Raw genomic sequence first — 72089 nt, 5'->3', positions numbered from 1 at the left:
CCGGGCTCGGGCCGGGGCCGGCTATGCCGCGCTGGGAAGCCCAAGGCAGACTCTCGATGGCGGCGGCTGCGGGCGGGGGTCGGGGCTGGGCGGCCCCGCTCACTTTTCGGCTTTCTCGGCAGCGCCTGGGGTCCCCGCGGTGGGCACAGAGGAGCGGCCAGCTTTCCCTCACACGGCCCCGGCGGCGGGAGCACCGGGCCCCGGCGGCGGTCCAGCGGGAGCGCCCGGCATCGGGGGTGGGGGTGGGGTGTGGCCACTGGGGGCGGGGGGCCGCGGGGGCGCCGGGAGCCAGACCCCGCGGCGGCGGGGAGCTCGCAGACAGCCACCTGCACGGGGGGGGGGGGGGACCGAGGGCGAGGCCCGCGCCTCGCCTCCCTTCGAAGCCCTCTTTCTCGGTTCTTGGCATTCACTTCGGCATCGAGGGGGCTGCAGTTTTTAAAGAGCTCTCTCCTTTTGCTTACCAAGGTGGCTTCTTGTTGTTACATTACAAAATAAACATTCAAGATATTAATACACTTATTACATAACAATCAGGGGTTTCAATTCTCCAAATTTCATTTTTATCAGCCCTCCCCTCCCACATCCCCACTAGGAGATACGGGACCTGCCTGCTGCTGAGAGGCAGAAAAACTCGCTGCTGGCTGCTGCCCAACAGACGAAACCTTGATTTGTCCCTCCTGTGCAGCCCTCTGCTGCTATAAGAAAGGAGGAACCGCTTTTCTACTACGTGAAATGGCCTCTAGCATGGTTCTCTCTGCGGAGAACAGCTTTGCAGCCGTTTTGTCCTTTTTAGTTGCTCTATGGTACAACTCCATATTTGCCTCTTGCCAAAATGCTGGCTCAAACAGGACATGGGTTTTGCAATGTGGAAAGTTACACTGAACCCACAAAAGAAGAGCTTGAAGCTCCTTTTCAGAAAGGCCTGCAGGATGTACAGACATGACTACCCTTAAAGCAGATAGGATCCTAAGTTGTTCCTGGGAGATTCCCATCCCCATGTGTTCTGGATTCAACCGGTCTTACCAAAAATGAAGAACGGGGTACAGGTGTTGTCAAATTCATCCCAGGAGTGTCCTGATCACTGACCAGCAGATCTCTGGGTGACGGGTCCAGGGCCCTTGGAGCTCGCCTGTCCGAGGTGAATTTGAAGTCAGCTGCTTTGGCCAAAAATCTTCCCCTGTCTTCTCTGGCTGTTTTCCTGGCTTCAGAGGGCCTGGTGGGTCCACTGGGAAGTACCCAGGGATGTCAATTCTCAGGGAGGGTTTCCTCACCCAAGATTTAGGTTGATGAAAGTCCTTGGCCCTCCAAAAGCCCTGAGTCACGTCGGTAGAAAAAAGCAGAGTCTTCGAGGCCTTGTTTTCAGGTTTCTCGTGTTGTTTATTAATTGAAATATCAGAATTTTCTCCTCTCCCAGCCGAGGTCCAGACAGTGGCTGAGACATGAGGCAACTGCCCACCAATGGGGCGTCACCTTACATTTATACAGATAACTACATGACGGTTATTTACAATTTTATACCAATACCGAGTGCTCACACTAAAAAGGTCATTTCTACTTTGACCCAATCCACTCTAACTATCTAGTGTCATCACCACCTCAGAAGATGGAGGATGAGGAATAAGGAGAGGAACACGAGGTACCACCCTAATTCCACCATTTTGTCCTCCATTTACCTCTATTCTATGAACCCTAAAACTACTGAATTTTTCATCTTCTACTGTGCTAAACTACTGTTTTCACATCCTGGTGGCTTGCAATTCCTCTCTCAGTGTCGGAAGCCTCTCCCATGAACTAAAATCAAACCCAGTGTTTTCCTGGGCTCTGTGCCAAGGTTTCCAAACCCCCTGGACCGGCTCCACACCTTCCTGTCCAGGGCTCAAATTCCCTTCCTTGGGTCCCTGGTCATCCAAGGGGATGTCCTGGACTCCAACACAGTGTGATTGAAGAGGTTTGTCTTCTTGTCACCAATCGAATTGGTCTGTGTAGACTAGTATAAAAGGGGAGACACTTCCCAAGAATAAAGGAGTCATTTTCAGCCTTCTGAAGTCGGAGTCTTTGTGTCGTTGTGGTGTACTACAGCATCATCCACCTGCTTCTCCACAGCTGCAGAAAGCCTCTCAACAAATTCCAAAAACGATTCTTTTGACCCCTGAACTATGGTCACTGTCTTGGGTTTTGTAACCAATAAAAATGTTTATTCTATTCCATCTGTGGAAACCTGATTGGGGAGATTTTTCTTTATCTATTGTAACTCCAGAAGGGAGAGGGTAACTGCCCTCCCTGATAACAAGCCAGCTGTTAAAAACTGGGTGGGGCATTCTTTCTTATCTCTGTTCACTCTTCCACTACCCCCATGGAAATATCTTCTGTTAATGGACCATTAAACTCACCAATGACATGACACATTTCATCATCCTATTGTGAGATGCTCCACCCAGGGAGGAGGAGCCAAACCATTTTCACCCAGATAAAAAGGAGCCACAAGTGTCACTAGTCATCCCGTGTTACACATGAGACTCCCAAAGGAATACCAGACCCATCTCTGGACCCTTGGCTCCACAAGATCATCTCTGCTTCCAACAGGACCACATCTGCCACTCCAGGGGGGCTTACTTTTGGACTGTTTCCAACACCCTGACCAACAGGGCATCAGGTTGTATTTCTGACTATGTAAGGGTTTTCCAGGATTCCTTGTTTGTTTGGTTGGTTATTCTTTTGTACTACAACATTTGTATTTTTAATATCCTTAGTAAAGAACTGCTATACTTATTCCCAAAATCTTTGCCTTAAAGCCTTTTAATAGCAAATTTATAATAATTTGGAAAGGGGGAGGGGATGGCTTACATTCCAAGGGAGACTCCAATCTTCCCTAGCAGATACCTGTCTATCTAAACCAAGACAGTCACAAATCTCTGTTTTGGAACAGGCAATTCAATGGTCTTCACCAGTGCTGCAATTCCCGTTTTCTGGCACTGTTTCAGCACAAGTTGGGGAAGGCCAGCCTGAACATCAGGGTTAGCATATTCACCAACACCTGTGAACATATCAACTCCAGCCGCATGCCTGGGGTCCTGCAGGATCAATTGACTATTTTGTGCTATCACTTTGATAGCCAATTGATTCCAATTAGACTCAAACACCTCAAGCTGGACAGGTTGAAACAACACCTGAGCCAGATGCCTGATATCGTATGGTGCCAATATGTCTGTATTCATGACTTGAATCATCTGCATTACTTCAGAAGAACCCAGACCATACTTGGCCACCTTATCCCGTAGGCCTATCATAGCTTTCCATGGCAAAACAAGGTGGGTGTTAGGCTGTCCTGCGCTAGGATTACTCCTAAGCACAGGAAAAGCCTGAATACCTCCTTGCAAGGTGACAGTATCTGGGTCTGCTCCATGGATGTCACAGGAACAGGAGCAGATACTTGTCCTGGGTTCACAGCACCCGATACCACGTTCATTTCAGTGCTTGCAGAGTCAGAAGGACCCTCTCCAGGCCCCATGAGCCAGTCTACCATGTCCCAATCCCCCATTTCCAAAACTTTGGACTTCATCCCAGAAACGCTTGAGGTCCCTGGGACGGACCATGACCTGGCACGGGGGAAGGGTCCAGTGGTTGGCTGAAGAGAGAGCACCACTTCGGGGTCCCTGTGAAAAACGAGGTTCACTTTTTGGTAAATTTTAAGAAATATGTTTAATAAAATAATTAAGACAATTAGGAGATAAAAAAAAAGCCAAGTACGGCTGGCTGGGTGACTTGGCATTCAGCCAAGTCTACACTTTGCTATCTCAAAAACACTCGTTAAATACCCTTCCCGTTCTATCAATATATGAATATTCATAAAATTCCATAAACTAGTTTCCATATTCCAGGAACTGTTTTGCATGGCTCCTCCTTGGGTCCGCCTTTTTAGAGCATGCGTGTTTTGTGGCTGTGTCTTTTTTATCGCTTCCAGCTTGGGCTTTGGTTCATGCTTTCTTCAGGTGGTAGATGCTGATAGTTGGTATATCAATAGCAGAATCCTCTTTACATGTTCGTTGGATGTTATCCCGACCAAACAGACAGTTTAAGCATATTACATCAGTTACTACCACTATGCCTAATTTTCTAAAAGCAGAAATAAAAACTTATATTCTATATCCTTACCACAACATTATTAACCATATAGCACATATCTTGCGAAAAGCCAACTTTATATAAAATATATATAACAAATCCTCCCTTTTTTTTTTTTTATAATTCATTTGGCTTGAGCCATATTCTTTGTTTTCTAGCTTCTATTATTTGTTCATTTTTTTCATAGATTAATTTTGCTTCTTCAAAGGGGTCTTTTACATCATTTTGTTTCTTTAACACTATAATCCTTTGAGCTGTTTTGGATGTAGTCAATATTGATTTTGTAGGTACTGTTACTACTTGCATGCTTTGAACTACATTTGTAATCAGACGAATAAAATAGGGGATTAAACAAGGAAGAAATATCAGGCCAGCAGTAGCACATAAGAGAAAAAAATCCTAGTTTTTTCCACCATTCTATTCTCAGTAAATTATCCCACTAGCTGCTTTTTAGCATTGATTCCTACTTTTGGACTGGTACATGAGCTACTTTTCTGATATCATTGACTATATTCAGAACAGCATCTCTGTTGTCATCTATTTTCAAACAACAATCTGATGTATTAAATTTTCTACAAACACCCCCTTCTTCAGCTAGTAAATAATCTAAAGCTAACTTATTTTGATATACTGCGGCCCTTGTTTGGTGTTGTTGATTTGATATTAATTCCAATGCCTGACCAGTTTTGTTTGTTATTATTTCTACGACAGCCTGGAGTCTTATGATGCGGTTCAGCATATAAATTGGGGTCCGATATCCCTAACTCCTATTCTGTGCCTAGGTGGCTGGCCTATATGTTTCTAATATGTGTTTAGGGGGCGATTCATCATTCCCCTATTTCTGGAATCCTCCAATTACATCCCTTTTATTTCTTTTTAAGTCTTCATAAACTGGTATCTCTAATTGATCTCCCTTTGGTCTTGGTAAAAGAAAGAATTCTGGTTGTATAATTCTCAAAGTGCAGCTCCCTTTCCACTTAGAGGGGAGTTTTGGGTATTCTCTCTTTCCACATATCCAAAATAAGCCATCTGGTGCCTTCCAATAATCTTTTTTCTGTTGATTTATATTTTCGCAAAATTTGGATATTTTTGGGATCCCGAAATAGGGATTTTTTTCTGTGTCATTACATTGAAAAAGTCTGTCTACTTTATTATATTTACAATTTCCTCTTTATTTTCTTTTGAGTCCAATACTAAGTTGGTTTCTTTGGTATCTACTAAGTAAAAGTTCTATTGCTTACCTTATATCTTTTACAGGGAGTGTTTCCTACTTCATTAAGAAAGTTTTTTTTAGTGCACCAGAGACATTCTTCACCTATTACTGTTGAGCTTAGAATTCATCCTTCCGGTCAGTTTTCCCTTTTTGTATTTGTCTGGTTCCACTTAAGGAGTTCAACCAGGCCTAAGCCACTGCCTTTTTATGGCCATTCTTCTGACATCAAAGCTCCTCCACAGACCCAGCAGTCGGTTATGTTAAGTTCTTTGCTTATTCTTTCTTTCAGTTCCACAAATAGATTTTTCTTCAGTCTTAAGATATCCATTTTTTTTTCTAATTGCTGGTCCAGTTTTGTATACAAATTCTGGAGTGAGATTTGTACTGTTTTTGATTGCTGTGCTGGCTTTGTCTTTTTGTTTACCAGTTGCTCTTTTACTAAATCTTGGACCTTACTCCCAAGAGCATATGTGAAACAAATCCATCTTTCTCCTTTTGGACATTTATTTCCCAACCTGTCACCACTTGTTCTCAAGTTTTCCACAATCCAATATTTTTTCCCATTATGAGTACAACTATCTAATTTGGATGGGTTATAGCAGTGACTGTCGATATGGGTATGTGTAATAAGGAAGGAACTTCGGTGTCTTTCTATGTATAACTTTCAATAGCATCTGTGGCATGACTTTGCCGATATCCCATAAGGGAAAAGACAAAGAATGAGTGACAGAAGAAGGAATGACAGAGGTCTGGTATGGCTTATACCTCCACCTTCCATGCCTATGGGGTTGCAACCCACAGCAGGAGTATATGGTCTTCTTGGTGGCAAGTACAGCGGCCAACCCAGTCTTGCCCTCTATTTCTTTTTCACTTTTTGCCAATTTCCGGGCGAATTGTTTTTGACACTTCTTAACTGTAATTTCCCACTGTTCCTCAGGTATTTTCCCACTCAACAGTCACTAGTAATTCCCATACACAAAGTAAAGTTACTATTTCAGCTCTTCTTGGTTCTACTAGGATGGGGAATAAATTTGTCCCTCAACACTTTATACAATGGGTGTGTTACTTTTGTGAATTTACAATACCAAATTTTAATTTTAATTTGGCTAGCATGTTCAGTATTGGGATGAATCAGGCAGGTTATATAGTATAGTTTTGATGAGAGTATTAACTCCTCTTCTTCTGTGTATAAGTCTTAAGAAGAGAATATGAGAATCTTCTGACCAAAACAGTCCTAATCCTTCTGTTTGAGGTGGAAGTGTTTCCCCTACGGGGAGTATAATGGAGATATTTTGGAGTTTTTGTAGGCAGGACTTGAAACTATGGATATAAGTTTGCCCTTATTTCCCAATTAGGTATGATTCTTTATATATTTCTTGGGTCATTTAGGTTCTCCTCAGTTCATTATTACTCAGTCCTCTTTTAAGAGTCAGTTTAGTATCACTTGGTTTAGATGTTACAGTCCATTCCTTCGGTTCTTCTACGGGTCTTTTGATCCTGCTGGCGTGGATCCACCCTCGTTCTTTGGTCCGGACGGCAGCCTCAGTTGTCAGTAGTACCTGAAAAGGACCTTCCCATTGTGGAGTTAAAGATTGTTCTTTTCAAGTTTTAACTAGTACCCACTCTTCTGGATGAATATTATGGATTTTAAAGTCTAAAGGTGCAGTTTGAGGGAGTATCCCTTTCAACCGCGGATTTTCAAGGGTTTTTGCAATTGTATTCACATATTTCTTAACACTCATCTCTCCTATATCATATGTGGCTGTTTCATGTTGGGTGGTCAGAAAGGGTAATCCAAACATCATCTCATAAGGTGACACTCCTAAGTCTGACCTGGGTTGTATGCAAACTCTCAGTAAAGCCAAAGGTAGGCATTTCACTCATGACATTTGGGTTTCAATTACTAATTTTGTTAAGGTTCTCTTTAAAGTCTGGTTCATCCTCTCTACCCTACCTGAACTCTGTGGATGCTATGGGGTGTGTAATTCCCACTTTATTCCTAAGGCTTGAACTATTTGCTGTAAGATTTTTGATGTGAAATGTGTTCCTCTGTCTGAGTCTATCCTATTAACCATTCCATACCTGGGAATATTTTGTTCCAAAAGGGTCTTACATACTACATTGGTGGTGGCTTTGACCGTGGGAATAGCCTCCACCCAATGAGTCAGATGGTCTGTTATTACTAATAAAAACTTCCATCTTTGTATCTGAGGAAGTTCAGTAAAATTCACTTGGATACTTTGAAATGGTCGGAGAGCTAACTCTCGACCTCCTAATGTTGTTTTTTTCATTACTTTTTTATTTACCTTCTGGCAAATTATACATCTTTCAGTTACTTGTTTTGCCAATCCAAAAATCCCAATACACCCATAATTCCTTAGAAAGTGATCACACAAAGCTTGAGTACCCCAGTGTGTTTTTTGATGCATGTTTTCTAATATTTTCTTAGTGAGTGGCTTATTAAGTAACTGTCTCCCATCAGGAAGTTTCCATCTCCCTGATTCATCTGACTTTCCCCCTATTTTTCTTAATTCTTCTTCTTCTGCTTTACTGAATTTTGGAGTTTCCACTTCCTCCTCATTTGAAGTCAGAATTAGCTTAACCTTTTTGGTCCTATTCTCTGCTCCATCTTTTGCTTCTTGATCTGCCAGATTATTTCCCCTTATTTCCGGGGTCATTCCCTTTTGATGCCCTTTGATGTGTACCACAGCTATCTCCTCAGGCAATTTTAGTGCTTCTAGGACTTCCAAAATAAGGCTCTCATGTATCAACCCTCTTCCTTTTGAATTGAGTAATCCCCTTTCTTCCCAATTTTTTCCAAAAGTGTGTACTACTCTAAAGGCATATTTTGAATCAGTATATATAGTTCCTTTTTTATGTGCCAAATATTCTAGTGCTCTTTTTAGAGCATATAATTCACAAGCTTGGGCTGACCAGTTTGAAGGTAACTTTCCTTTTTCAATGGTTTGCATATTTTTCCCATTTACCAAAGCATACTCTGACATTCTTTTCTCTTGTATACACCTGGAAGAACCATCCATATGTATTATTTCCCCTTCTAAAAGGGCTTGCTCTTTGAGATCTTCCCGTACCTTAGTTTGGTACTGGATAATTTCTAAACAATTATGTGTTAAGTCACTTTTTGGTTCTCCATATAAAAATTGTGCTGGATTTAAACTCTTGTTTACTTCTAATATCAGGTCATCACTATCTATCAGGATTGCTTCATATTTCAACATCCTAGAGTCTGTTAACCATTTTTCTGCCTTCTGGTTTAATATACTTCGAATCGCATGAGGTGTACACACAACTAGTTTACTTCCAAAAGTAAGCTTACGGCTCTCTTCTACTAGGATTGCAGTACCTGCTATAGCTTGAATACACACCGGCCAGCCGTGGTTCACTGGGTCCAACATCTTTGATAGATAAGCTATTGGTCTCTTCACTCCTCCCCACTCTTGAACCAGGACTCTATGAGCTACTCCACTTTTTACATTTACATACAGATGAAAAGGTTTTTCTAATGAGGGTAAGTTTAAGGCTGGCACTGAGGCTAGTTTTGACTTCAATTTTTCTAATTTATCATTTTGATAAATTTGGTGTAAAAATTCGTGTATAAAATAATAATCCAATGTATAATAAGAATGATGTTAATAAAATGTAAAGTCTAGTAGGTAGCAATCTGTATCCTTAGCCTGCACGACTTCAGTTGCGAAACAGGACAAGGACCATCAGACTGGACAAAGACGCTAGCCAGCCCCGATAAGAATCGCATCCTTTCCAATGCAAGGAGAATTCCTTCTTGACGACGATGCAGATTTCATCAACACCCTGGCACGATATGCATACTGGAATCAACATAAGACTGACTGGTACAATTGGCATAAGAAAAGACCTTCCCGGAATGGATCAACGGGACTTGACAAGATACGGGAAGGCCATCGAAAAGAAATTTGGACTATTTGGCCCACCCTGGACACCTGGACTGCCTCAGGGCAGAAAAATCCTATAAAACGGTGGACTGAGGACCGTTCGGTGTGGATTTGGGCGTCCTGTACCCTGGCGTGCAGACCCCTATCCACCCGGCGCGGCGCTGCTAATTTCCTATTTTGTGGTTTTCTCTTTTTGTTGGTGATCGATATCGTGTTATTAATAAATTGTTTCTTTATTAATCTGATATTTGCCATTGCATTTATAACAATCATCATCTTTTTTGGTCCACTTTATATTATCTCCTTCTGTCAGTTTTCCATATAAAAATTTTACTGCTTGTGTATATCCTTCAATCCATAATCTGCAATATCTTAATAATTTAAGTAGTTTCCTTATTTCCTTCTTTGAAGAAGGGGGAGGGAGGGATAAAATTTCTGCAATCCTGTTAGGGTTTAGTTTTCGGCTACTTTTGCTTATTAAGTGTCTAAGATATTTTACTTTAGGTTCTACAAATTGCAGTTTCTCTTTTGATACTCTTAATCTTTTTTTCTTAAGAAAATTCAAAAGTTTTATGGTAGCTTCTTCGACTTCAGTTTTAACAACTTCTGATAATAAGAGATTATCTACATATTGTATTATTTGTATTTTAGGAGGATTAGGGAAAGTTTGTAATATTGTTTTTAAAGCTTGTCCAAATAAGTTGGGAGACTTAGAAAAACTTTGTGGCAATTTAGTCCATCTTAATTGCTGTTTCCTTTTAGTATGTGGATCTTCCCATTCAAAGGCAAAGATATTTCGGCTTTCTTCTGCTAATGGACAAGCCCAAAAAGCATCTTTTAGATCCACTACACTAAACTACTGATGCTGGGTTGGGACTTTATTTAGAAGAGTATAAGGATTGGGTACCAGTGGATAAGGGGTTTGGGGTTTTTTGTTAACTTTTTGTAAGTCTTGTACTAATCTGTAATTCTCATTAGGTTTTTTTACTGGTAGAATAGGGGTATTATGAGGAGACATATAAGGTTCTAATGTCCCATCCTTTATTAGTCCTTCTATTACTGGCTTCAAGCCTTTTCGCCCTTCTAAGGATATAGGGTACTGATGTACACGTATAGAACATTCTTCTCTTTCAATTGTGACCCTTATGGGGTCTATGTTTAATCCTCCCCTATTTCCTTCTTTAGCTTAGACTTTTTTGTTAATTTTATCTTCATCCTTTTGGTCAAGTTTTAAAATTTTAGCTGTCATTTTCCCTTCTTGTGGTATGACGCCTATTCCCAGTTCTACTTGTAAGTGTCTCCCTAATAAATTACTACCTGCCCCAGGGACTAATAAGACATTTCCCATCCAAATTCTAGTTTCACCTTCTATCACCACATCTTTAATAACAGGAACTGTAAAACCTTCTCCTTTTGCCTCTGACACCTTTACAGTGTCTTTACTTACATTATAACTTGTGGGAACATTTAATAAGCATGTTCTTTCGGCACTTGTATCTACAACAAATTCTATTTCTTCCTCTTGGGGACCTACTTTTAAAGTTATCAAAGGCTCTTGATGGTATTTGTCCCCTAAAAAATAGAGCTTATGACTCCCCTATTCCTTTTTTCGGTTTATTTCTTTGAAAATTTTTAGATCCTTTTTTTGGTGGGGACACTCACATTTGTAATGTCCTTCCTCCCCACAAAAGAAACAGACATTCTTAGAGTGCTCCTGAGATTTTTGTTTGTATTGGGACTCTGTTTTTTTTCCTTTTTTTTTGTCTTTAAGACTTGAATATCAAGGAGTGGTACTTGGGGGCTTTGGTTTTTTTTGGAAATTATTTTTTCGCATTATGACTATTATGATTTTTGCTTCTGCTTGGGCTTTTTCTTCATCTTTTTTAACATAAACTTTTTGGGCCTCCCTTAATAAATCATTTAATGATTTTTCATGCCAGTCTTCCATTTTTTCTAGCTTTCTTCTAATATTTGGCTAGGCATGAGTAATAAAATTAACTCTTAAATAAAGTCTCTATAGTAGGTGTCTTAGGATTTATTTTAGAATATTGTTTCATATTTTTCTTGAGTTTCTTAAGTCAATTAGTCAGTGTTTCTTCTTTTTTTTTTTTTTTTGCTGTCCTTCAAAGGCTTTTTTGGCATTCTGCCCTCGTGGTACAGCCTCTTTTATTTTTTTGATTATCAAGTTACGATAATCATTCATAGATCTCCGTCCCGCCTCATCATTATGATTCTAATTTCGGGGGTTTATTGGCATTTTTTTGTCTTTTGGTTCTCTTTGTGGGTTTTCCCTTTTTCAGATCCTTATGTCAGCAGTTCTAATCATCTGTCTTTCTTTTTGGGAAAAAATAATCTTCATAATTGATTCTAACTCTGCCTAAGTAAAAAAATTTGGCCTTAAGAAGAGGTCTAGTTGCTCCAAAACACCTACAGGATCTTCCAACAACCCTTTAATTTCTTTTTTAAAACTCTTGACTTTTGAAGAAGTCAAAGGATCGTTTACAAATTTTGAGCTTCCGCCTCTTATGGGGACTTTTTGTAATGGGAATAAATTAATCTTTCTATCCCAGTTTTCTTGGTTTTTATCTTTATGTTGGTATGGTGTTTTTCCTTTAAGAGGAGAAGTCTTTTGGCCGGTAGCGGGTGTCATTACCATGGGGACGGTGGCAAAGGCAGGGGCGGCTGCGCTTGGCAGAGAGGGAGGGGTGGGGGCAGGGGTCCGCCCCGGGGCTGAGTCCTCCAGGGAGGGGAGGGGGTTAGCGGGGGCTGCAGCCGGAACCGCCGACAGGGCAGGGTTTTTTGGCGGAAACTATTTGGAGCATGGATCTTTTGCACGTGGTCTACACTCGGTACTGCTGGAGCTATCGGGGGCAGAGCCGCTGGGGCTGGGACAGCCGGAGCACTCTCAGGCAGGAGAAAGGTGGTTGAAGTGGCCGTGGCTGGGTTAGGTGGGGTTTCCGGCAGAGCTGCTGCAGCCCATGCTGCCGGAACTGAAGCTGGGACATGTCCCAACATGTCTATTGGAGGGACCCCTGGCCATGCGGGCTGGCCTGGAGCAAACACAGGTGCCATGGACGGCTGGGCAGCCAGTGGTGGGGGAACAACATGCAGGGGGGGCAGCTGCTGGGACAGGGGCCAAGGCGGGCGGGGGGGCCGAGTACAGGGGAGCGGCCGGCAGGGAAACAGGGTTGGCTGGGGGGGGGGCGGCAGGGGTGGGGGAGAAAGCGGCGTGGTAATAGGGGCTTGCGGGGCGGCTGGCAGAGGTGGTGGAGGCAAAATTTTTAATACATTTAGGCCCTTTTCTCTTTTTTTCCCTTCTTGCTCTGTCTTTGGGGTTTCTGATAATTTAAAAATTCTTAATCTCATAGGGTCCATGTCTCCTTTCCAGCAGTCAGCATATTTTTTTTCTTTTGGATTAAACGGTTCTTCTGAATTTACAAATATATTTAAAGCCTGACAAATCCATCATTCAAAAGAACCATATCTGGGCCAATAAATATGGTCAGATCTTATTTCCCTTTTTGTCCATTCGATCATACAGTATTGAATCATCTTTACTTTGTCTTTTTTTCTTGTACAAGGATCTAGATCCCAATTTGCTAACATAACTCCCAAAGGGCTATCTTGGGGTATTTCTACTGGCAACTATTTTCTTTCCTTTTTTCCCAAACTTCGATTCTTACTGAGTTTCTGTCCCATTTTTAGGATTTTATTTAGTTATTGCTCGGTCTCTTTTCTGTTATCTAACAGCCTGAACACCACCTTTTCCCTCCCCTCCTCCCTGAGGCACAGAAAACTCTTTATCTCAGTAGTACAGTACCATGTGTTGCATGCACAGTCTTTCAAAACAAAAATTCCTTTTTTACTTCAGCAGTCTATATTACACATACATTCACTCACCCCACTTACACAATTTTTTTTTCACTTTTCCCCCCTTTCACAACCAGACAACACAAGCAGACAATACAAGAAAATGGTACCCTCTTTTAGTATTTAATATTTACCTATAGGTATTTAACTAACCCTCATATTTTCTTGGATTATCACACTTTTTAAGCCTGTAGTGTTTCTCAACCTGGCAGCCTTTTTTTTTTTTTTTTTTTTTTTTTTATATCCTGTTTTCCCAGTGGATTGTATGGGAAAATTATTGGCTCCCTCTCTGAGGGGTCCAACCCCTCCCCGGGACCGTCCCAGCCACTCACTCGGGGTTTTTTACAACCCCTCTTTCCTCTGGGACCCCGTCCCAGCCACCCGGGGGTCACATTCACACTTTTTATCTTTCGCTTCACTTCTGTACTGGCCGTTCCCTCGCGAGATAACGGAACTGCAGTGTGAGAAGCCACCACGCTTGTTTTCACCAGTCTGGGGTACCCAGCCAGTGTCCCATTCACACACCACACAGACCCCCTTTAAACTGCTCCCCTGAAAAATACTTACAGTCTTTTTCTTTCTCAGGTTCTTCGTGCACAAGGTTTTTACGGAGCAAAAAAAATACTGCAGTTTTAGGGACCCTAATCCCTTTTCCTTACTTGCTTTTTTCTTTCTCCTTGCTTGTCTCTTTGGATGTTTACCTGCAATCCCCAATTCTCACCAGGAAAAACAAAGTTTTGGGCCGCCAAAAACCCAGGCGGGGCGTCTCCCTTGCTCTGGATTTCCTGGGGTTTCAGGGACGAGGTATATCCCGGCAAGAGCCCCCAAATTGTGAAAAACGAGGTTCACTTTTTGGTAAATTTTAATAAATATGTTTAATAAAATACTTAAAACAATTAAGAGATAAAAAAAAAGCCAAGTACGGCCGGCCGGGTGACTTGGCATTCAGCCAAGTCCACACTTTTCTATCTCAAAAACACTCATTAAATACCCTTCTTGTTATATCAATATATGAATATTCATAAAATTCCATAAACTAGTTTCCATATTCCAAAAACTGTTTTGCATGGCTCCTCCTTGGGTCCGCCTTTTTAGAGCATGCGTGTTTTGTGGCTGTGTCTTTTTTATCGCTTCCAGCTTGGGCTTTGGTCCATGCTTTCTTCAGGTGGTAGATGCTGATAGTTGGTATATCAATAGCAGAATCCTCTTTACATGTTCGTTGGATGTTATCCCGACCAAACAGACAGTTTAAGCATACTACATCAGTTATTACCACTATGCCTAATTTTCTAAAAGCAGAAATAAAAACTTATATTCTATATCCTTACCACTGAGGCATTGAAGACTGTAGTCAAAATAGATAGTGCTGAGATAATGTAGCTAGGACTTCCCTTTTGCTAACAGAAGCCAGACTGAAGGAACTGATAAGGAACTGATAAATCACGGGAGCTGTCAAACTAGGCTACTGCATCCTGAATAATCAATAGACCCCATGAACACAATACAATCATAAATCAAACAGTCCTGGGAAAAACAGGATTTAGCTGTCACGAACACTAAAGGTTAAAAAGTCAGAGCTGAGGAAGACAATCTTACTTCATCATTTTGGGACCCCACCCCATTAAAAAGACCACCGACCCATTTCAAAGAACAAACTACGCATGCTTGGTGGCTTTTTGGGCTAATTACCATACGAAGCGGGGAATGGGAGGTTATCAGAGCTATGAATATGCATTTGTAGTTTGTGTATTCAATACTCCTGTACATAAAAGACCCTGTGATGATCTGTAAATTGCGCGTGTGTTTCTGGGAGCTATCCCGCACGCTGCCCGGCGTCGTAATAAACATACACTTTCTAACTTTAAACTGTTAGAGAGTCTTTGTCCGTCATAGTTGGATATTGGTATTAGATCAATGTCCATAGGTTTTTTAATAAATCACCACAACATTATTAACCATATAGCACACATCTTGCGAAAAGCCAACTTTATATAAAATATATACAACAGTCCCCTACTCCGAGCTGTGACGGCTGTGTTGCCCCCTGACCCAAGGGTGAATACTGGGGGGGCCATCGACACGGCATTCTCGAACTCACTCGAGCGCGGGGTTTGTGAGGCAGCCTCCGAAGCTGCACCAGCCACTGTGGGGTTTCCAGGCGTCTGCGGCATGGAAACAGGAGATGCATCCAAAGCCGGCGCAGGGGGAAGGGGCGCCGAATCTCTTTCGGCGCCGCCCATGCCCTGTACCGGGAGGGGAGCTGGCGTGGGGGAGCCGCCGGGGCCGGCAGCGATCCGACACCACCCCCACCTGGCGCCAGGAGAGCTTATGCAGGGGAGGCGGGGCCGGCACCGTCCCGGCACCATGCTCTTGTGCCGCAGAGACGGGGCGGGGAAAGGAGTGGCCGACTGAGCCCCGGCCCCACCCCCGCCCGGCACTGCAGGAAGAGATGGGGCGGGAGGCGGTGGAGCCTTGACACGAGCGTACACGGGAGGCGCCGCTCACACTGGGCAGAGAGGAACGGGCTGACCCCCCGCGGGAGCGGGATCCGAAAGCAGGTCTGCGCAAACCGCGCCTGCCGGAGCTCCCGCCGGCTGCGCAGACGCTGAAGCTTCCGCCGGCCGTGCAGGCGCAGCGGGCAGCGAGGAGCCGGCAGGGGACCCGCCCACTCCCCCAGTGGCGGGGGTCAGTTAAGATGTGGGCGCGGCGCCGCCATCAGCCGGGGCCGTAACCACGGCATCGACGTAGCCAAAGGGGTACCGCAGTACACACACCGCAGTACGGGCACTTCGTAGTGACCGAACCTTGCAAACCCGAGTCCGCCACCGGCGCGGGCGGAGCCGCCGGCTGTGCATCCCCCCGCACCGCAGGAAATGCATGGGAGATGCGCTGTTCCCCGCCATTAGACAGGCTCCCGGGCGCCGAGGGACGCGGCGCCTGCGGGGCGGGGTCAGGAGGGGTCCCGGGGGTCCCGAGCCCACCCCACTCCCTCTGGCCACCCGTGACGCAGTGCAGGGGAGTCCCAGCCCCTTCCCCAAGGTCGAAACCGCGATCAGAAGCGGAAGCCGAATCGATCTTGGCGGCTTGGGCAGGTGGCGGGGATTCCAATGCACGGCTGGGTTCACAGTGTGCCCCAGCTCCTGTGCTATCTGTGTCCAGCAGGACTCCATCATCAGTCTCTGCATCAGATTCCAGATCACTTTGCTAGCTATCTCCATTTGCAGAGACCTCAGAACTGGAAATTAAACTGGAAGTCCCTCCATAACTTTGAAACACCTGAACAAATCTTACAGAATATTATTAAATTGGCCACGTCTGCATTACCAGAGTACAAAGATTCGTGCAGACTTTCCCCCGAAATTTGCCAGAGGCTCTTTGAGAATGCTTTCTCTGCATTGGGGAAAATGCCTTGCTCTCTGCCCCAAAGATAAAGAGCTTTAAAATGTTCTCTGGGGATTTTTGCCTCTTTTTTCTCCAAAATGTCTCCCCAGAGCTCCATGACCAGTTCATCCTCTGGGTCTAACGTAGGAATTATCATTTTGCCAAAATTTCGTCTCCTTTACAGAGGGAAAACGAGCTGGCAAAAAGTCGCGGGCCAGCTTTACCGAAAAAACCCTTTTTCTTTAAATCGGTGGGGGGGAGGAGGTACGGTTTACCTTATTCCCGTGGCTGCAATCACGTCGGCGTCCACCAGATGACGCTGTAGTACACCACAACGACACAAAGACTCCGACTTCGGAAGGCTGAAAATGACTCCTTTATTCTTGGGAAGTGTCTCCCCTTTTATACTATTCTACACAGTCCAATTCGATTGGTGACAAGAAGACAAACCTCTTCAATCACATTGGTCAGACCAGATGGATATCAAGAAGTCCCTCCTAAGGAAAATATGTAAACAAATTTACTGTTACAAAAACATGTCTCTTGTTTACAGAAAATTCCCTGAGAATTTCAGAAAACCAAACATCTCAGGCATGAACCAGGGCTACAAACAAGCATTGTGTTATCTCACCAGGTGTAGGCAATTTATCATTTGGTAACACTGAAGGAGAAAGTGGTGAAGGCACAAATCAACAGTGGCGCTGAACTGACAGCACTGGTGTGGAGGCTACCACAGAGAGAGGAACATTGGAGGTGACTCCAGCCCTGACAAGCCCGTTGACCTGAGCAGAGGGGACTCCAGCTGGGCCCAGCCGAGCCAAAGAGAGCACAGAAGAATGGTTGAAGAGGTGACAGCAACCTGCAGGAGTAACCCCCAGCATGGCAGAAGAGTAGAAACGGCAGTGCAGATGCTTGTGTGGAACTGAGCCCAGCAGGGTGGCAGCATGGCACGATTTTGACGACCTGGCTTTTGGGGGCTTTGTTTGTCATTGTTTTTCGTTAGGTGCAGTAGCTCCCCAGCCATCTTGCCTTTAGGGGCAGAATCTGTTTCTATTGCTGGTGTGACAGGGGGATCACAGGATTTGACCTTGGTGGAAGCTGAGGTGAGCCTGACTGGAAATGAGTGAATGTTCTAGGGTGACTATGATGCTTGTATCCCTAATTGTCTGTTCTGTGTGTGCTGTGTGTGCTGTGTATTCTGTACCTTTAAGACTGGTTCTGAGAGTGAAGCAGGGAAAGAAGAAGCGCGCAGTTTGTTTTGAAAAATGGTATTCACTCCTCTGCATCTTCCCTTCTTCCTCAGGACTGCGTGTTCATCGGATGCATGGACAGCGGCCAGAGAGAGGGTTTTTTTTCCTTTTAGTTAGTCTAGCTAGCTGAGGCAAAGAAGCTTCCTGGACTGTTTTTTTCCTTTTTCTTGGGACTGTTTAAATCTGCTCTGGACTGAAAAAAAAACCCATAGGAGCACCGGGATCTTGCGCCCATGGCCCACCGGGCCTGGACCTTGGCATTTTCCAGCACCGAAGGGACTGGGACTGATAAGAGACTGAGGGAGCTGAGCTAACTCCTGGCAAGGAGTCTCAGTTTTGCCATCTCTCTTCGGAGCAGTGAGAGGTTTTATTGTTTCATATTATTCATTCTTTATGCTTGTGGGCAGTTTGTTTGTTAAATAAATAGTTTTTTCCACTTTTCTCTGAGGAAGTTCTTTTCCCAGACCGGCTGGGGGGGGAGGGGCTGTTTGGGTTTGCTCTCCAGAAGAACCCCATTTGAAGGTTTCCTCCCAAATTTGCCCTAAACCAGGACAGTGGAAGAAACACCCTATTGTGACTGGCCAAGAGGCCCCATGCATTTTGGGCATAGACTTCCACTGAAGTGGGAATTTCAAAGACCCAGAGGGACTCAGGTGGGCTTTTAGGATAGCTGCTGTGGAGACAGAGGGTGTTAAGCAAATGAACACCTTGCCTGTGTTGGAGTCCAGGGCATCCCTCTGGGCACCCTGGAAGGTCACAGACCTCGGTAGAGAGGCCTGGGACCCGAGAAAGAGGGTCTGGGGTCTGTGCAGGGGTTTTGCAGGGTATTGGTTTCAGTATTGTAATCCCTGCCTTGTTCCTCTCCCTATTGGATCCTTACCCTTAACCCTGCCCCCAAAGCAGTCCCTTAAAACCCACTGTCCTGCCCTGAGAGAGAGACTTTTTAGAACCTTTTGCTTTCACTTTTCTTTTAGAGATTTTTAGGTCCTAGCCTCTCCTCTGTCTTCGAGTTAGGTTGTGTTTTATGTTATGCTTTTATAATAAATGAATCTCGGAGCTGCAAACTAGGCCTATCCCACATTCTTTATGCTGATCTGCCGGTGACTGCCTGGGACACACGGGGCCCCGGGGGAATGTGTTGCACCCCCATAAAAGAGCAGTAATATCGAAGAGTGGCGTGACATCCTTCAACTTTATTTGAATAAAGGGAGAGAGTCCACTGGGGAACATGCCTCTCAAGCTTTTGGAGGGTGCAGCTGTCAGAGTCTGTCTAAGGATGTGTTATGCCTCACAACTGTCTCCGATGGTTGGGGACCGAGACCCTGGACTTTGGAGGGGCCCCTGGCCTGGCTGAGGTGGAAAGTTGCTCTGCAAGAACGGAATGCAAGAACAATAGCAGCTGGTTACGGTGGACTGAGCTGACTATACTGACCGTACTAGAAGGGTACAGCTTGCAGCTTGTTCCTGAGCACCCAACCTTAACACAGGTGTCTGCCTCGGCTCTGTGCCACTCGCCTTGGTCCTCGCCTCAACCAACCTATAAAGACTCTGGAGACCCCGAACACCTTCGTGTACACCCCACTGGAGAAGATCGCGTCTATGGGCATCTCTACGCCTTGAGGATTTCGACTCTCCACGTTGGTAGCTATAATCCCCTTCCCCTCTTTCTCTATCTTTCTCCCTATTCTCTATTTTCTTTCCCTACTATCGCATTGTGGGCACTAAATAAAAGTGTATTTTTTGTTTAAGCAAACTGAGTTGTCCCCTGCTGTGTCTTTTGCGCTTTGAGATCTCCAAAATGAACCATCAGGTTCCCCGCATATGTTTGCGGACCCTGACAGCAGCCTCTTTTTATCCAAACTCCTGGCTGCATGTTGGCCTCTTCCTTTCTCCATTGGCTGAGGCACTAGGATGGTACAGTCTTCCCAAACTGCCTACCACATATCCTATGGGTTTTACCCACACCTCTGAGGGTCCAGGCCGGCAGAGACATGGCAAAAAATCAATTAGCAAGACCGCATGAGCAAGTGTGTCTTGAAAAATCAAAAAGGTTTTAATAAAGAAGGAAAATAATACAAAAACAAAGGCAAAGCCGAGCACAGTATAGAGACAAGTCTCCTACTTGCTACAACAGCTCAAAAAGCATGGAGTTTCTTTGTTCTCTCTCTTTAGTACCTAACAGTTTAGGTGGGCTTTTTTGGCCCTTGGCCCAATGAGATGAACAACAGGCTTTGAGTTACATTCTTGGAGTCCAATCCATGCTTTAGTGCTGGCTCCAAACCAATTACAATGAGAAAATCACAGAACTTTCCAGTTAAACTTCCTAAAATGTCTAAAGGTAAACTGAAACTCTTTCCCTATTTGGAAGCACCTGCTGGAGGTGTGGGGTGCATTACCACAATATCCCCCCTTGAACCTGTCATTTTACCCCAAAGTTCAGAAGTTCAGGCTTGTGCAGACCCACTTGTCTATTTCAGGAGCCAAGCTGTCTGGGCTCTGCAACAAATCTGCTGCCCAAAGTCAGTAGAACCATTAAGACGCATTTCAAAGATGTTACCACCCATACCTTCACCCATCAAATTGTTTGTAAAGACACACATCTTCCCTATCACCACCAAACAAGATCCACACTACACCTGTGCCCGAGTATCTTGAGGTGAACTCACCCACAGGCCAGCAGGGCAGATTGTTGGGATCCAGGCAATAGTGAGATGTTGGATCAAATGAGTTGGCGAAGTCCCAATTAGGTTGCCAAACTCACAAAAATTTCATTACTGTCCCATGTCAACTGAGAAGAGAGGCTAGGACACAAAGTATAGAATTGTAAGAGTAATTCTTTATTCATGTGCATGAGGTGTCCCATTCAAATCAGGGCACCCTGAATGTGGTTTTACACGATTCTTATACCTTTCAAACATCCAGGTACAACATGATTTGGCCATTCATTACTTAACACACACACACAAAAACTTATTTTATGTCATCACCATCCATCTTCTGCTTTCTTGATCTAGGCCTCTGAGGCATAGATTTAGAAGAATTAAAGACTGTAGTCAAAATAGATAGTGCTGAGATAATGTAGCTAGGACTTCCCTTTTGCTAACAGAAGCCAGACTGAAAGAACTGATAATCCTTGGAAGGAACCGATCAATCAGAGGAGCTGTCAAACTAGGGCTTCTGCATCCTGAATAATCAATAGACCCCATGAACACAATACAATCATAAATCAAACAGTCCTGGGAAAAACAGGATTTAGCTGTCACAAACACTAAAGGTTAAAAAGTCAGAGCTGAGGAAGACAATCTTACTTCATCATTTTGGGACCCCACCCCATTAAAAGACCACCGACCCATTTCAAAGAACAAACTACGCATGCTTGGTGGCTTTTTGGGCTAATTACCATACGAAGCGGGGAATGGGAGGTATCAGAGCTATGAATATGCATTTGTAGTTTGTGTATTCAATACTCTTGTACATAAAAGGCCCTGTGATGATCTGTAAATTGCGCGTGTTTCTGGGAGCTATCCCTCACGCTGCCCGGCGTCGTAATAAACATACACTTTCTAACTTTAAACTGTTAGAGAGTCTTTGTCCGTCATAGTTGGATATTGGTAATAGATCAATGTCCATAGTTTTTTAATAAATCATTTTGGCGAGCCAGCCAGGAGAACTGCTCTTTCTGGCCGTGGGGCCGGTGGGGTCTAGGACCCCTCAGGGCGCCCACCCGAAAGTTTTCGGGGTGAGGGCTCCTCAGACCTTACCGTCCACCCGGGGAAAGACCTGAACCTCCTGGAACTACGGACAAAAGGTATGTTTAAAGAAAAATGAATTGAATGAAGGTACCTTTGAATAGAGGCGGCTTATAAGTCATAAGAGACGTCTTATGCAAAGCAGAGGCCTGGGTTTTGGAATCTCCGAGGAGTATTGTTGTTGTGTTGTTGTGTTCCAGGTAAAGCTGGTCACTTGTTGGCTGCATTCCAGGGGAGGAAAGCAGCAGCAGCATAGAGATGCTGGTATTGGGGGCGTAGTGGCCCCATCTTTGGTTTGTCCAGGTAAAGCTGGTCACTGTTGGCTGCATTCCAGAGAGGGAAAGCAGCAGCAGCATAGAGATGCTGGTATTGGGGCGTAGTGGCTCCAATTTTGGTTTGTCCAGGTAACGCTGGTCACTGTGAGCTGCATTCAAGGGGGAAAGCAGCGGCAGCACAGAGCTATTGATATCGGGAGCGTAGTGGCTCCATCCATGGTTTAAAGGTGCACTTTGGTAAATTCATAATCTGAGAGGCTAGCCTGAATTTTTGAGGTGAACAGGGTCCCGTTTTGAGTTGCGGTCGCGAACGCTGGATGTGTGTGTATGCGTGTCTGTTTGGGTTTTCTTTAGTGCTTAATTTGTGTACGGTATGTGTGTGAATTGTGAAAGTTTGTGTTGTAAGTGTTTTTGTTTTTAAGAGATTTTAAAACCCCCGCCGATCCACGGAAGGATATCTCTGCTGAAAAGCAGAGGAATTCGGGGGGGATGTGCTTGGGCCGTGACTGGAGGGTGTCACGGAGAGCGCTGTAATTTCTGACTGCATGTTCTGGTTTGGGTTGAATTAGGGGAAAACCTTCAAGGAATCCCCTAATAACAAAACCTCTACCACCCCTCCCCCCAACCCTGGGTTTGGGAAGGAATCTCTTGAACACAAAGTGGAAAAAACCGGTTTATTAACAAATGAATAAACACCCCCCGACACAAGGGAAAAAAAAAGAACAGAAAAAGCTCAGGTTACTGTGAGGGGGAGGGCGCGCAGCTTCCTTTACAAGCCCCGGCGATCCTCCTCGGACTCCTCCAGCCAGATCAGCTCCGGGTGCCGGTCCTAAATCTTAAAAGGGGGGGGGGGGGGAAAGGGAGAAGAGGAAAAGGGAAAAAAAAACAAACAGAGCACAGAGGCGGCAGAAAGAAAGGAAGGAAAAAAAACAAAAGAACGAAAGGGCAAGAAACTAGCAGGAAGATTGCGAGACAGCAAGCGCCTAGAAGCAGAAGCAGCCAAAGCAACAGCGGAGCCAGCCCGCAGGCCAGTGTCCGCCCCCCCTAAAGGGGACGGAACACCTTCTTAGACATAACAAGGGAGTCCACGATATGGGATTATGGGATAGAGAGCACTGTCAACCCAGGACATTCCACCCCTTATCCCATATCGTGGACACACAATAAAAAACTTCCATCTCACTTACTCAGACCCTTGACACTTACACATTTCCATTCATCTTACTTGCTCAAACCTTTGACACTTACACGTTTCCTTCTGTTTCACCCCACATTCAGATCTCCCTGAGGTACACATCGTGTTGTTCCATCTTTCTGCATTATCCACCACGTATAACCTGGTCCTTGAGCAGAGACAATTCCACGGATGGGTTTGTCTGTACTCGAGGCAGGGTTGATCCATACTGTCTTTCCCAACAAACCTCTAACATGGGCCACTGGAGCTTTGTCTCCATCTACTATATCAAGGAGCTGGGACTGAGCAGGACCCGCTCGGTTGGTAGAACCTCGGGTGTTAACTAGCCAGGTGGCCTTCGCTAAATGCTGTTCCCAGTTTTTTAAGGACCCCCCACCCAATGCTTTCAGGGTGGTTTTTAACAACCCATTGTACCTTTCCACTTTACCTGCAGCTGGTGCATGGTAGGGGATATGGTACACCCATTCAATGCCATGTTCCCTCGCCCAGGTTTTAATAAGATTATTTTTAAAATGAGTCCCGTTGTCTGACTCAATTCTCTCGGGAGTACCGTGCCTCCAAAGGACCTGCTTTTCAAGGCCCAGAATAGTATTGCGGGCTGTAGCATGAGACACAGGGTAGGTTTCCAACCATCCCGTGGTGGCTTCTACCATGGTTAGCACATGGCGCTTGCCTTGGCGGGTTTGAGGCAGTGTGATATAATCAATCTGCCAGGCCTCCCCATACTTGTACTTAGACCACCGCCCTCCATACCAGAGGGGCTTCATCCGCTTGGCTTGTTTAATGGCAGCGCACGTCTCACAGTCATGGATAACCTGAGAAATGCTGTCCATGGTTAGATCCACCCCTCGGTCTCGTGCCCACTTATAGGTGGCATCCCTACCTTGGTGACCTGAGGCATCATGGGCCCATCGTGCTAGGAACAACTCTCCCTTGTGCTCCCAGTCTAGGTCTATCTTCAACTCTCCTATTTTTGCAGCTTGATCTACCCGCTGATTGTTTTGCTGCTCCTCATTAGCTTTACTTCTGGGGACATGGGCATCTACATGGCGAATCTTCACCGGTAGTTTCTCTAACCGGGCAGCAATATCTTTCCACTCTTCAGCAGCCCAAATGGGTTTTCCTCTACGTTGCCAGTTGGCCTCTTTCCATTTCTTCAGCCATCCCCACAGAGCGTTGGCTACCATCCAAGAATCAGTATACAGATAGAGCCTTGGCCATTTCTCTCTTTCTGCAATATCTAGGGCCAGTTGAATGGCTTTGAGTTCAGCAAATTGACTGGATCCACCCTCTCCTTCAGTGGCCTCTGCGACCAGTCGTGTGGGGCTCCAGACAGCTGCTTTCCACCTCCGACTCATCCCTATGACGCGGCAGGAACCATTGGTGAATAAAGCATAACATGCTTCCTCTGCCGGCAGCTGGTTGTATGGCGGAGCTTCCTCAACCCGAGTCACTGGTTCTTGTTCTTCATCTGCGACGCTGAAACTTTCACCTTCGGGCCAGTTCGTGATTACTTCCAAAATTCCAGGGCGATTCAGTTTCCCAACTCGGGCGCGTTGTGTAATGAGGGCAATCCACTTGCTCCAAGTAGCACTGGTGGCATGGTGGGTGGAGGGAACCTTTCCTCTAAACATCCACCCTAGCACTGGTAGTCGGGGTGCCAGGAGCAGTGGTGCTTCTGTACCGATCACCTCTGAAGCAGCTTGGATTCCCTCATAGGCGGCCAAGATTTCCTTTTCCGTTGGGGTGTAGTTATCTTCAGACCCCCTGTAGCTCCGACTCCAAAATCCCAGTGGTCGGCCTCGGGTCTCACCAGGTACCTTTTGCCAAAGGCTCCAGGACAGACCATGACTCCCAGCTGCAGAGTAGAGCACATTCTTCACATCTGGTCCCGTTCTGACTGGGCCGAGGGCTACAGCATGAGCAATCTCCTGCTTGATCTGGGTGAAAGCTTGCTGCTGCTCAGGACCCCAATAGAAATCATTCTTCTTGCGGGTAACCAGATGAAGGGGCCTCACAATCTGACTGTATTCCGGAATGTGCATCCTCCAGAAACCTATAGCACCTAAGAAAGCTTGTGTTTCCTTCTTATCCGTTGGAGGGGACATAGCTGTAATTTTGTTAATAACATCCGTAGGAATCTGACGCCGTCCATCTTGCCACTTCACTCCTAGGAACTGGATCTCTCGAGCAGGTCCCTTAACTTTACTTTTCTTAACAGCAAAGCCGGCTTCCAGGAGAATTTGGATGATTTTCTCTCCCTTTTCGAACACCTCTGTTGCTGTGTCTCCCCACACAATGATATCATCAATATATTGTAGATGTTCTGGGGCCTTATCCTTTTCTAGTGCGGCCTGGATCAGCCCATGGCAGATGGTGGGGCTGTGTTTCCACCCCTGGGGCAGTCTGTTCCAGGTGTACTGCACTCCCCTCCATGTGAAGGCGAACTGAGGCCGGCATTCGGCTGCCAGAGGAATAGAGAAAAACGTGTTTGCAATATCGATAGTGGCGTACCACTTCGCTGCCTTGGACTCCAGCTCGTACTGCAGTTCCAGCATGTCTGGTACGGCTGCACTCAGAGGTGGGGTCACTTCATTCAAGGCACGATAATCCACAGTCAATCTCCATTCTCCATCAGATTTCCGCACCGGCCAGATGGGGCTATTAAAGGGTGAGTGGGTTTTGCTGACCACCCCTTGGCTTTCCAGCTCTCGAATCATCTTATGGATGGGGATCACAGCATCTCGAGTGGTTCTATATTGCCGCCGATGCACTATTGAAGTGGCAATTGGTACTACTTGTTCTTCTCCCTTCATAAGTCCTACGGTGATCGGGTTCTCGGACAGTCCAGGCAAGGTGTTCAACTGTCGAATACTTTCTGCCATCACAGTCGCTACTCCAAAGGCCCACCTGAACCCTTTCGGGTCTTTAAAATACCCACTCCGGAGGTAATCTATGCCCAAGATGCATGGGGCCTCTGGGCCGGTCGCAATAGGGTGTTTCTTCCACTCATTCTTAGTCAGGCTCACATCTGCCTCCACCAATGTATAGTCCTGTGATCCCCCAGTCACACCAGCAATAGAAATCGATTCTGCCCCTACACATCTCGAGGGGATCAAGGTACACTGCGAGCCAGTGTCAACCAAAGCCTTATAGTCTTGTGGCTTCAATGTGCCAGGCCAACGAACCCACACAGTCCAAAACACACGATTTTCCCTAACCTCTACCTGGCTAGAGGCAGGGCCCCTCTAAGCATGGTTATCCTTCTTCCCTGGGGTATATGTCTTAGAGGTTCCTTCAAGGGGATCGGACATGTCATCATCGACATCATACTTAACATCCTGGCTGCGAATAACTGGAGCTGCTCTCTGTTTATTGAGACTTCCTCTTTGAATCCTACCTTCCTTCAAATTACGTACCCGTTGTGCCAGAGCAGCAGTGGGCTTTCCATCCCATCTCCTCATGTTCTCTCCAGATTCACGCAAGAAGAACCACAACTCAGCTCGTGGGGTGTACCTTCTCTCCCCATCAAAGGAGCGCCTGCGTTGGATACCAGGGCCTCTAATTTGCACAGCCGAGATTTGGAGGAAGTCCTCCTTAATCTCTTCCCTGAGTTTCCTATGATTCTCCTCTATTTTGTCCTCTAATTTCTGCAGTCGTGTTTCCACAGCTGCAATTCTGGCATGAGTTGGGCCATGTACAGCATCAGCATATGCTCGAAGCTTTTTCGCCATATCGAGCACAGTCTCATCTGTCTCCTCTCGCTTCATTATTGCTAGGGCAGAGGCGTATTCAGATGGCCCAAGTCGCACAAGTTTCCTCCACATTACAGGGGTACATGCTACCAGGTCTGGATTCCTAGTTGTTACGTCATCTGAAAAAATAAGCTCTGCTACTGCCATCTCTCTCAGACGTTGGATCCCCTGTTCTATGGTCCTCCACTGTGTCTGCTGCAAATAAAGGTCATCTGCACACAGGTATCTTTGTGCTACACCGTCCAGAATCCGTTCCCAGAGGCTGTGAGGGCTAGCCTCCCTCATCATGCCCTGATCAATAACAGGGTCTAGCGACAGAGATCCCAAATGCCTCGCTTCAGTGCCATCCAGAACTGTAGCCTCCCCTGCAGCATCCCAAAGGCGGACTAACCAACTTATTATAGATTCATCAGGTTGTCGTCTGTAATCTTTTCTCAGGCCTCGAAGGTCCTTTAGGGAAAAGGAATCAATATTGGCTCCAGAATCTACACCCCTCGATGTGGTTTCTGATTTTGGTGAAGGTCCTTCTCCTGGATTATCATCATCATCCTCCACCTTGCGATCTGTCTTAGTTGTACACTTTCCGCCTCTTCTATTAGCAGCAACAGCCCTCGGTTGAGCCCTACTGTCTGATTCGACTACTGGCCTGGAGCCTGGGATACTAGCTGCAGCCTGAGTAATTGGGATAGTAACTAGCTTATCTCCCTGTTCCCTGTTTTCTGTCTGCTGCCCTTCAGTATCTAAGAGAGTGCGATAAACATATGCCAGGGCCCAGCTCACTGTAATAATCCTTTTCTCCTTGGTATTACCCTGGCACCTCTCTTTCAAATACTTAGCCACCTCGGCTGGGTTCTGAATTTGTTCAGATGGAAAGTCCCAGGCTATAGGGTCGGAAAATTCCTTTAAAATTTGGCCCATATCTTCCCATTTCCCACTCCACTCAAGATTTCTCCTACTTGGGTTTGCTGGTAACTCAGAAGTCTCATTAGCCCCTTTGGAAATCTCAGCTTTCAATTTATATAAACTGCAGACAATATAGAGAATGCTTATTAAATTAAATGTCAGAAAGATGGTCTCTTTGACACTCAGGGGAAACCGAACATTTCCTAATAAAGATATAAACAATTCAAAGGAGAAGAGGGAAAACAGAGGCTGAAAAACCTCTTCCCCTGCTTCTCCCCTAACAAACTGAGTGCCCAACCATAACAACGAATCATCAAACATATTTACAACCTTCTTGTAAACAATCACAAACAGTCCGAGCCCGGTCAATATTCTGGTTAGTGCCCCACGGCAACATAAGTTACGTATAAGAAGAAATGCTAAAGCTATCTCCGGGTAAGGAAATAACCCTAGACACCACAGAGGTAATAAAACCTCAAAAAACCCTAGGGACCAGAAATATTGACAGGCTTTCACCCCGACTGCCATTACGAGTCCAGAAAAAAGCATCCTGATACACCCACCAAACAATTAGAATCACCAGTATTATTATTAAGGTTTTTTCCACTTTCTTTGACTCGGGTTCCCGGGCCAACGCACCAAAATATGTTCTGGTTTGGGTTGAATTAGGGGAAAACCTTCAAGGAATCCCCTAATAACAAAACCTCTACCACCCCTCCCCCCAACCCTGGGTTTGGGAAGGAATCTCTTGAACACAAAGTGGAAAAAACCGGTTTATTAACAAATGAATAAACACCCCCCGACACAAGGGAAAAAAAAAGAACAGAAAAAGCTCAGGTTACTGTGAGGGGGAGGGCGCGCAGCTTCCTTTACAAGCCCCGGCGATCCTCCTCGGACTCCTCCAGCCAGATCAGCTCCGGGTGCCGGTCCTAAATCTTAAAAGGGGGGGGGGGGGGGGGGGGGGAAAGGGAGAAGAGGAAAAGGGAAAAAAAAACAAACAGAGCACAGAGGCGGCAGAAAGAAAGGAAGGAAAAAAAACAAAAGAACGAAAGGGCAAGAAACTAGCAGGAAGATTGCGAGACAGCAAGCGCCTAGAAGCAGAAGCAGCCAAAGCAACAGCGGAGCCAGCCCGCAGGCCAGTGTCCGCCCCCCCTAAAGGGGACGGAACACCTTCTTAGACATAACAAGGGAGTCCACGATATGGGATTATGGGATAGAGAGCACTGTCAACCCAGGACACTGCATAACTGATAGTGTGATTTTAATCAGTGTGCTGTTCAATAGAAAAACATCTGTGGGTGGATAAACTGTTTATTGTTTATTAAGGAAAAAAAAAAAAGTTTTGGGTGGTTTTTTTTTGTGTGCTCTTTGCAAGCATTCTCCTGACATATCACAGTGATCAGGCAGGAATCTGGGTTGTCCCGGTAACCGGCAGGGAGCCGGGATTTGTCGCCTCCAGCTGAGTCTTTGAAATTCTGAAAAAGCCTGATGTGTTTGTTTTAACTATTGTTTGTTTGTAGAATACAGTTTTAATTGTAAAAAGAGCCAAAACTGCCTGATCGGGAAAACCCCCGCTTTTTCCTAAGTGCAAAAATTTGTGGAGTGTTTTTGAACCCATTGTTTTGTGAGCCTAAAAAAATTGCTATCACATAAACAAGTTTTGGTGGAGGGGGACAGTGTATAAGAAGTTGATTGCAAATTTTCTTCAATTGTTAACTTTTTGTTTTAAGCACAAGAATTGGAAAGCTGGTTCAAAGAGTTCCCCTGCCCAGGGATGGAATTTCAGAAACCCTAAAAATTAATATGTAAACACAAATTCTTTCTTCAACAGCTGGTGCTTCGAGCCTTGTTTTAAAGAATACATATTGCTAACTTTTTGTTTTAAGAATAGAAGGAACAAGAATTGAAAAGCTGGTTCAAAGAGTTCCCCTGCCCAGAAACGGAATTTCAGAAACCCTAAAAATAAATAACCAGTAATTTGGATTAAGTGTCTAAGCAATTGTATGGGGTTTTTCTTTTAAGTACCTCTGATGGAGAGTGATTTAGAGATTTGAGAAAAGGGTGCTAAAGGCTATCGAAGTGATCCAATAGGGGTTGCTAAGAAAATGAAGTTTGTAATCAAGCAGCATTTACCAGATCCCAATTGCTGCTTGATGCCATAACAGAAAAAAAAAAAAAAAAAAAAAAAAAAAAAAAAAGAAATAAAATTCTTGATAAGACACCGGGGCAATAAAACCCTAACACCTGTAACCAGTAACTGTGTAATAGTAAAAGAAGCGGCTGGCCAACCTAAAAAGCTTACATTTACAAACCATTGAAGTTTAAATTGGGGAAACAATAGAGAATCCATCGATTTTTATATATGCCTAATGCTCCATCTGCACTTTTGGGCAGAAACATGCTAAAGCAGCTGGAGGCAAAAGTAATATTTAAAAATAGAAAAATTATTTTGGAGGTAAAGAATCAACAATATGTAAGTTTATTGTAGAGAAAAAAAATTTGAAAAAATAGTAATAATAATAATAATAATAATTAAAAAAAAAAAATAGATTAAGTGTTTCCTGGAGTGTAGGCTCCTGACATGCCGGCAGGGCAAAGAAAACTTTTTAAAACTACTGAAGGAGTGTCAGTTTCATTTCAACACTCCTATCATGCCAGTAAAGAAGCCTGACAAGTCATAACTTAGCTGTTAACAGAACAAACTAAGGCTTGTATTCAGTAGTTGCTAACCCTTATATCTTGTTAACTCATTTACTGTTTTAGATGTGCAGATGCTTTCTTTTGCCTCCCTCTCCATAAAGCCAGCCAGAAAATCTTTTCATTTGAGTCCTTTGAGGTGGTCCGTGCACAGGAGAACCTCAAACTGGATGGAAGATATTTGGGGAGCAGCTTGCAAACAGTTGCTCCAGTATGCAGAAGACCTCCTAATAGCTACCCAGATCCAGGGAACATGAGTGGACCGGATGGTAAGCCTCCTAAACTTTTTGGGCTTGCAGATCCCAGAAGAAAGCCCAGCTGATGAGGCAAACAGTCATTTACCTGCGTTAAGAAAGCTATTCAGGCCTTTGACCAGCTAAAGAAGGCCGTCATGTCAGCTCCAGCCCTGGGACTTCCAGACGTGAGTACACGGCTCCTAAAGGATGGCCAGAGTGCCTCAGAATTCACTCTAGGCCAGAAGATGCCTATGCTAGTGTCCCATACAATGTCTGCAGTCCTTGAAGAAAAGGAGGACATTAGATCTCCCCACAGAGATTCCTAATGTACCAAGCTAAGATTGTGGTAACTAACATTGTGAACCCAGCTTCCTTCCTCAGCGGGAGTATAGGAGAACCAGTGATCCACGACCGCCTGGAGACCATCGAAACCACCTACTCCAGTCACCCGGATCTGAAGGAGACCTGGTTTACTGACAGAAGCAGCTACGTTGTCAGTGGAAAGAGGCATGCTGGGTATGCAGTTACCATCAGCAGAGAGGTAATAGAGTCTGGACCATTGCCCACCAACACCTCTGCACAGAAGGCTGGATGCCTTTGAGGTAGTCCTTGCACACGGAGCCATTTGGAAAAAAAAAAAAAATCCTAAAGCTGCTAGATGCTGTGCAGCTACTTGAGAGGATGGCACAGATCGCATCAAAAAGTGAGCTTTAATTGGAAGAATATGCTGGTGGACAGAGAGGCAAAAGACGCAGCTAAAGGTGAGATACCCGATGAGACAATTGAGGCAGCACTTCAAAATAGATAGTGCTGAAAGGTAAGCCAGTATATAATATAAAGGGTAAGAAACTTATTAAAGCAGAAAAAGCAAATTATAATCAGGAAGGGTGGGCCATGACAGAGAAAAAGAAGCTTGTAGTACCATCCTATTTGTTATGGCCATTAGTGTAAAGAGAACATGGGAAAACACACTGGGGAATAGACATCTTGTATAATTATTTGAAAGAAAGAATTGTGGCCAGAAAGTTACAAGGTACAGTGATACAGGTAACCCGTCAGTGTAGTCTTTGCCTCCAAACTAATTCCAAAAATACACCAAAGCCTAAAATGAGACAAATTGGGAAAGGCTGTAGACCTGGGCAACAATAACAAGTTGATTTTACAGAGCTGCCCAGGAAGGGGGGATATCGTTACCTATTGGTGTTAACTGATACCTTTTCAGGATGGCCAGAAGCCTTGCCTACTAGAACAGCTAAAGCTCGAGAAGTAACCAAAGCACGGTTGCAAAAATAATACCGGGGGCAGAGTTCCAGCCACCATATCCCCAGATAGAGAGCCACAAGTATATGGTGGCCCTAAGAAATATGTCGCTGGAGCTCAAAACAAAAAAATTAGACAACCTAGAAATTAAGTCTTTTGCAGAAAAGTTCTTGGAACCACAGTGAGAAGGAGCATTCCAGATGCTTCTTACTACTTTCACTACAATCAAGATCAAAGAACAGAAGGCCTGGATCCATCACTCCCGAGTGAAGAAAGCTCCAAAAGGAATCTGGAAGATCACACCAGGCGACGATGAACTAAAAGACCACCGTGAAACTCACTCGGAACCACAAATAGATGGACTAATAGTTATTATAGACACTATGTGGAAAGTTGTAATTATTGCTGTAATAAGCTTAACCATAACAAGGGTCAATGCAATACTGCGTAGGTACAATGTGACTGAGATAAACAGGTGCCAAAGAAAAGCTTATGATGCTTACTCTCGTAAGGCTTTAAATAAGATGCTAAAGGTTATGGGAAGGAAATGTCCTCCATTTAGACTCAAAATAGAGGGGTGTGCAATAAAAGAGTATGACTCAAATACCTGTAATAGAAAGGCTGTGATCCTCAGGTGCCATCTAGAGATCTCTCACTGGGGTGCTAGGAACAGGGTTGGGAGTATTTCACCTATAACCCTGTGACTAGTACAGTGACAGCCTTTGTTTTAACTATACATGCCAATAGTCCCCTAAAGATTAAATCATGAGGGAACTGTATTGTACCCTTCTGAACACCGAATGTGAGCACAAGAAATTGAAGGAAAATAGCAAACTGTTAATCTAGAGCCCTGTACTGCAAGAAGACAGTTAAGATCTGTCACTTTGAGACAAACAGAAAACTTCACTGGTGTATACAGGGCAAGGTTGTGTCTGTCCAAAGAGAGCATGCCACATCATAAAAATAGACAACCAAATTACCCAATTCAATTTGTGTATTTGCAATTTTGTCAGAATTAAGGGATGTGATTTTTACTATCGGGCACCTGTAAGATACTGCCTGTACCCATAGGAACATCCCAGATTGAAAGAAATCTTAAAGGAAATTAAAGAAGAGGGAAGAAGGACATTAATTACAATTCACTATGACACAGAAACCATCAAAGGAGTATTTAAGAGGCTTGAGGAACATTTGTCTCATCACTGGTGGGATGTGCTTTTTGGGTGGTCTCCAACAGCAACTGGTATACTAAATGCCTTACTCCATCCTATAGTTGTGTTGCTTATTCTAGTTAGTATAAGTCTAGTTTTATCTGTTGCGATGCTTGTTTGGAATTGGAAGATGCTACGACGAATAGCAGCCTTAACCTCATTATCAAAAGCGTATGGCTTGGTCTTGAGAGACAATAGCTGTACAGATTGGATTGATGAGGAAGACACTTTTGAGTAAAAGAATTTACTCACTTTAAAAGGAGAAGTGGGGAAAATGAGGCATAGATTTAGAAGAATTAAAGACTGTAGTCAAAATAGATAGTGCTGAGATAATGTAGCTAGGACTTCCCTTTTGCTAACAGAAGCCAGACTGAAAGAACTGATAATCCTTGGAAGGAACCGATCAATCAGAGGAGCTGTCAAACTAGGGCTTCTGCATCCTGAATAATCAATAGACCCCATGAATACAATACAATCATAAATCAAACAGTCCTGGGAAAAACAGGATTTAGCTGTCACAAACACTAAAGGTTAAAAAGTCAGAGCTGAGGAAGACAATCTTACTTCATCATTTTGGGACCCCACCCCATTAAAAAGACCACCGACCCATTTCAAAGAACAAACTACGCATGCTTGGTGGCTTTTTGGGCTAATTACCATACGAAGCGGGGAATGGGAGGTATCAGAGCTATGAATATGCATTTGTAGTTTGTGTATTCAATACTCCTGTACATAAAAGGCCCTGTGATGATCTGTAAATTGCGCGTGTGTTTCTGGGAGCTATCCTGCACGCTGCCCGGCGTCGTAATAAACATACACTTTCTAACTTTAAACTGTTAGAGAGTCTTTGTCCGTCATAGTTGGATATTGGTAATAGATCAATGTCCATAGTTTTTTAATAAATCACCTCCCTGGAGTTGGTCTTGTTACAGTTGCTTGTATATGATGCCAGATAATTTGAGGGTTTCACAGAGGTGTTTGGAGGGGCTAGGATGCTGGCATTATCTCAGTAGTCCAGGGATATCCTTTCTTCTTTGTGGATGGTTTTAAGATTTTGAGAAACAAGGTTCTTATCTTCAGTATGGGGGGTGTCCTTGCAGTGAGCCAGGGCTCTTTAGTTATGTTGACTTAACAATGTTTATACAATGTAAAATATATCTCTTTAAAAGCTAATACAATTCCATAGTATAAAGACTAATTGGTAGAATTTTTAGGGAATACAATTTTCCTCACAAAGCTCTCCTGTTGCTCTTGACATTCCTTGCAAGTCTCAACTCCAACTGAACTTTAACTTTCCTGATACCATCCCTATATGCCTGGGCAATGTTTCTTAGTTACTTCTCTGAAGCCTGTCTCTGTTTCCAACTTCTGCATGCTGCTTTTATGTGTTGGAGGTTCATTATTAGTGCCCTATAGTTTTGCAGAGCTTGCTGTCCTTCAGCACAGTATAATTACAATTACCTGCAAGTTGCATCTATCTCTGATAGAAGTTTTTGGGTCTCAGGAGCCATCCCTCTGACAAACAAGGAAAGAGATCAGCTCTAGAAGACATGTCAGACAAAAAGGTTTTTTCTAATTATTTCAGTGGCACGCTTCCTGTAAAACCACACCTTCTAATTCTAGCTGGATTTTTTTTCAGATTAAATGGTTTAAAGAGGCCCAGAAATATATGCCCAAATATACTGTACCCTCAGAAAATCAGTAGAATACGGTAGAAACTGCATTTAAGCAAAGTCGAATTATCTAGACCATTTATCTAAAGCAGCTTTGAATTTTAAAGATCTATTCCTAAGATACGTGTAATTATGTAAGCATGGTATGTTTGTCTTCCATTTTCTAGAAATACTACCTTACAAATATTTTTAATTAACTGTAATTTATTATGACAAATTAATCACTTTACCTACTGACAATGGTTTTAAACTATAAGCTACCCTGTGCTCCTCCAACAGTGAGGAAGAAGTCTGAAATAACAAGCTTTACTCTTTCCTTTTATTTCCTTTTCCTCTTTCCATGCTCTCCAGGCTTGCAAACCCTTCTAACTCCCTCTCTCCACAGTGATGTAACCTTTCTATCACTCTTACCTGCCTAGGTCAATGTTACATCCTCTGAACACATTATCAACATCCAATAGACACAAAGTCTGATCTAAAGTTTGGACATGCAAAAATATATAAATACCTAACTGTGAGGTTCAGTGACCCACAAATTCGTAAATCTGAATGCAGGTCAAGGTTTGAATTTCAAGTTTACCCTATGTTTATAGGTGATCACAACCAATAAAGTCTGTGAGAAAAACAACAAACCTTCAGGTAGACCACCAGAGAGATTTTATTCCATATACAACAAATCCCTTCCTGTCTTAATTGTCTGGAAAATATGTTTTAATATGATATCTTTGTATACTATAGATATTCCTTTGCTTTTAGTAAATGCTGTTTATAAACATTCAAAATTTTAGAATTTTAAAACAATAAAACTCACAAGAAATAGAAATTCTTTATACTATATTCTCACCCCTCAAAAATCCACCATCAAGCACAGAATTATCCCATTACTTCTAAAACTGAGTTATCACTGCAGACAATTCATTATCAGATAACATATTAAAAATAAAAGTAGCCGACTAGTGCCTAATAGTTGTTTAGGTAAAAAAGTGTAAGTAGCCAATAGCCAATGAATCCAAAAGATAGATAAGACAGGAGTGCAAGGTTTAAAAAACCACTGGCTTCTTGTAATGAATACACCTGCTATGAGTGAGTGAAGAGTACTTTGGTTCAGGCATCATCAACAACTAGGCCTGACTGAAATCTTCCTTGATGTGCAGACCTTGAAAATTGGGCTAGGCCATAACTTCTCAGGAACTAAGGAGTCTGTCAGGAGCTAACAACACTAGCCTGAGCTGGAACTAGACAAAACTAAAACTGCTACAACTGCACTCCGGCACATACACCAAAGGGGAATTGACTACAATTCAATCACTTTGTTATAAATATCTGTAGCCCCCTTAAACCCATTGAGCTCTCTTGTATGGCAGCAGGCTACACAGTAGTGATCTCCCCCTTGAGCAGGGATGTCTCTTAAGATTACTCCTTGCAGGTGAGACCCCTTATCCAGCATCTGATATCTATAACGAGGTTAGCAACATTTCACATTAGGCCTAAAGGTATATTGTATGCTAACAACATTTATATATCTAGCTAGACCTTACTTATTAAAAGTGTAGTAAGTAGTGTAGTGTTTGACTGCTATCAAAATCACTGTCTAAATTGTTAATTTATTTAAATATTTGTCAAATCACTCTCAAATTACCATTCAATTATTGCTTAATCATAATCTGTCATTTACTTTTCAATCATCAATAAGTATCATTTAATCATCATTTAATGAATAATAGAACCCTTTTAGTTAACCCCACAACGATGACTTCTTTTAATAACTCACTTGTGACACCACTGCACGTGCAAGTTTAAATGGAAATGTTAACTAGGGGCGGAGGCGTCTGTTATTAGGGCAAGTGAATGGGGAAAGGCTTTGTTTCCTCTGCGCGCAGCTCTATCCTCTTTCTGTGGATAGGGTGAGGCCGCGCGAGCCAGTTGTTACTGTTTGGACACCGCTCCTTCCGTTTCCCCACCCCCCTGGAGAGCAGACAACATTCTCCGATAACGCGCGGAGTCTCTGTCCATTCCTGTATAGTCCCTAGTCTGGGGGAGGGGGAGATTGGTGACTCCGCAGGCGAAGGCAACCGTACTGTGAGCCGCCTCACGTGTGTTTGGTGCTCTTTCCCCTCGTGTAGGACCGCGCTGGCGTGTAGGCCTCAGCAACAGCCAGGAGGCGGAGCTGACGCGAGTGGACCAGCTGGTTCAGATCCCTCCTTCATCCACCCTTCTTCCTCAATTCTTTCTCTTTTTTGCGTCTTCTTTTCGTCTTTCCCCTGTGCGTTGCGTGTCTCATTCCGTGCTGCTGCCGCAGAAGGGAAGTGGTGGTGGCACCGCCAGCTTCGTGCTTCCACACCATCTTGCCCTTCGCTCTCCCAGAAACAGTCTGAAGCCATTTGCAGCGCCTCCGACATCGGCTGTGGGGTTTTTCGCTCCGCCCCCTTCCAGAAGTAGGTACACGGGCGCTGAAGGGTTGCTGTGGGAGGATGTGGACTCGATTTCTAAGAGCTGTTAGTGCGGTGGCGTTGTGCGCAAAGGAGCGCCGCGGGGAGTGCTCGGGCCTCCTGGGACGTTTTTGCTGCCTTCCGTGAGGCGAGGGCTGGCAGGGCGTCTATAGTTTTCCCCGGCGGACTCTTTCACTCTGACGCGATGGGTACTGCGGCGGGAGGCCGCGGGCCAGGATGGCACACACACTACTACTTCCTCCTTAGTTGGGGCAGACAGGGAGCAAGACAACGAGGCTTCCTCAGTCCTCGCTGGGAGAGGAGCTGGTTTTTTTTTGTTGTTGTTGTTGTTGTTGTTGTTTGTTTTTTTTTTTTTTTTTTTTTTTTTTTTTTTTTTTTCTCCTTAGACCAGTAGCTTCCACGTATTTTGTGTTTTGGTGTCGGGAGGGGGTGGGGCGAGGTGGGTGTGTGGAAGCGATGGCGACTAAAACATACCACGCTTTGAGCACTTGGCGGTGCTGCCCTTTTTGTCTGGATTATCGAGCTGCATTTAATTGTCATTGGGAAATGCCTGGGTTTGATTCGCGTTATTCGCATATACTTCGTCGTTTTGCTTCACCTAGATCACTGTTAGAGGGGTGTATACCTGAAATAGCCTTGCTGGGGTTTTTTGTTTTGAGTTTGTTTTGGTTTTTTGTTTTTACGGTCCATTTTCTAGCTGAGGATATTCAGGTAAATAGGTATTTATTTAACCAGACAGTTTAGGTTTTATTATTGATTTAAAATTAGTTAGTACTTGTATTGCCTTATTATATTAAGTTATTAAGTTAATCTAGTACCTAAACGGGACCTACAATAAGTAGGAGAGGGATTTTTTACAAGGGCATGTAGTAATAAGAAAATGGGAAATAGCTTTTAACTAAAAGAGAGTAGGTTTAGATTAGATATTAGGAAGAAATTCTTTGCTATAAAGGTGGTGTGACACTGGAACAGGTTGCCCAGAGAAATTGTGGATTCCCAATTCCTGGAAGTGTTCAAGGTTGGGCTGGATGGGACCCTGAGCAACCGGATCTGTGGCAGGGGGTTGGAACTAGATGATTTTTTTAAGGTCCTTTCCAGCCCAAATATTCTAGGAGTCTGTGAAGTATTAGGGTAACTTGAAATGCTTTTATTGCATATTTCACATAGTTCATAAGTTGTAGTTTCTTGGAAGTGCACTTGGTATGCACAAAAGCTTAATTATATTTGCCACTCAATCTAAATATCTGCTGTTATTAGAGTTGACTATGCCTCAGTTTAGTTGTAATTTTGAATTAAAAGATGTCTTAGTTATGAGACTGATAACTTTAATAATAATGAAGTATTTATGTTCCTCTTTTAGTTTGGCTGGGTAAATTTGCCAGTAACTGTGAAGGTCAGTGGTGTAAATTACTGTTTGACTTAACACACTGAAAAAAAAGGCTCCTTTTTTATTGGGAGGTCAAGGTTAAACAGGGACATCTCTTAAATGTTAAGACTCTTTTTGGAAGTAAGAGAGAATTATAGTTTTTGTAAAGGTTTGGTTGTAACCAGTCAACCAAAAGATTGGGGAACGTAAGGTCGTGGGGTTGTAATATGTTAGGTTTCTGATCATAGCCAGTTTTTTGTTCTTGCTGTGAAACAGAGATGAAAATGTCTGAGATGACTGCCTTATGATGCTGCATTTTCTTGATTGAAGTATCTGCACTCCCTTTTCCTCTATAAAAGGATCTGTAGTCATGTTAATTGAATTTCACATTTTCCTCTTATAGTGGGTATATGCTTGGCTACTTCAGTTTTGTGGGTTGTAGTTGGCAGCTTTCAGAGATATAAATAGAAACTGATTTCAGAGGCCCCTGTTGACAAGGTTTTGTGTCTGAGCCTTTAGATTAGTCTGTCACACTGCAGCCTTGTGACAGGCAGAAGCTAATGTACTAAACCATGTGACTCAAGTGTTATGATCCAATTATTAAAAATTTATAGAGAGGTGCTTCTGCCCAAATTAAGGTGCAAACAAGAGCATATGCTGAAGTCAATAGTATGGGTTTTATTTAATAGTAAATGTGAGCGAGAGATAGAAAGAAATAGAAAAAGAGGTGGGGGGGAGAGAGAGTGACAGATTAAGTAAGAAACCTCACCACTCTGGATCCCAACAGTGTCCTGTTGATCCTCTTCTTGTCTTCTCAGTGGTGAGAGTCCAGCAAAACATGGAGTTCAATGGATTGATATATGTTTGGGCCAGGTGTGAATGCCTAGGTGCCTCCCCTGAGGAGGGCAAGTTTGACACTGTCTTGCAACACTCTGGATCTGTTGCATCACTTTGCATAATGTGCAGTTGTCTGGTGTAAGGCCTCAGGAACCAGTCTGGGGGGTGCTTCAGGGGTCTTTGATGGTTTATGACACCCTCTCAGCTGCTTCTCACATGAATGTCCCGTGTGTATGTGGCCTTCCCAGGGTGGGGGGTCTTACAACTGAGCCAATTTGTGTAAAGAAGGACGGGTGTTAGCACCCTCTGACCAAGGGTTACACCACATACCCAAACACTCTCCTCCTTCTCCCTTGGTTGCCGAGGGAGTGTGTGTAAACCTGGCCTTAGCAGATGAGCCTGTGGGCTATGGCATCACCCACCCCAAACCCAGCCAGAGCTGATTTTTAGGACAGCTGCTGGGTTTGGCTTTCTTGTGCATACATTCTTCTCCCTCAGCCTTGTTAACTTCTCCCTAGGCCTGAGATAATTGGACAGTAGTGTCATCTTTATCTTATCTCAGGTTCTATTAGGCAGCTTAATTCACAGTCCAAGGTTCCAGTCAGTAGGCATATTCAGGGAGGGGTGGGCTTTATACAGATTCTTTATAGAGTTTTGCCATAATGGGCAAAAAGTCCTTCATAACAATGTTTAAGCCATTAACCATAACATTTCAGTCTCTCACACCAAGTTTCTGAGAAAAGTTCAGGAAAACAGATACATAATGGTATTTGCTTGTTTTTCCAAGTAATGGAACCGAATTTGTAAGGCCTTAGGTACTTACTCTTCTTAGAAAAGTTAGTAAGGAAGAATTTCAGAAGTCTGTAATCTGTCTTTTCAGAAAACTTTACTTTTGCTCTTGGTTCAAAATATTAAATGGCATATTTTAGTTTTCTGATTATTAAACTCTGGAAAGTGTATTATAACCTAGTCAGGTGATACCTAGACCTTAAAGAGTGAAAATTGAACTTTCTTAAGCATTGGATAACAATTTGATCTTTTTTTAATAAGCAGCATGTATTTCAGGTAGTGAAGGACTGTGCTGAAAAAGAACTATAAAGACTCATTTGTAATATGTTATTATCATCATTAATACCTAAAGCTAAACTTAGTAAGTGCTGAAAGATTCTAATTTGAGTGGAGCAAGTCAAATGAGATTGATGATAGTGTGTGTTAGCACTTTTGATAGTGCTTTGAGTGTACCTGCATGTAATAAGGCCAGAAGTACAGTCTTTATTTTTGTTATAATAACATAGAGCTACAATAAAGATTAGAATATTTCTTAAGGTCTTAGATTTTTGTTGTGTCCACTGATTTGGTGTATAGCTGTAAAACTGCAAACTCTTAAGTGGTATATCTGAATAAGTACAAGTTTGATTTGTAGTACTGAAACCAAGGTATAAATTATTGAAATCCCGTGACCACCAGCAGGCAATCAGATTGATTTCTCTTTTCTCCTGATGTTGATTTACTTTGATCCCAGAAGTTTAGATTAACTAGACAAATACTGCTGTCAATTGCAGTTGTCATACTGTTGAGATATATGGTTACAGCTTGTAGTATGGCTTTTTTAAGTTATAAAAAGTATTTCTTTATACACTAGAGTTAATGTTTGGTATGCTTGAGTTTTCATGAGCATCAGCAGACAAATATCCTGTTTTGTGGCTGCCCTTAAAGAAGAAGGCAGTAATCTGGAGTTTTTGCTAAAATGTCTAAGTGCTATAAGCAGTACTTTCACTAAATCTAAACTTTTGGAGGACAAGTGTGTCCTCAATTTATAGTAGATTGCTTGATTATTATATTCTTAGTTCCCAATGGCAATAAAACTAGGATTTGGTTGCTATATCAGTTTTTCTACTAGCCTTGTTTTGCAGAGGTCAGCTGCCAGTGAAGGTGAAGTATTTTTATTCCTAACTTTTGCAGTTGATGGCAGAGATGAGGGTTAGAATTATCTACCTTTGAAAGATGCAGAAGTCTGCCTATATTTTAAACCCAAAAGATTTAATTGGCTCTTTGAAAATGCATATAGTGCGCAAATGAATGTATTCAACAGTCTAAAATAGTTTTATTTTTTCTTGGAAGAGCAAAATTTGGTTTAAGCATATTTCAGTAATGCTTTTTGGATCATGTTTTGAGGGCCTACTGTATGCATGTTGTTGCTAGTTAATATTCAGTATTGGACTTTGTATGCAATTTGAGCAAAGTTAAAGGTCTTGTTATAGAAACATCCCCTAAAGATATAAAATACAGTTTTAAAATGACTGTTGCCCATCCTTCAGTGATTTTTGTTCTGTTTAACAAATGTGTTGTGAAAGTACAATCTGCTAAAAATGTTATTAGCATCAGAATTATACAAGATCACCATTACTGAAAAAGTGGAGCAGTTCTTCTGGAGTCTGCAAAAAAAAACTGTGCTAATTACCAAAACTGTTTAGTAGACCCAAACTTGGTCTTGCTTGTTTTACCCATCTAGCTGTGTTTTGTTTGGAGTTTTTTTTATACCCTGTAAGTGCTCAGAGGTTAATAAACTTTTGTTGGCCAATTCATTAAATTTGGTCATAACCTGCATACATAGTTTTTGATAAGTATATTGCTTCTCAATATTACTGTGTGTATTGGGTTTGTGTGGCAGGGTTTTGGTAGCAGAGGGCCACAGGGTGGCTTCTGTGAGAAGCTGCCAGAAGCTTCTGCTATGTCAGATAGAGTCAATGCCATCTGGCTTTAAGATGGACCTGCTGCAGGCCAGTCAACAATGATGATAGCACCTCTGTGCTAACATATTTTAAAAAGGGGACGGGGACTGCTGCACAACAGCAGCTGGAAGAGAGGAGTGAGAATGTGAGAGAAACAACTCTGCAGGCTCTGAGATCAGTGGAGGAGGTGCTCCAGGTGATGGAGAGGGGCTGTGAGCCTGAGGGAAGCCCATGCTGGAGCAGGTTTGCTGGTAGGACTTGTGACCCTGTGAAGGACCCATGCTGGAGCAGTCTGTTCCTGAAGGACTGCACCTCATGGAAAGAAAAAGTGGAAGGGACCTGCACTGAAGCAGTTTGTGAAGAACTGCAGCATATGGGAAGGACCCATATCAGAGACATTCATGGAAGACTGTTCCCTGTGGGAGGGACCCCACATTGGAGCAGGGGAAGAATGTGAGGAGGAAGGAACAGCAGAAACATGTAATGAACTGATTGCTACCCCCATTCCTTGTGATGCTGGGGGATGGAGGGGTGGGGAAATAGAAAAATTGTGAGTAAAGTTTAGCCTAGGAAGAAGGGAGGGGTGGGGGGGAAGGTGTTTTAAGATTTGATTTTGTTTTTCATTATCCCACACAGATTTAATTGGTAATAAATTAATTTTTCCCAAGTTGAATCTGTTTTGTTTGTGATGGTAATTGGTGAATGATCTCCCCTCCTTATATCAACTCATGAGCCTTTCATTGTCGTTTTCTCCACCTGTCCAGTTAAGGAGGGGGAGTGATAGAGCAGCTTGGTGCACACCTGGCATCCAGCCAAGGTCAACCCACTAAACTATGATAATGTTTTTTACCTCTCTTAGATGTTCCTGACAATGTTACTTATCAATACAATTGAAGTATTGAATTATATATTAACATCCATATAGCCATCTTTAAAAATGCTGATATCACTTTTTGTGGGCAAGGTAAGCAGACCTACTTTAATTCTATAACTGTGTAATCAATTTTGGTGAAATTCCAGTTCTTAATGCAGTTCTTGGTTTTATTTACAGCATTGAAATGGCTCAGGAGACAAACCAGACCCCAGGGCCCATGCTGTGTAGTACAGGATGTGGATTTTATGGAAATCCTAGAACAAATGGCATGTGTTCTGTTTGCTACAAAGAACATCTTCAGCGACAGCAGAATAGTGGTAGAATCAGCCCAATGGGTAAAGGTTTGAGATGTGTTTTTTGTGTCTTGAAAACAGTGTGTAGGTGATGAGGTGTATTCAGATCTTCTGATAGCTGCATATTAAAACTGTGAACATCAAAGGGGATAATACTTTAAATCACAATAAAAACGCTTTTTTGTGTAATGTATTCTGGTCCACTTGGTGTTGAACCTTAAGTTGAATTTTTACTTACTCTCTGCTACAGTTGTGTTCTTATACAATCCTTGCGTTTTGGTCATTAACAATATAGTCTATATTAAGAAGATGCAGTAGAATGAGGAATGATTGGAAATGGTTCATAAGTATTAAAACCTGCTTGACTAACTTGTATTCTATACTTTGCTTATAATTAACTTCTCAAATTTCTGTTATATAGGGACAGCTAGTGGTTCAAACAGTCCTACCTCAGATTCTCCACCTGTACAGAGAGCAGATGCTAGTTTAAGCAATTGTGAAGGTACTGCTAGTAGCACATCTGGAAAATCAAGGTAAGATTATAGAATCATTTCAGTTGGAAAAGGCCCTTAAGATCATCGAGTCCAACCATTAACCAAACACTGCCCAGTCCACTACTAAACCATGTCCTTAAGTGCCACATCCACACAGCTTTTAAATACCTCCAGGGATGGGGACTCAAACACTTCCCTGGGCAGCCTCTTCCAATGCTTGACCACCCTTTCAGTGAAGAAATTTTTTCTAATATCCAATCTAAACCTCCCCTGGCACAACTTGAGGCCATTTCCTCTTGTCCTATCACTTGTTACTTGAGACAAGAGATCAACTCCCACCTTGCTACAGCCTCCTTTCAGGTAGTTGTAGAGAGCAATAAGGTCTTCCCTGAGCTTCCTTTTCTCCAGGTCAAACACCCCCAGCCCCCTCAGCCGCTCCTCATAAGACTTGATTTCTAGACCCTTTATCAAATGAAGGTATTATTTTGAGGTTTGAATGAACTGTGGGTATATAGCAAGTTAAAGTAAGGTTGCCCTATTACAGAGAGTTTGTGCAGAGGAAAAAGTGACAGTGCACTTTACAGTGCTTTATAAATCTTTATAAATTAGTACTAATTAGTGTTTGGTGTTGGACTACTACATTTACAAGGACATTTCTGGTTTATCTGGGGAAATATTTGCTAGTTTGCCTAGTTTCTTCTAGGGAAGAGAGATAGAAGTACAGGTCAGGAATGTGTATCAATAATAACTGATCGGGTAGTCTGATGGATTTTGACAGTTTAGGCTCTTATGTACTCTAAACTAATGTAATCACCCATTTCACTGTATGTAAACAGAAATGTGCCTGTTGCTGCTTTGCCTGTAATGCAGCAAATGACAGAAATGAGCATTTCAAGAGAGGAGAAAGTATCACCAAAAACAGACATCGAGCCAGGTATGTTTGTAGAGTAACACTGAATACAACTGGCTTAACAGAAGCTGACAATTTATTTACTTTCTCTTAAGTAGGCATCTCTATGGTGATTGTCTTGAGGAATCGTTAATTATGAATGCTTCTTGAGTATTAATATTCTCAGAATCAAGAAGACTTACTAGTGTCAGAACATAGTTTTCAGACATGTTCAATTTTAGTACATAACTTTTGACACTTGAGGAGCATTTTGACTATCAAACCTTCATTTTTAAAAATAAGACACTTAAATTGTATCTTGGATGCAAGATATTCAATTCCGAAGTCAGTGTTGATTTCTGTATAAAGCCTAGCAGTACAGTTTCTGCTGACTTGTGGCAATCAAAATGGTTTGTTGCATTTGAAGAACAAGGTTCTTAATTCTATTCTACAGAAGGATGAGAATAGGGCACAAGGGAATATTTAATTTAAAATACTAACAAAGACTGCTAAAGTATCTTGGACTAAGTGAATAAATATTAGATATAACTGAAATGCTATTGTGTGGATATAGAGTACTTACAGCATTAATTGCTTAGTAAGAATGTTCAACTTAAAAAAGCTAGTGAATTAATGTTTATTATATAGCAATTTATTCAAATGGTATCTTAATGTACTTGTTTGATGTCTATAGATATTGATACTTGTTAATTTTAATAGTTCTGAAAGTCTTAAAACATTGAAAGCTGATTTTTAATAGGAAAATGTGTTTGCTACAACTAAAGATAAAAATACTTCTTTTGTGTTGAAAGTTCCAGAATGTACCACTCAGCACTGTACAGATGCATCTTTGTCTTTGTTTAGGACTGCTGTTACAGCTGATAGTTAATTGCTTGGGTTTTGTACGCAGGCTTTTACTATTTTAGTTGTCATGTTAAGTTAAAATTGTGACATGAAATAAATTACAGTTGCTTTTACTATATTCTTTTTTGCTTATGTACAGACCAAGGAGATTTTTATATGTTTCAGCTTCTTGTAACTTGTGTTATCTGAAGAGACTTATTGTATGTAACTTTAAAAATTATACTTTGTTACAATATTTATAAACCCATATTGTCTTGTTATGTATTGGTACCTGAAAAAGAGATAGGCAGGAAAGAAAAACAAATTGGTAGCAGTGGTCAAGTAATATCTGAATTTTGTCTTATTAAAACTGCCAATAGGGATTTGTCATTTTGCTAACTATAAAAGGCCAGTCTTCTACTTGTGTTGACTCAATATTCATTTTCTTATAACAAGGCAACTAAATGGTAGTGTCACACAGCACTTTATTGATTAGAATAGGAAGAAGAAAAAAAAATCCCTAAAAGCAACTCAAGATAATAATCTTGCAGCTTGAAACTCAGAGTTGAAACCAGTCAAAGCTCTGTTAAAGCTTACGTAGAGATCATTGGGAACATGACTATAGAATTTAAGTTTGGAAAACAAACTTCTATAACAAAATTGTCTTCCTTGGTACATATCTTTAAATTTTTGAAACAATCTTCAGCTGATCTAAAAGTTAAAGTTCATAAGTTGGGAGCAGATTTTAGACAGCACAGAATAGGACATTTGTCCACTTTTTTTAGATTACAAAGAGTTTATCAGACATTTAAGATACAGCGTTTGCTGTATTTACTAGTATATTGATCCTGTGTCTTGCAGTCAAAAAAAGCTGGCCTCACCTTTTTATAAATCCCTATGGTGTTTGGGTTAGTTTCTTTTTTTTTCCTTTCTCTTTTTCTGCAGCATCCAATATGTGTTTGTCTCTCTTGAGGAGGAGCTGAAACAATAGTAGAGTAGATAATAAATGTCACCTCATAAAACAAAGCTAATACTTTCTGAGATGTAATTCTCTAAAATAATGCCTGTCATGATGTTGCTGATGAAAATACTTTAGTTTTATCTGTAGTCTCACCTTGGCAATTGAATTTCATAGCTGTCTATTAGATGGTAGGTCTGGAACAAGCAATGTAGCCTTCAAGCAAAGTAGGTTTGGGTGCTTTTTTTCTTAAGCGTTATGAAGACATATTCTCCAAGTCGAAATTCTAAATAGTTAGGTCTACACAATTTTCTTTAAGTCTATGGGCTAAAAGAATACTCTCTTGCTGTTTGGGTTTTAAGCATCCGATTCCAGAGGGTTCTTAAGTTGAAAAAAATGAATCTTAACAGGCTTGTATTTTCTTTTGTTTTTCTCAGGTTGAGGTTGTAATCTGGAATCTCATTCAGAACAAATCAGGTCTGAAGGCAATGAATCATATTTTAGCATTTGAAGGAAGAAAGGCCTAACAGATATAACTAGCCTAGTTGGTTATAATTTAGATGTCTAACATGCTATATTTTAACTTGTAATTTCTTAGTTCAACTTTGTCGCTTGTCGTAGTTTTGTAATTGAATTGTGGCATGTGTTCAGTTGCTTATCTGATGAACTGTGTAGAAGTCAATGAAATATAAATACCTTTCTATCAAAACTCCAATTCATAATTGGGCATTAAGTATATCATGCATTTTATAGGCTTTTGATCTGCTTCTGCACTTCTTAACTAAGGATTTAATTTTCGTTCAGTCTTGACCATAGTCAGAATATACCCAAAATATTCTAGAAATATTGTTCATATTTGTGGGTTTTTTTCCATGCTAACTTACAGGAATTAAATGCCAAAACTCCCTTATATAACTAATTTACTTTCCTTGTGTTGATTATTGCATCAGAGCAATACCATTACTAAGTTGGTGAGGCATAGTAGAGGCCTTGAAGAAACCTGTTTTGTGTAAGCAGATTTTTAAGTGACAATAAAAGATTCATACAAGAGAGCTGACTTGCATATTAAGCACTAAAACTCAACTGTTGTAGAAACAAGTATGTTTAAATAATCATATTGTATCCAGTCATAGCATATTTCTAGCATTTTTGTGGGTCACTACCTTTCTGAATAAATCTCCTCTCAGGGCTTTTAGTGTTTCCAGACTTAATTAGTCTAGTGTGCATATCAAAAACCTTATTTTTCTGAACCCAGTAATAGCTTTGTTTTACAGAGCAGTGTGGTGAGTTATCACTCCAAAGCCATAGCTGTGCAATAGTTCTGCCTATGGAGAAGGTGAACTAGAACTTGAAATGCATATGGTCTTGTGTAAAATAAGTGTTAAAAATTCTTCCACAAACATTGTTAACTTACAGTCTTATTCCATCCATGTTGTAGGTTACTCTTCCCATTCCTGAATGTTGTCATATAATGAAATTAATGAGATGATGGTTAGCTCATTTTTCTTTTGCCTCCATACTAAGCCAATATGATGAGTTATTTTAATGTTCAACGCTACAGCTATCTTACATGCACGACCCTGTTAAGGGATGCCCCTTATGTTACAGATAAAACCAGTAGCTATGAAATTTAAAATGTATTACAGAGAATATTCTGAGTAATATGCTGAACATCTTATGAGCTATTGAATGTTCAAGATAATAGATTATATTGCTTGCTTCTTGTTTTAATATCTGATTCTGATTTGTTTTCAAACATGGCTATAGTTTTTAAATGTGGATGCTATCTGTAGACAGTTCCTTTGTGGCTGTCAATAAAATCATCAGATATATCAACTTTGTCTTGTGTTCAAAATTACCTTCCCATTTCCCATGTCTACTGTAGCTCAAGTAGATGCCCTCAATTGAAATAATTCTGAAATGGAACTAATAATCTCCTTGAAGTCTTGAAGCTGTCTATCTTGAAGAATAAGACTGGAGACCAAACTGCTGTTCCTGTGCTTGTTGCAAATAACATGCTATCAAATCTTTTTGGCAGATGTGCAAAAGGCATCATTCTTGATTGCAGCTGATCTAAACCATATTTCAGTGTGATACTTAAACAGGGGTATCTGTTATATTGATGTAAGAGTAAAAATATTCAGTGTGTCTGTTGAGCATGTGAGATTAGTTTCATGCTGCAGAATAATTTTTATCCCAGTTCTTTGGCATCAAATTGAATATACAGTTTATTCTTTAGCATTTTATCATGGACAGATAGATCAGCATAGCAGTTGCAGTTTCTAAATAATAAAATATTTATTCTCAAGCTTGATAAAGCATAATAAATCCTGTCCATCTTATTTTTATTGATTCAAACTTTATATACAAGTCAATTGTGTTAATGCACAGCACAAGAATGATGTAATTTGTAGTATAGTCTTCAGTTTTGGTGCTGTGGAAGTGCTGTATGTTTTTCTGATGACTTTTGGGTGCTCTTGGTCTATTACCTTTATTCCTTCTTCGGTTTTATTTTTTCCGGCCCTTCTGTGATAGGAGTTGGGGTTTACCTTCATGTAAAAGTAGTTAGAACACTTAAAACGTCTTTTTTTTTTTTTTTTTTTTTTTTTTTTTTAATGCTCTCAGGCATTTCACTCTTCACTGGCATGCTTACTGCTTCCTGTTACTGTGGAAGTCAATGCATTTTTTAAACTGATAGGGTTCTATTTTGGCTAATTTGTTTGGGTATACAGGAAGCTTCTAAAAACTTGCTGTTACTTTAGTAGTCCTTTCTGGATGAATTTAATTTATTGCCAATTTAAAAAAAATAGAGCATGATAGTAAGAAACAAAGAAAACTAAAAATGCCTTCCCTTCACCCCTTTCTTCCCAGACCCATCTTTACCTCCAGACTCTTCTACCTCCTCTCCCTATATTCTAAGTAATGCAGGAGGAATGGAGGGTTGCAGTCAGTTCATAACTGTTCTCTGCTGTTCCTTCCTTCTTGCACATTTTACTTGCTCCAGGATGGGTCCCTCACACAGGATACAGTCCTTTATTAACTGTTCCAGCTGTATTGGTTTGTGTAAGGAAAACCACTGTCAGTTCTGACAGTCTAATTACAGAACCACAGAATGGGTCAGGTTGGAAGGGACCAGTGGGCCATCTGCTCTGACCTCCCTCCTCAAGCAGGGTCATCCTAGAGCACATGGCACAGGACTGTGTCCAGGCAGTTCCAGAATATCTCCAGTGAGGGAGACCCTACAACCTCTCTGGGCAATCTGTCCCTATGCTCAGTTACCTGCACAGTAAAGAAGTTCTTCCTCATGTTCAGGTGGATCTTCTTGTGTTCCAGTTTCTGCCCATTGACTCTTGTCCCATTGGTCGGCACCACCAAGAAGAGTCTGGCTCCATCCTCTGACACCCTCCCTTCAGATACTTATAGACATTGATGAGGTCCCCTCTCAGTTATTCCTTCTCGAAGCCAAACAGACTCAGCTCCCTCAGTCTTTCCTTAATAGAGAGGAGCTCCATGTGTCTCTTGTACTGAGGAGCCCAGAACTGGACACAGCACTCCAGATTAGGCCTCACCAGGGCTGAGTAGAGGGGCAGGATCACTTCCCTTGACCTGCTGGCAATGCTCTTCCTAATGCATCCCAGGATTCTGTTGGCCTTCTTGGCCACAAGGGCACTGCTAACTCATGGACCCAATCCTGTCGACCAAGGGAAAGTCTTCCTTCTTACATACCTTGGTCTCCTGGGTCAGAGATCTGAGTGCTGGCCTTGTCAGTGCAGACTGATGCAAAGAAGGCATTCAGTAACTGCCTTCTCTGTGTCCTCTATCACTAGGGTCCCCCTCCATTTAGAAATGGTCCCACATTATCCTTAGTTTTCCTTTTATCATTGATGTGTTTCAAGAAGTCCTTCTTGTTGTCCTTGACATCCTTGGCCAGGTTTAATTCTTGATGGGCCTTGGTTTTCCTCATCTAATTTCTGCTTACTCTGACAACCTCTCTATATTAATTCCAAGTGGCCTGACCCTGCTTCCACCTCCTGTGTATTTCCTGCTTGTGTTTCAGTAATGACAGGAGTTTTTTATTCATCCATGCATGTTTCTTGTCTTCTTTGCCTGATTCCTTGCTCAATGGGATGCATTGTTCTTGAGCCTGTTAGTACAGTAGTTAATGCTTTTTCAGAAGTCTCAGTCACTGTGGGTTTGATACTTTGGGGTCAGATTAGCATTAGTCTTCCTATTTGCAGGACCTTTCTTTGTGTAGGTTGAACAGCTGTCATGCTGTGGCTTGTGGTTTACTTCTAATCATAAGTAACCTTGCTGTTCTCCCTCTGTCTGCTTTGAAGATGCATCTTAGCAACTGAATGAAGTAAATGTTCCCAAATATACAGTGCAACAGTTGTATTTGTGGGGGTTTTGTTTGTCTTATTATTTTTCGGGCACTTTTTGTACTAGGATTAGGTTGGTTCATTATCCTAGGTGATTTATGATAATAGAATTGTTTTGGTTGAAAAGGGACCTTAAAGATCATCTAGTTCCAACCCCCCTGCCATAGGCAGGGAACCTTCCACTATCCCAGGTTGTTCAAAGCCCCATTCAACCTTGCCTTTGGCACTTCTAGGGATGGGGCAGCCACAGCTTCTCTGGGCACCCTGTGCCAGGGCCTCCCCAGTCTCACAGTAAAGAATTTCTTCCTAATATCTAATCTAAACCTACCCTCTTTCAGTTTAAAGCCATTCTCCCTTGTCTTATCCCTACATGCCCTTTCGTAAAAAGTCCTGCTCCAGCCTACTTGTAGGCCCTCTAGGTACTGGAAGGCTGCTCTAAGGTCTTCCCTGAGCCTTCTCTTCTCCAGGCTAAACAAACCAAACTCTTTCAGCCTGTCTTCATGGGAGAAGTGTTCCAGTCCTCCCTCCTGAAGCCTTTCAGTGGCTCTTCTCTGGACTTGTATGAACAGGTCCATGCCAGTGTGCACTGGTCTCTGCTTGGACATTGAGCTGTTGATTGCAACTCTTTGAATGCAACCATCCAGCCAATTTCCTATCTACCAAGCAGTCCATCTGTCAACTCTGCATCTCTCCACTTTAGGGACAAGGATGTTGTTTGGGGCAATACCAAATGCTTTGCATGAGCCCAGGTAGGGTTTTTTTTGGTCACTCTTCCCATATTTGCCAATCCTGTAACCCTTGACCTCCATGATTTGCCCTTAGTGAAGCCATGTTGATTTTCACCAATCCCCTCTTCATTTTCCATGTACCTTAGCATAGTGTCCAGGAGGACCTCCATGATTTTGCCAGGCACTGAGGTGAGACTGACTGGCCTTTAGTTTCCTGGGTCTTCCTTATTTCTGTTTATAAAAGTGGGGTTATGTTTCCCCTTTTCCAGTCAATGGGAACTTCACTGGACTGCCATGACTTCTGAATATGATGGATAGTGACTTAGCCACTTCATCCACTAGTTCTCTCAGGGCCTGGAGATGCATCTCATCAGGTTCCATGGACTTGTGCACCTGCAGGTTCCTTAGATGCTTTCAAACCTGATCTCCTACAGTGGGTGCTTATTTGTTCTCCCAGTCCCTGCCTTTGCCATCCAGGTTTTCATCCACCAGTACCCCTAAGTCCTCTTATATAGGGATGATCTCAATCCCTGCATCCCCCACCCTGTATTGATATTGGGGGTTGTCCTGACCCAAATCCAGGACTTTGCACTTTGCCTTGTTGAACCTCAGGAGATTCTCATGGGCCTACTTCTTGAGCTTGTCCTGGTCCCTCTGAGTGGCATCCCCTGTGCCTATTTGTTGTTCCTGATGGCACTGCATTTTACACTGCCTGTGGTTAACTTATTGTTGTATTACTTAATAAAATTTAAAAATCATGTCCATTTCTGGAAACTTCTTTTTGCTCCCAAGTTTTTCAACCTTGTAGCAGAAGATCTGGTTTCCTAAAATTGAAGTGAAACAAACCTCATCTGGTAACCTGAGCTGGTGGTTGGCAAGAGAAATAACCATGGTGGTGAAGAGGGCTACATGCCAACAGGATCTCTGTTAAGGCAATAAAACATGTTCTGGTGATAAAAGGCTTTGCTCCATATGAATAAGGTTATTGGTACTGAGGAGGCGGGTCTGCAGGTGACAGTAACAACCATTTTCCTACCATTGTTTCAGCTTTTGTCTAGTGATTTATTCCATGGCAATCACTTTGAATACTTTGCCTGATGATTAACACAGTATGATTTCTGGCGTAACATTTGTTTAATGTATACCAGAGTGAGCCTTTTGTAACAAGCAGTTGTCAGGATAGTATCTGATGGATGTGGGTACTAATGTCATGTCAGAAGGACTAAAACTTATATTTCATTTGAGATACCATTTGATTAAAAAATGGGGGGTTTTTATGTGTGAACATTAGTTAAAGGGTGTTGTCCCTGTTCTAGCTGTTTTGCAAAGCTACTTTGAGGACTTCCTTATTAAAACCCATTATTAGATCACAGAATCACAGATCTAACTCTGCTGGCATAAAAGTGGATGGATGCCTACTTTTTGCAGGTGCTATCTGTGTTGAGTAATAAATTGAACAATTCTGATTTAGGGCAACCTGTGAAATCTTGTGTTGGGACCATTTAGTTGCCCATTTCTGCATGTTACCTGCTTTTCATTTTTGGAATATTTTTTAGTTGTGGAGGAAGGATCCTGTTTGGCAGCTCTTTTCGGGAAATGGGCCTTTGCACTTTGGATTATTATCATTGCTTCCTAGTTCCAAGGTTGCTGGTTGTGGCAGTGAACACCTGCAATTTCACAGTTCACAGAATATTATGAGTTGGAAGGGACCCAGAAGGATTTCAAGTCCAGCTCTTAAGTGAATGGCTCACACAGGGATCAAACCTGTCACTAGCACCGTGCTCTAACCAACTAAGCTAATCTCAGGGTCAGTATATATATGTAGAGGAGGAAGTAAATATATTTAAAGTAGTTGGTAACATTTTCCCCTAGATGGATTTGGTTTTAATCTTTGTTTTGTGACACAAAATTATCTAATACACTATCTCTTTGTCTTGATGGATCAGTGAGCTCAAATCTTGTCACTGCTGCACTTGCACTGCTTCTTGTGAGGTTTGTCCTCCACTGGTTCAGGTGGTTCCTTTTATAAGTGCATCCTATAACATGTAACTCCAATACCAGATTATAACAGTTTAAAGGCATATCCATTACAATCTCTACCATTGATCCCTTTTTACCAGGCCATAGGGTTTAACATTGCAATGAACTCCTCCCCTTGCCCCTGGTGTGACTTGGATTTATTCACAGACTGCAGTCCCCCAGGAGTGTGCCTGCTCCAAGTGGAGCTTTATCTATGAGTCAGTCTCTTTAGGGTATACCTTCTGCTGCACAGACTTATCCATAGCCACAGTTGCTTTGAGGTGCACCTGTTCCAGCATGGCCTTTTTCATGGGCCACAATCCTTTCAGAAATGTACCTGCTCCAGTGTGGCTTTACCCACAGCAACAGTCTCTTCAGGAGTGTGTACCTGCTATGTTACAGATGTATCCACAGCCACAGATGCTTCAAGGTATGCCTTCTCCAGTGTAGCCAACACTCCAGTGTGGACTTGTTGAGCCACAATCCCTTTAGAGGTGTATCTGCTCTGACACAGATGTAACCATGGCCACAGATGCTTCAGGGTGTCCTGTTCCCATGGGGACTCATCCACAGGTCACAGTCTCTTTGACTTTAGTTCACACAGAGTTCCAGCCTGTCCAGCACAGCAGCAATGCCCTGGCCATTTGCCAGCCCATGTGCATGCACGGTCATTGCTGTTATCAAAATGTTCCCAGGCAGAGCAGAGTAAGCTGATAAGCAGCAAAAGCAAAAAGCAGCCATTAATGAGCACTAGAGTTTAATTTGCAGTCAGGCAAGCAAGCCTATGGCAAGCCCAGGAGCCTGCTGATTACTAGTTAAACGGCACTAACAGCTATTAATTTGACCTAGCACATTCCAGTCAAGTCTATTGTTATCTCAAGCCCTTCAAGGCCTTTGTTGGATGCCAAAAAGGTCTGTTGTGGTTTAACCCTGGTAGGCAGCTAAGCACACACAGCTGCTCACTCCACCAGAGAATTGGAAGGTTCCTTTTTTCCGTCTGCCATAGCATATTACTAGCATTTCATTTTAAACAGACTGGTAATATCACAAATCAAAGAGGAGCTTGACCATGCTGCTTGATTTGGGAGATGTTTAGTCAATTTCTTAATTCCTGTCAGCTAAGGTGTGTGGTATCCAACAGGCTTACACTGTGGTGTCAGTGTTTTTAACCTGATTTTTTTTGGTCATAGGCTTTCAACGAGATTATCTGATACTGAACACTATTTTCCTTGGGGTTTAAAGATGAGTTCACAAGGTTATATCTGTTCATTTTGAAAATATTAATTGTCAAGACAAAGGAATTGCTTAATTTTTTTTAAAAAAGCAACTGTCAAAATTACTCTGAAAAGTATTAATAGCAGTCATGATTTTAGTGCCATACCTTTGTTTTTTATTAATAGTGTGCTTAAGTATGGAAAAAACATTATATATCCAAGACTGGATAGTATTATTGTCCTCAGAATTAGCAAAATAGTGTTGATGCTGAACTCTTCACACTTTCTAAAAGAATCTATAGAATAATCAAAAATAAAGTCAGTAAAAAGAGATTGAGTTGTTCCCTAGGACTTACAGCTATAATATTGTATAAGAAAATACTGATTTCCCGTATAAGACTTTTTGGGTATGAGCACTGAAAATTCCTTGTTGCCTCTAAAAGTTTGTTACTACTGAATCTTGTTTAAAATCTGAAATATGAACTGACTGGAGGCTCTGTTCACTTCTACAGTGAATTGTGAAATGGGGCTTGGATCTGTGAGGCTTTGTGTTAGTAGTAATAGGCATATGAACATATTACAAATAAAATCTTATAAGAGCAGCTATTAATAGTAAGGATATTAAAATGTTAACTATAAGGGGTTCATGATGTTGAAAAAAATCGACTTTCAGAATGCAATGCTTACTGATCCAAAAGAATCTCAACTAAGAAATCACATTTGTATGCATAAAGTTGGTTACAAGTGAGTTCTTTAAACCTTTATTCTCAATCATTAATTATGGAGTGTATTTTATAGTTTGCTCATTATTTTTTAAAACAATAGATGTAATAATACAATTGAGTGTCCAGGAAAACTGAACAGGGACAGACTCTCTGGGTTGTATGCATTAAAGTTTGTATACAAACACATCTCCCTTGTGTTTCCTCTGCACTAATTTGGGTATTTAAAGGATTTTTAAAACAACTGATAAAAAATTTAATTTTTCAAAGAAAACTAACAGATCCACAGAAGTCCACAGGACACATTTTTATCCTGCATAGAACTTGGATTAAAAGTGAGAAATGTAGCCAAAAATTTTCATGACAAAGGCAATTGAAAAATAAACCATTTTGACTCAAACTGCTTGATCATTAAGGTTGAATATAGTACAAGGATACTGATATCCAATGTAAATATGTACTTTTTTCTTTAAATTACTGAAAAAAAGTGTCTGAAACAAGGGCTTTTTTGAGCTGTGTGTCTTGTAGTAGTATGTTTGGTGTATCACAAAATCAGTGGTTTGAAGCTCAAGAATGTTAGGCATTGTACTGTTTGAGGTTTTAGATCATCTGACTTTGCAAGTATAGTGGCAGAGTAGCTTGGTACTATGACCAAAAAGCATTACTGTAAATGTCATTAGTTTCTAAAATATGGTCCTATTGACTATTATCCAGAAGTATCCCCTCTGATCAACCACTTTGACAGTGTTGTTATTGTTTTAGATTAATTTAAACTGGATCATATTACTTCTAATATTGTGTGTACAGGACCTATATGGGTGTATACAGGTGATAACACTAGATATGCTGTATTTTCTAGATGATGGAACAGTGGGGAAAACTTGATCATTTTCTGTAGAGATAAAAGGGAAGTTAATAGAATACCTATTCTATTTACCACTTCAGACAATAAACTTTAGGGTCTTAGTAGAGGGGAATTTACTGTTAATAAATACAAACATGCTAGTGAAGTCAAGAAAAGGAAGAAAATAACCTTTATTTCTTTTGCTTGCTTTAACAGTTATTACTCAACCAAGCCCATCAGTTTCTCAACCTAGTACTTCACAGAGTGAAGAGAAAACTTCTGAACTGCCTAAACCAAAGAAAAACAGATGTTTCACATGCAGAAAGAAGATTGGCCTTACGGGTATGTCAATATTGAATAGATTTATATTATTAGTTGCCTCTTACTAGATTAAATTTTTTGAAATCTTTAGGCATTAAACTTTTGCTTGCTGTTACAAAATCCGTAATATTAGATGCCTTAATACAGATGATATTTGAAAATATTAATTCCACTTAGTCTGATACAGAAGATGCACATACCCCCTTTGAACTGGCTAAGCTCTTAATTTATAGCTTTCTTAAGTCTGAAACTTCCTAGTGATGTTGCTTTTCCTTTTCTTTATACAGGGTTTGATTGCCGATGTGGAAACTTATTTTGTGGACTTCACCGTTATTCTGACAAGCATAACTGTCCGTATGATTACAAAGCAGAAGCTGCAGCAAAAATCAGGAAAGAGAATCCAGTTGTGATGGCTGAAAAAATCCAGAGAATATAAACTAGTCTATTTGTGAAAAGACTGACTTTTATTTGTTTTATTTTAATATGCCCTATGAAAGCATTAAAGAGCAGATGCATGGCCATTTTCCTTTGTTCTTCAAAGTTTTAATTTTAGCCTTGTCCATCTTGGTTTTTACAATGTTTGGGTGTTTGTTACAGGCAGAATTGGATAGATACAGTCCTTGAAAAAGTATATGCTCTCCTCAGAATATGATTGGATGGGTAGAACCTGCACAGGAATACACATGCACAGAAGACAGGCTCTAGTTCACATATGCTAAACAGATGTTTTCTTCATGTTTGCAGCAGATCTGTCTTTTGAGATGTTCAAGGTGTTTATAACTAGCCAAAGACTGCCTGTTTGGGAGAAGGATATGTCAGAAAGGCTAATGGTCTACTTCTATCCATTTAAAATCTTCTACTTTTAGTTTCCACACTCCATTGTACTCCAGCAGAATATAAGACATGTAGAGGACTCTACCGTCCAGTAAGATGAGTGTTGGTGCCATATTTAATAAAAAGTCATTTAGCAATTGCAATGAGAAAAATGGAAAAAATCAGATATGTATGAGAAGAAAAGTATTTTAGAACAGATAACATTAACTTTAAAATAATGAAAATTATAATTTCCCAAAGGAAATGTCCTGTTAGAAACTTAAGAACTGTCCTGCAACAGTTGTCTGCTTTTCCTTGCATAGCTAATACTGTTGTGTAGCACAATATTGTGCTAAGATTGACTTAGAAAACAAAAGTTATGGGTGGAATTTTTAGACATACCAGAGCAACTCTGTCAAGTGACACATGCATCTGTGTAAGTTGCAGAAGTATTTGAGCAGTTTATTATTCATGTACTTCTTAAATTCAGCACGTTCTGGGTTCAAAAGGCTATTAGGAGCTTTTTTCAGTTAAAAGAAAAAAAGTTTTAAATGTAACAATTGTTGTGTATGGGAATCATACCCAACATGACTTGTAGATTTAAGTGGGAGCTGGAACCACTCTTGGAAGGCTGCTTTATCATTTTTAATTGTACTTGGGTGTAGGACTGCAGAGTTCTTGGGTGTATTGCATGGGCTCCATTATCTACAGCTTTGTATATTAACTAGAAAGGACAGTATAGTTCACTGATGCTTGTCTGGTAATATTATTTCTGTGTTATAATGGAAGGGGGTTTTGTGATGTATGAAACTTGTGGTGGTTTTTTATATAATCGAGTATAGTGTAGACTAGTGTTTTAATGCCTCACGTATGTACACAAAATGCTACTTATGATTTTTATTGCAGTGTTCAATCTTAGTTTTTTATTTCACCATTAAAAAATCAATCTTTTGCTTTTAATTTATTTTTTCAATTTAGTTATCAGGTATGCAAGCATGTACAGATAGTTCATACTTAGTTATTGCACATAATCACACTATCCAGCATCTACGCTCTGCCATATTATGTAAATAATAAAAATCATGTACGGGAGGAAATACTTTTTGTGGAAGTTCATTGGTTTTAGTTATTGCTGTAACTAAAAAGTGGCTCTGTGGTGGTTGGGATACAAAACTAATACTATAGATTTATTTTTTTTTCTTAAACCATTCTAATCTCCTTATTTCTTATTTTGACATACTGACTTCTTTAAGATGACTTGTTGAGGTCAGAAAAGCATGAACAACTGGAATGCAGATAAGTACTTGATGACCAGATAAAGATGTCACCAAACAACAACCTGCTTAAAAGGGAATGAAGGAAATATTAGTAGTGAACTTTAAATGGTTCTGTTCTGTTGTAGGTTTTGGGTTGTTTTTTTCTCCTTTTGGCTACAGAAGTTATTTTCGGTGGATCTATTCTAATACAGACAGTGTACCAACAGCATTGTTTTGTTAAAATCTTCATCAGAAGGCCTGGGCAGAGTTGGCAGGGTCTATATCCAAATATGAATGTCATATATGCCATACGTACCTTTCCCAAGAAAAAACAAAAGTACAGAGCACACAGCACATGTTGATTTGAAAGAAGCTATCTTTACTGGTGAATAATGCATAATAATTACTGCTACCACTATATATATTTCTGGTAAGGGAGCAAGGGCATGTTCTGGGCCAGGATATTGACAATTGAGAGAGAGAATGGAAGACTGATTTGTGATCAGAATTTGTTTTTTACTGTGTGCTACAAATCTTTATATATCATTCTAGGAAGGCTGGTAATTTTTTACTACAATTAGATTAAACATCACACAAACAAACTTATGCATTTTACAACATCTCTTGCTTGCAGAGATTGAATCAATCTTCTTTTCCTGTCGCTAGTCTTGATCCAATCTTCTTGTAATCTTCAAAGCTTTGTTCTTGCCAAGGCATCTTGGTTCTTAAACTGGCTATGCTAATTAAATCCACATCCTATGTCCACATCTCCCCCATTTCTCCTATTTTTATTAATTTTTACACACTGTAAAATACAAGGAATAATTATAACAATACATAATATAATGCCTAATACATATACATCTATTTTAACTAAATTTTTAATCTACCCATTGAGTCCCCAATCTCTTATGAGTTGATTCAGCCAATCAAACCCATCATCTGCTTGCACTTGGTTTACACTCTCTTTCAGGGCTGATGCTTCAGCTCTCATCATGATTCCTGCAACCTAAGCTGAATCTGTTACTAGATTAAAAGGAACAGAAAATTTTTTGAAAAGCTCTGACAACAGTAACAAGTTCAAGAATTTGGGAAGATCCCTCAACTGTGGATACATCTGATCTTTAGGCACTAGACCAGGATGGATTTTATTTTTTTTTTAATTGTGGAGCTGTTTTACATCATCAAAGTTATATTTTTTTCTACCTTTTTGTATTAAAGTCAAATCAACTCGACTGCATCATAAAAAGCTTGTTCAGTTTGTGGATGGGTTTTTTGTTTGCTTGTTTTGTGAATGCACCTTGGAACTGGATATTTGGGGAGAATGTATCCAGATTTGTGATATTGTCAGGGTGAGAGTATTTTAGGAAGGATAACCATACATTCATTTGCTTTTTAAATCTGCACAAAGGCTTGTTTAACTTAATAGATCTGAGGAAGAAAGTATGGAACAAGAAATCTCTCATTGTTTTATAAAATCATTAACTGTATTGTGTACATTTTTGACAAGTGGGATAGAGCCTGTATTCGAAATTAGGCTTTATTTTGTTAATTTCATATAGGGTCTATAATCATTCAGGAGCACTAATTCCATTGAGGCTCATTGAACTTTCAAAGAGGAGGAAGGCTGGTAAGTAAGAGTGGGTACTAAAAAGTCTGATTAATGGATCTTTAAATTTTAGTGCAAACAGTGTGGTATATATCCCTTATTGTTATTATTTGGGACGGCTTTAATAACGATATTACTCCAAATCATCTTGAAGGGCTTAAAAGTGAAAGTTTATTAAAAGGCACATAATTTTATACAGTGCTTTGGTACAATGAATATGATTGGTCATTTAGAATAACACCCTTCAACTGTTTTTTAAAAGTAAACAACAAGTTAGGAAAACACCACCTGCTATCGGTTTTTCACTTTCCAAGGATTGTTTTTGATTCCTCCTCACAATCACAGGCCAGTGTGGGAAAGTAAGCATTCCCACAGGCTTTGCTGTTGCTGCCTGGAGCCTAGAAATTCCTCTTTGACCACTGTCAGTTCCCACAATCCCTTGACAAAAAGAATATGAATATAGGTGCAGAACACTTTGGATCTTAGTTGTTTGGTCCTTAAATCTAAAGTGATAAATGGTTATGACAAGATTATCCACCTAGTTGATCAAGGGAAGCCAGTTGATAAGAGAAATGATACATTACCACATAGTATGACAAAACAACCTTGGAAAGTCCTGGGAAATGCAGACTGAGCTCTGGAGGCATGGGTAAGATAAAAGCAGCCTTGCTAATTGCTAGAAACAAAGGCTGCATGTTCAAAACCAGGGATCAACCAGATGTCTTGGTTTGGCAAGACAGGTATCTGCCAGGGAAAGCTGGGGTTTCTCTTGGAATGGAGAATGTAAACCTCCTCCCTTTCCAAATTATTATAATTTTGCAATTAAAGGCTTTTCAGGCAAAGATTTGGGAATAGGAATAACAGTTTCTTTACTAGAAATATTAAGAATACAAATGTAGTAGTACAAAAAACAAGCAAACAAACAGAAAATCCTAGAAACCCTGACAGAGTCAGAAATACAACCTGACACCCTGTTGGTAAGGGTGTTGGAAGCAGTTCAAAGTAAGCCCTCCTGGAGTGGCAGATGTGGTTCTGTTGGAGTAGAGATGGTCCAGTAAAAAAAGAGTCCAGTAATGACAAGATGGATCCAGTCTTCATCCGGGAATCCTGTGGCAACACTGGATATCTGGTGTCCCTACGTCTCAGTTTTTATCTAGGTAGGAATGGTTTGGCTCCCCCCACTGGGTGGAGCATCTCACAATGGGATGATGTAATGTGTTATGTCTTTGATGATCCTTAATGGCCCATTAACAGGAGATATCCCCCTGGCGGGAGGATGGGTGGTGAAAGAGATAAGGAACAGTGCCCCACCCGCTCTTATCAGCTGGCCCATTATCAGAAGGCACCTTCCTCCTCTCCCCTGGAGTTACAAGAGATAAAGAAAAAACATCTCCCCAACTGCTTTCAACAGATGATTTTTGTTACGTAACCCAAGACACCACAATTTGGGGAACAGACCACCAGAGACCCTGAAAGAGACCCCCGAGGACCAAATAAGGACTTCTGATAGGGATGAGACTATGCATAACAGAACAATGAATGTACATCAAGAAAGCGAGGATACCTGAAGAATATGTAAACAATATGTATAATAAAAAGCCTTACTTGTCTGTCTCGGGTTACACGAGATTAGAGGAAAAAATCCTCCTCATGTCCAGCATGCTGCAATAAAGAATGGCTGCTTTCTAATACTCAAAACTGTGTTGGTTTCTATCTGGCCGATTTGGGTATCAGAATTGGCACCCCAGATGGGACAATCTGACTGATTTCCCCTGCATCCCACAATCTCTGGATCTTCATGCCAGCACCGTGACTTTCCTGAAGGAGACCACAGATCCCCAGTCCAGCCTGGGACACAGGTAAGATCCCACCTGTTAATAAGGCATTCTTTCTGGGAACCCTGCTCACATGAGATGTGCAGATTTTCCAGTGCTGTGGGCAGGTTATTTGGTATTCCAGAATTTGGTATTTGATTTTGTTATTATTGATTGATAACTGTTTTCTATTTGTGTAACTGTTTTGTATTGTACTGTAACATTTTGGGGTCACTTGTTCAGGGATGGGCAGTGGACAATCTAAAGGGGGCATTTTAAGAAGTTCCCACTTGGTTGTATTTTGAGACATTGGGAAAAAAAATAAAATGGTGAGCCCCCTGGGGGAACAGCTACCAGGGAGAATTTGATGAAGTACTGTCATCAACAGTGGCCGCTGTATAAACTAGATTCTGGAGAAAAATAGCTACACAATGGAACCTTGAAATAAGATTTTTAAAATGAGAACAGAAATGGGCTGGAAATATCATGAAAGAAGATCAAATGTTGAAATGCAGAAACCCCCTTTAAAAAAAACAAACAAACTAAAAAACCCCACAATACCTCCCCCCCCAAAAAAACATCCCTCCACAAACGGGTGAGAACTGTTGCACATAATCCACCCAAGAGAAATGGACTATGGAGAACTGCCTTGGCTTTGGGAATATGGAGAGATGTCTTAAAAGCAAAGTGAGGGGGCGGGAAGTGGCAGATTTAAACCCAAACCTTCTACAGAAAAAAACCCCACTTCCAATTCCTTTGCAGCACAGCAGGAAAAAGAAAACAAACCTCAAGTGCTGGTTGAATTTTGAGGCCCAGTTGGTGCATTCCTGCATAATGGTTTTCTGATAAGAATAGCCCCTTTGTTTATCTGGCTGTGGGAGCAGAAAGACAATCTTTGAAATTCATTGAAGCCTCCTTAATTACTCATATGGAAGCTGAAAAACTAAAGTTTTAAAAATAAAAAATTGAAATTATTTAAATGGCTTTTATGAAAAAGTATTATCTGTTACACTGCTAAAATCCATTTTGATGTAATTTAAAATTTAGAACAAAAGGCGTATTTAAGATGCATTCTGCTTACAATTTTCCTGTTTGGCTAGTGAAAAAAAAAAAAAAAAAAACAGGAGCTGACATTTAATAATTGATTATCAAAAGCTTAATGCTTACACGGGACATTTCACTGCAGCTGTCGCAAATATCGCACACCTCACTGCTACACTGCAGGCATCTCCAAACAAATGGATGGCAGTTTGGGATAGAAAAGACTTTACAACAGCCATAAAACCCTAGTCTTATACTGGATACCCCTGCATTTAGCTCAGACTGCAGTTGAAGATGTCTGATTCACTGATGCCTCAGCCAAACCCATTAATGGTAAATGGAAGTACAAGGCAATTGCTCTCAACACTGAAACAGGAGTGGAACTAGTAGAAGAAGGAATAGGAAGTGCACAGGTAGGAGACTTGAAAGCTGTGTTGCTGGCAGTAGAGGAGAAAGCAAGGATGGTGTATGTTGATTTTTATATAGTCTGGGCTGGTGCCACACAGTGATTGTGTCAGTGGAAGTGTTAAATTGGCAAGTGAAGGGAAAGAGGTTTGGCAGAAAGAAGATTGGAAATGGCTGTTGTTACAGGCTCAATCCCGACAAATCCAGATAGGATGGGTCAAAGCTCATGCCAACCTGTCATGGTCAAAAATACTCCAAATTGGGATTGTACCTATGACTCTAACAAACACTTGAGGATCATTAGCCTGTGTGGCTACTGACTTGTTGGGAAAGAATAATCAGGGAAACCTTATAAATATGATTGCTTAGCAAAAGATTCTGAAAATGTGAAACCTGTAGTCAAAAATGGAAGCTTACTTTGAGTTGTAGGATACCGAGTCTTAGTTACTATATAACCTAAAGACAATAGCCTGGCCAGCTGAAGGAGAATCCCTTTGGATTGAACAATACCTTTCTGCTGGCTAAGGGATCCAAAGGTCAATGTAGCAAAACAGAAAAGTCTAACGAGTAGTTTTTAGAGTTTAAAATATAACACATGGTAATGTAGTAGTTCTTATAGGCTGTATGTAGATTCTATAGGATTTTGTGTCTTGTATTGGTTGGTCACTGTAAATTAGAATATTCATCACAAAAGGAGATATAATGTATTGTAACCTGGACCTCGCTCTCTTCTCTTCTCTCTTGGCCCCTACACTCTTGGCTTTCCCTCACTCCTCTTCTCTCTTTGCCCTCTTCACTCTCTGGTCCCTGTTCTCTTGGTTTTCCTCTTAGCTCTTTCTCTCTGGACCTCACTCTCCTTTCCCTGCTCTTACCTCTGCTCTCTTCCCCCTGCACTCTGACCCCTGCCACGTTGCTCTAGCTCTCTCCCCTCTTCTTGCCAGCTTACCCTCTTGCTCTCTCTCGTTCTCTCTCTCTGGGACTTCCCTTCAGCCGAGGCTGGTGGCTGAAGGGACAGCCCTTTCTACCCACGACCCTTGCAACAAAACCACATATTCTAGAATATCTCAGGTTTGCAGAGTACCTTGTCCCTGATATCAAATGCCTCTACACTGACTAATGACCATCAACACAGAGTCAGTTCCCGATGGATATTTCCCACATTCTGAACTACTCATCATTGTATAAGTTGGGTTTTTTAGCTTCTTTAATAACCTTGGATGTTCAAGTATATCCTCACCAGACAGAAAACTGAGTGTATATCCATATGTGAGACAAGGATCTGTTCAAACAGCAGTGGAAAGGACTTTTGATTACCTACATGGCTGTGGAAACTATGGGCAGAGACTCCTAAAAACCTCCTATAAGCGAATAAAGCCAGTTCCGGACACAGAGGAACCATACTGGACAGCACAGTAATTAATAAATCTGCTGTAGCTAAAGCTGCAACAGAATCAGAAACTCTAAAAGTACAATCATTGTATAGTTTACCTTTTTATGTTTACAGGCCAATATTTTCAATACTGTAGTACAGTGGTTTCTCCCAGTTGTTGCTGGCTCCGGCCAGCCCTGGCACCACCGCAACTCAGGGGTCTTTGAGCCAGTGAAGCAGAGTCACTACTAAGGCGCGGATGAAATGAGAGATGGGACCCTGCGATGAAACAGCAACTGAGGTTTATTCTACCTCGGGGCTGAGGCTCCGAACAGAGCTATTGAGAGACAGAGAGATGGGGAGACGGAGAGACCTCGAGCACCTGAGGACAATAGTATTTAAAGGGGGGAAGGAACACATGGGAGGGCAGAGCATGGGGACCAATGACAGGGACTCAGGGAGCATCAATCAATACAATAACCAATTATATAACTTGTGGGAGGGGGAAACCCTGACTCTAACCAATCACCCGGGACTCTTCCTAGAAGCTTCTAGACACGGGGAGAGGTCTCAGGGTGATTGGCAGGGCCAGATGCTATGTAACAAGATTGACAGGTAACCGCTTTATGGTACTAAGAATAGGGAGAAAAAGGGGTAACAGGTCATGAACTATGCAACATTTACATATAACATGTCAACGAGGGATAACCATTAGTACTCACCAACCCACTGCCACACTGTAGCATGGCTGTTTACACCTGGATTTGTCAGCCATCCCAACAAAACCTTGCAACTAACGATTATAAAAAAAAGAAAAGAGAGCAATGTCATTTTTCCTAAGGGCCACTCTAATATAACACACAGAACAAATACTACCTGACCCTTGGAAGAGAAATTCACACCTAAAGCTAATGCAAGCTGTGACACTGATAACAAACTGCAGTAACTGTTGGATTTGTTCTGTTTCCTACTCATTCAGATGAAAGTATTCAGATGATGGGAATTCCAACAGCAAGTATGTTTTCCAATGGTATTCCTCCCACTGGAATGATGCTCCTTCTGAAAGGGAAGGCAGTCCAAACCTCCACAGACCAACAAATCCTGACAATAGATATAGTAGCTGTTGAAACCTCCTGTTTTCACAGATGCCTAAAGGGACCAGGGGTGACTTCACACCAAAAAAATGGAATTACCAGAATGTAACCAAGGAATAATGGTAGGAGATTATCCCAAGTGTCACTTATATTTGGATGTAACAGGAATAGGCATTTAAAATATTTATTGGTGGCCTATTCCAGACAATATGGGATACTATTGGCTTTGTAGAAATCAAGCTTGAAAAGCTCTACCCCCTAAATGGCAAGGAATATGCACCACTGGAAATGTAGTCTCAGAGATAGACATCATTGATAAATCAGAAGTCCCCAGAGGACACCTACGATCTTTTATAACAAGATACAAGCAAAATTTAAATCCCTTGGTTGAGAGAGTGTGGTAGTTTAGCACAGATGTGAGGGTTTTTTTCTCTAAAGAAGTTATAGCAGATGTTGACAGCTTGGTTGACCAATTAAAAAGTTAGTTGTGCCTCTGGAAAACCCCGGCTTAAAATCAGAGGATCCCAGGTGACTGGCCCTTTTCCTTCCAGTCAGAGACAGGTAACAACCAGCCCTAGAAGCTGCTCTGAAGAGCGTCCAGGCCAGCTAAGCCCCTGCCGCTTCCCCCTCCTGAGGGAGAGGAAGTCGGCTCAGGGCCTGGCTGTGCCTCCGGGCCCAGCCCGGCCGGGCCTCCTCCACTTCCCCTGATAGGTAGGGGAGCAGCCCGAGGCCTGGCCGGGCTCCATTGGTTCTTGGCAGGGAAAGGGAGGCTGTAGCTTAACATCAGCTAATTTTAAAGCCAGCTGAACTGGGAGGGAGCCGCTGACTGGGCCCCTGATAAGAGCTATGTTATAAACAACATAACCAAATTGATAATTAAAGTGGATTTTATTGTGATACCAAAATCGATTTCGGAAAGCCACAATCAAAAACTGCGTTGAGCCCGGGGTTGGCACTGGGTGAACCTAGATTCGGACTCTATCTCTCCAAATCCCCCTCTGTTCACAAATTTTACCTTTGCAGGGCCTTTTTTTATAGAGTTTTTCAACCGAACAGGGGTGTTCTCATTCTTTTGTAGTTCTTGTTCTTCTAACATATTCATGTAGTTTCTTTTCTTGCTGCCGGTCTGTTGAAAAGTTTTTCGGGAAGGCATGAATATTTGATTCTTTTTACGGAATCCAGCATTGGCGACAACACAGATTGTCTTATCGTAGATGCATATCGGATGCTCATCATCAGGGCGTTGTCGGGCCCATCCCCGGAGGAGACTCAACTTCAATCGAAGCCACCCATTTCTATTGCAAATCGGTTTCTTCCCCATCGCTGCCTGGTTTTACAATTGCAAATCGGCTTCTTCCCCCGTCACCACCTGTGGTTTTCCAATTGCTGAAATCTTTAATTCTTAAGCACAAATTATTTTATACCATATATCACAGCTATGAGCCCGATTATCACTGAGGGGTGGGCAGGGTTCCCCCCTCCTCCGGTGATTCCCTGCAGAGAAGAAAGGAAGAAGGGGAAAGCCTAGCTCTGAGATGCCATGCCAGAGAAGCTGCTGCCCAGCAGAGATCACATGACCACTGCAGGCTGGGGCAGATTTAACTCTTTCCTAGCAAAATGAAGTTTCTAAAACTTAAACCTTCCCCCTTCCATGGAAGACAGAGTGATTTAAAACATAGAGAGACAGCCTGAGACAAAGTCAGCGAAAGAACTGATAAAAACTATTGGAAGAAGGGATGGAGGAAGTGGACATTTTTGACTGGAGTTCTCTGGATGTAAACCATGGAGAAATGGACTATTTCTTGTAATATCATAATGCTGTTTGAGGGAATGCAAGTTCTAGCCAAATGTTGTGTACTGATATAATTGAGATCTATTTGATAATTTTGAATAGAGAAAGCCCTTGGGTCCTGGGGTAAAAATAAGGAGGTCTCAGCTTTTAAGACGAAGATGATTCTAGAGAGAAAGTGATTTGAAGCCCTGGCTCCTAGGATAAAGAGAGGTCTTTATTTCCTTTGAGATAGAGACAATTTTAGAGATAGAAGAAGAGAATCCTTGTTTTATACTAGAAGAAGCATTCTTAAACAGTACCCCAAATATGCTGAGGCCCATGAGTAGCCAGGAGAAAGGCTTCTAATGGGTGAGACTGCACAATCTTGTGATAAATGTGACATTGGGTAAAAATTCCTGATAAAAAAATATAGCAAGATATGTTAGATTGGTGTTAATATAAAATATGAAAAGGGTATGGTCCGTAGAAACTTTTCCCCAGCCAGGTTTCCACTGTCCTCAGTCCTGGGACAAAAAGAACAGGACAAGGGCCATCAGGAGGAACAAAGACACTAGCCAACCCAGATAAGAATCGGCATCGCACCCAGACAGAGAAATTCCTCTCCGAACGAAAAAGAGAATTCTCCACCGAGGAATACACATTGAAATAACCATGGGCCGGCGAGTTCCATCTGCATGTGAAAGGACCTTACCGGAATACGGTCTGCAGAGTCCGACAAATCCGGGAAGCCCATCCGAAAATTATTTGGACTATTTGCTGGACTATCCTGGGCACCTGTTCCGCCTCAGGACATGAAAACCCCTATAAAACCCCGAGCTGCGATCTGCTCTGTGTGGATTTGGGAAAACCGTGCCTTAGAGTGCGGTCCTCTCATCCACCCGGCGCTGCGCTGTGAATCCTATTTGTGGTTTTCTCTTTTTATCGGTGATTTGGATCACTTTATTAATAAATTGTTTCTTTGTTAATCCGATTCTTGCCGTTGCGTTTATAACAGATTTGGTGCCGTGACTCGGATTCGGAGAAGCTGCAAGGACCTGCTGTCCAGGAGGGTACCCCTGCTGATTTCGGCGGCCTGGTGAGTCGGGAAACCCCGTAGCTCCCTCCGAACACCCGAACCAAATTTAGGAACGAGAAAACCACAAAAGGACAGAGGGAAAACGGATCCAGGGGCAAAGAGAGCTCGGGAAAGGCAGAGGGCCTTCAAAAGCCGTGGCTGATTTTGCTCGTAAAACGTCTAAGTGCACGAAGACATCCACGCAGGAAAAGGAGCTGTAAGTACTGCTGGTTGAGTGGGTGATCGGGCGAGTGTGTGAGATGTGATCTGATCACAAAGCGAGTGTGGGCTTCAAGGTCACAGTTCCGTGTTCTCGCGAGAGAAGCGGTCGGCCGCGAAGGAAGCGATTCTGTGTGAAAGTTCTCTCTCATCTCGTCAAGTCTGGGACTAGGGAAGTCACAGGGGACCGATCACAGGGAGGCTAAAAGGGGAAGGGTACGTCCTATTGAGCTCGGGAATTGGTAAACCCTTTTAGCCAACGGACCAAGGTAAGGGTCCAGGTAAAAATCCAGAAGGAGATCGAACGCCGATCAGGGGACCCCTCGGCACAGCTCGCTGGAGGGGCGAGTAATCGGCAAAAAGCCCCAATCCCTCAGAGAAAGTCAAAACACAACGCAAAGGCAGAGAACTGACTCAGGAAGGAGTCGAAGACTGGTAAGAAATCACATACACAAGAAGCATGGGACAGAGAAAGAATAAACCTCAGAAAAAGACATCAGGGAAACCTCTCTCCGAAAAGGAGGAGGGAACGCTTGACATCCCTCGAAATAGCCCCTTGGGCTGGATGTTAGAGCATTGGGGAGATTGTCCCCAGAGAAGAGAAAAATCCAGAGAAAAGATGATATATTATTGTGTTGATGTGTGGGGAGGCAAAGAGTTGAGGAGCCACCTTACGTGGCCGGTGTTGGGAACATTTGAAAAATGGACGTGCAATGAATTAAATTTCTATGTAAAAAACAAAAGCCCCTCAGACCCTGAGGAGAGGGAATATGCTCGGCTCTGGCTGACTACCCGAGCGGGATTGTTCCCGATAAAACAGAAAGGGCGGCCCGGAACTGGGACCGAGCCCTGGGAACCTCTAGACCATCTCCCACCCCCTTACAGTGGGCCGGACTCACCGCCCTTGCTGGATCAAGTGGTGCCTACGGCTCCCTTGGACCCCCGAAACCAACCTATGAGGGCACAAGTATCCCAAGCGGGAAGCCCTATGTCCGTAACGACACAGACTTCCCGTCTCTTGTCCCCACTGGCAGTTTCCCTGCTGCCACCCCCTCTTCTTCCCCTACCGTCCAGTCTGGGTCCATCGGTGGTGCCCCCGCCGGTGGATGTCATGACCACTGGAGTCCTCTCCGAGATCCCCTCTGAGCAAAGACGGGAACAGACTTACTCGCCCTTGCCGGCACTGCCGCCTCAACCAGGGTCCGCCCGAGCGGAGGAGAGAATCGCCTCTGCCCCACAAACGGCGGTTCCAACCCTGCAGCCCACAAAAGGGAGACAACCCACAGCCATCAGTTCTCCTCCTGCTAGCAGAACACGTTTGAAAGCGAGGCTGATGGGTGATGAATGGGGAGAGAGTGAAAATGAGGGACACAGTTTACTTCCGTTAAGGGAAGTACCGACGGCCCCCGGGCTTATCGGGTTTGTGAATGTTCCTCTCAATACAGGAGATGTGAGAGCTTTTAGGAAAGAGATGGGACGGTTGTTGGATGATCCTTTTGGTGTGGCAGAGAGGTTGGATGAGTTCTTAGGAAGTAGTATCTATACCTATGAAGATCTTATGGCAATCCTAAGGTCTTTGTTTAACAACGAGGAGAGAGAAATGATAAAGCAGGCGGGTACTAGAGACTGGGACCGGCGCAGTCCGCAGGGGACGCCAGGCGACCAGAAGTGGCCCAGCACTAGTCCAAGTTGGAATGCGCAAACAGAGGATGAGAGGCGGAATATGGTAGACTTGAGAAATATCATAATTCAAGGTGTAAGAGAAGCGGTTCCAAAGGGCCAAAACATTAGCAAAGTTTTTGGTGAATGTCAAGGGAAGGACGAATCTCCCACTGAATGGATTGAGAGATTGTGGCGAAGTTTGCAGATGTACTCTGGAACCGATCCGAATTCTCCGGTGGGGGAAGTTCTGTTAAAAACTCAGTTTGTTGCTAAATCCTGGGAGGACATTAGGAGAAAATTAGAGAAGATAGATGGGTGGCAAGACAAGACCTCACAGGAACTCCTAAGAGAGGCCCAGAAGGTATACATGAGAAGGGAAGAGGAGGTACAGAAATTACAGGCTAAGGTCCTAGTGGCTGCAGTAAAGGAGGTTCAGAAGCAAGAACAGGCACAGGGTAAGTAAAGAACGATGCCCTGAAAGCCTCAGGGTTTTCGCAAATTAACCCCGGCCACCCCGAGGGAACTTCCAGAATGTTATTATTGTAAAAAGGCAGGACACCTTCGGCGGGACTGCCGAAAAAGGATAAAGGATGAGAAAATCTTTCAGGAAGATTAGGGATGTCAGGGGCTCTTCACTTTGGGGACCAGAACATCCAGAGAGCCCCTGGTAAAATTGAAAGTGGGCCCCCAATGACAAGAGGTGATTTTTTTAGTAGACACTGGGGCAGAGAGAAGTACCTTGCAGAATTTGCCGTCTGGATGTGAGACTAGTCGGGAAAGAGTGATGGTGATTGGTGCTAAGGGGGATCCCTTTAAAGTACCTGTAATAAAGAATGTGGAAATTGAGTCTGGAAATAAAATTTGCTTGGGAGATTTGTTGCTGGTAGAAGAAGCTGATTATAATTTATTAGGAAGAGATATGATCATTGCATTAGGGATTAGTGTGATTGCAGAAAGTTCAGAACTAGTGGTAAAAATGTTTAGGCTCACTGCGAAGGACGAGGAAGAGATTAATCCAGAGGTTTGGCACTCGAAAGGAGAAGCAGGGAGGTTGGAAATCAAACCTATTCACATTGAGATTGAAAACCCAGAGGACCCCATAAGGGTCAAACAGTATCCCATCCCAATGGAAGGGAGAAAGGGGTTGAAACAAGTAATAAATAGATGATCTCCTGAAGGGAGGTACTCTAGAGCCGTGCATGTCTCAACATAACACCCCCATACTGGCTGTGAGAAAAACCGACTGAAGTTTTCGACTGGTGCAGGATTTAAGAGC

The 72089-nt window shown here is 42.3% G+C and overlaps 1 protein-coding gene across 5 annotated transcripts; it reads left to right on the top strand.

The window, feature by feature from the left end:
* Positions 1–37043: 37043 nt before the first annotated feature.
* LOC310922056 (AN1-type zinc finger protein 5-like) lies at positions 37044–59487 on the top strand. 5 transcript variants are annotated; one of them, XM_083882365.1, is made up of 7 exons: positions 37044–37157; positions 42967–43071; positions 43159–43316; positions 43696–43807; positions 44605–44702; positions 56581–56706; positions 56973–59487. In XM_083882365.1, exons 3-7 carry the CDS (start codon positions 43166–43168, stop codon positions 57119–57121), a joined length of 636 nt encoding a protein of 211 aa, XP_083738491.1. In that variant the 5' UTR covers positions 37044–37157; positions 42967–43071; positions 43159–43165; the 3' UTR covers positions 57122–59487. The 5 variants fall into 5 exon arrangements, with proteins under 5 accessions (XP_083738491.1, XP_083738487.1, XP_083738490.1 ...); XM_083882361.1 differs by having other exon boundaries at positions 43159–43322; XM_083882363.1 differs by lacking the exon at positions 37044–37157 and adding an exon at positions 37172–37360 and having other exon boundaries at positions 43159–43322.
* The last annotated feature ends 12602 nt before the right edge of the window (positions 59488–72089 follow it).

This window comes from Zosterops lateralis, assembly GCF_965231275.1.
Source record: "Zosterops lateralis genome assembly, chromosome: W".
In the NCBI taxonomy this organism is placed as follows: Eukaryota; Metazoa; Chordata; class Aves; order Passeriformes; family Zosteropidae; genus Zosterops; species Zosterops lateralis.
The sequence above is the reverse complement of the archived record's forward strand: the minus strand, read 5'-3'. Positions and strand labels throughout refer to the sequence as shown.

Bases quoted from the DNA above. Each gene is read 5' to 3' on its own strand.
- LOC310922056 (XM_083882361.1), top strand. From the start codon at position 43,166: ATGGCTCAGGAGACAAACCAGACCCCAGGGCCCATGCTGTGTAGTACA. The intron at 43,808-44,604 runs GTAAGATTATAG...GTATGTAAACAG, and splicing joins AGCACATCTGGAAAATCAAG to AAATGTGCCTGTTGCTGCTT. The intron at 44,703-56,580 runs GTATGTTTGTAG...TTGCTTTAACAG, and splicing joins AAAAACAGACATCGAGCCAG to TTATTACTCAACCAAGCCCA.